Genomic DNA, 72,089 nt, shown 5'->3' with positions numbered 1-72,089 from the left:
AATTGAGTTTATTCATACACATTAAAAATTCATATACTCTCTAAATCCATTCTATATACTTTTCCATCCACTTAATCCACTAAACAAAAGTTTTAAAACAAATTGCCCAGAAAATACATTCTTGATGCCTCCTGGATAGACCTACACTCAGACATGAATAAATTTCAAACCAAAAGAGATTTACTCAATCTAACCATTGAGATTTGGAATAAATAGGTTTAAAAAAACATATAAAAATTTGAGAAAAATCTAATGGTTCAAATTTGAAATATTGACCACGCATCAGAGTACATTTTTCTGCAAAATATTGCTTCTTGCTGTCTCTAGATAGACCTGAAGTCAGACATGAATAACTTTTGAATCATATAAAAAATATTCAATCCCCTTGGTGAAGATGGGCATAATTAGACCTATAACAACATATCCAAAGCTCATCAAAATCCAATAGTGCATTTGGGAGATATTACAAACGCACTGAGACTGATTTCTGCAAACATACCAAATTCAACCCAAAAATAAAAACTTGTCTTCTTCCTCTCTCTTCCTCTCTAAAAACTGACTCCCTAAATAAGGAATATGAAACGTCCCTATCCAAGAATAGGAGACTGTTTCAAAAATTATGAATATTCCTACTGCCAACTATCTATCCTTTTTTAGGATATGATTAGATTCTTAAATCATTGCACACTACTAACTCCACTAAAACAAACACACATGGTCCTAAGTGGCTATATTTAGAGAGTTTATCATTTCACTCCTCCATTTATGGTACCACATTATAGGAAATTATTTTAAAACATAAAACTTTAAACTCACACACACAAACATTTCAAAATTTAGATTTTAAAATCAAAACTTTTTGATATTTGCTTTGTACCCTGCATTTTAGTCATATTGCAAATTGTCTTCTTGTCGCCACCAAACTTCCTATCGCAGACGTGCTCCTGCACCAATGAGTAGCCAAGTGACACTTCACAAAGAGGAGGTCATAATAGAGGAAGAGGCAATCCTAGTAGCTCTCAAAAAAGGAAGAGGAATAGGCAGAAGAAACTCCTATTTTGCAAGAATGAAATGCTACAATTGTGGTTAGCTTGGACATCCTACTTATAAGTGTCCTGAAAAGCCTTCTTCTTCCAACCAAAGGAAGAGAGTGAAATTTGTACAAGAGGATTATTCAAACAATAAGTATGTTGATGCAGATCATCTTGAGTCTAAAAAAGGAGAAATTTTGATGTATAGGAGGGTACTAATCCAACAAACTTCTCCTAATGAACCCAAACAAAGAAGGGCATTGTTTAGAATCAAGTGCAAGATTCTAGGCAAAGTATGCAAGGTGGTAGTGGACTCAAGATCCATTGATAATGTCATATCTGAAGAGGTTGTTACTAAACTAAAATTAATAAGGATACCTCATGAGAATCCCTACAAGGTCACTTGGTTAAATAAGGGGCAAAGTATCTTGGTTAATGAGCAATCTTGGGTGGAGTTCTCCATACTTGGATACAAGAACAAGTTGTTGTGTTATATATTGCCCATGGATGCATGCAATCTTTTTCTTGGTAGACTATGGAAATTTGATAGAGATATGGATTATGATGGTAGAGAAAACTCCATTTCATTCAAGAAAGGAGGTAAGATTTTCAAATTTTAGTTGTTCCTAGAAGAAGAGGGAACACAAGAAAAGGTTCCTAAAGTGTTGTTGTGTGGTGAGAAGGAGTTCTTAAGGGAACTTAAACAAGGGGAAAATCTAGGTGTTTTTGTCATACTAAAGTCTAAAAATGAAGAAAAATTAGTCAAAGAACCTTTGCCTTTTGAAGTGCAAACTTTTCTTGATAAGTATAAGGAAACTGTGAGTGATGGTACACCATCTAATTTGCATCCAAGGAGATTCATTAGCCATCAAAATGACTTTGTTCTAGGTGCCTCTCTACCTAATAAAGCAGCCTACAAACTCACCTCAGATCAAAATTTGGAAGTTCAAAGACAAGTTCAAGAATTGCTTGATCATGGCCTAATCAAGAAGAGCATCAACCCATGTGTTGTTATAGTTGTGTTAGCAGCCAAGAAGGGTGGAAAATATAGGCTTTGTACTAATTCAAGGGATATAAATTACATCAAAATCAAGTATAGGTTTCCCATACTTTGGATTGAAGACTTGATGGTCACTAAGCTAGATTTGAAGAGTGGCTATTGTATATGAGCAATGTTAGTATGCTAATAGAAACCAAATTTAAATAAAGCTTCTACAAACTAAAAAAAATTCATAAACTTCAAGATAGACTAAGATGAACTCTCAATTGAGAATATGAGCCATTAATGGACTCTCTCAATAAGAAGCTCTCTTGTTAAGTAGCTTTATCTAAATGGATAGGATGTATGCTCAATATGCTTCCAAAGGCTTCAATGGATGATTGTGGATTTTTAGTGTGGATAGATGGCTTTAGTATGGATTTGGCTCTCAAAATAGCATTATAACTTTACTTCATGGATTGTGTTATTTTGCAAAGGGGAAGGATCCAATTTATAGGCAAGAGGCTTGAGGGATTGAGGGCTAAGATGCAAGGATGGGAAAAAGCTCATGGAGGGCTCAGATTGCATGAGAAGAGAGCACATGGATTGTGCTTCCTTATAGGGAATCAAGGAGTGACACATGTCACATGGTGAGAGGATGGAGGAAAGGGGAAGGATGAGTCAACAAAGGAGGATCAAGGGATAAAATCTTCATAAAGACCCTCATAATGACTTGTAAGAGCAATAAAAGGGCTTGTAAGAGTCATTTATGACCTAGTGGACTTCATAAAGTTTTATGGTTGAGATATTTTGAGGGTGATGAGAGAAATTTCGACTTGGACTTGATAAGGAAGGTTTTAAGCTTGTTTAGGCTTGTGCAAATGATTAGAGGATGGATTAGGATGGTTTAGGATTAGCTTAGGGATAGGCAAGTGGATGGCATTTAATGAGGGTGGGTGAAGGAGGAGATATTTGTTAACTTTGACTTGGGTTAGTAAGTTTTAACCCATGTTTAGGGAATGTGACAAGGTTAGGAGGGGATTAGGATTAGGTTTAAAGACATTTTCTAGAAGAGTCTAGACTTTGGATGAGGATAAAGACTTTCTAGAATAGTCTAGAATTTCTTAGGATGAGGATGAATACTTTCTAGAAGAGTCTAGAACTTCTTAGGATGAGGATAAATTAGATTTTTAGGAAATAAATAAAATTTTATTTATTTCAAGGGTTTGGGTTGAGGAGATATTTATTAAAACTTTTTTAATAAACATGAGGATTAATATTTAATCTTAATTAAATATTTTGAGTTGGGATGATGGGATTAGCCTTTAATCGAAATTAAAGAAGGATTAGAAGATTTTGGAAGAGGTTATTGGTCATAAGGAAATTGGCCAAGTTTTGGGCCAAAAATAAATTTTTTATTTATTTTAGGATTTTTGGTCAATTTATTAATTAAATAATTAATAAATAAGGAAATAATGTTTAAATAAGATTTAAACATTTTAGGGAGGGATTCCTTAATTAAATATTTTTAATTAAGATAAAAGGATTTAATGGCATAAAAATTAATTAATTAATAAATGATGATGTCATTAGAACTTTTTCAGAAAATTAAAAAACATTATTTTCTAAAGGTTTTTAGGTGTCTACAGCTATCACCAAATCAGAATCAAGGAAGGGAATGAATGGAAGACAACATTTAAGACAAATGAATGGTCTTTATGAGTGGCTTGTAATGTCATTTGGTCTTTCTAATGGTCCTAGAACATTCATGAAACTCATGAATGAAGTGCTCAAAGATTTCATAGGTAGATTCATGGTGGTATACTTAGATGATATTCTCATCTATAGTAAGCTAAAGAAGGACCATTTAAAGCATGTGGTGGCAGTCCTAAAGAGGCTTCATGAAGAGAAGTTGGCTATTAATCTTGAGAAGTGTGAATTTTTCAAGCAAGAGTTGGTGTATTTGGGTTTTGTCATATCCAAAGGTTCTTTAAAGATAGATAAAGAGAAAGTTGCTACTATCTTGAGTTGGCCAACACCTACTATAGCCACTGAGGTAAGAAGTTTTCATGGTTTATCATAATTCTATAGGAAGTTCATTAGAAACTTTAGTGGGATTTGTGCACATTTGTTGGATACTATCAAAGGAGGGATCAAAACCAAGTTTAAGTGGACCCTAGAGGCTAAAAAATCCTTTGAGTTGTTGAATAAATAAGTAGCTACCCAACCTATATTGCAACTACCTAGCTTTGAGAAGTTTTTCACCTTAGAATTTGATGCAAGTGGTTTAGCCCTAGGTGGTGTTTTGAGTCAAGAGGGTAGGTCCATATCTTTTTATAGTGAAAAACTTAATGAAGCCAAAAAGAGGTATTCATTTTATGATTTGGAGTTGTGTACCTTAGTGCAATGTCTTAGGAAGTGGAGGCATTATTTTTTACCTAAGGAGTTTGTGATGTTTACTGATAACCAAGCCCTTAGTTACATCAACACCCAAGAAAAACTAAGCAATAGGCATTTGAAATGGATGGACTATTTTTAAGCTTTCACTTTCACCATCAAGAACAAGAAAGGGCAGCTTAATAAGGTGGTACATTCTTTGAGTAGGAGGACTATGACAGTCCAAGAAGTGCAGCTCCATAGCATGGTCATAGAGGTATTCAAACACATCTACAAAGATGATGAAGATTTTGGGGAAGCATACGAGGTATGTGCATAGTTTGAGAACCATTTTCATAGTAAATTTTCATATTATACTTTGCAAAATGGTTTTCTTTTTAAAGAAAAATAGTTATGTGTTCCTAAAGGATCCATAAAAGAGAACCTAATTCAAGAGAAGCATAATGGTAGCCTAAGTGGTCATTTTGGTATGAGCAAAACATTAGAACTTGTACAAAGGTTCTATTTCTAGCCTAGACTTGTGAAAGATGTTAATGAGTATGTACATAGCAATGTGTCATATGCATGAAAGAAAAAGGAAAAATTAGTAATGTGGGTCTTTATTAGCTACTACCCATTCCTAATAGACCATGGGATTGTGTAAGTATGTATTTTGTTGTTGGTTTGCCCAAAACCAAGCATGGATTTGATAGTATTTTTGTTGTGGTAGAAAATTTTAGTAAAATGACACATTTCATTCCTTGTAAGGCTACTCATGATGCTAGTCATGTTTCTTACTTTTTCTTTAAGGAGGTAGTTAGAATCTATGGACTTCCCATGAGCATTGTTTCAGATAGGGATGTGAAGTTCATGAGTCATTTTTGGAAAACCCTATGGAAAAGACTTGGTACTAACATGTCTTTTGGTTTAGCTTACCATCCACAAACTGATGGCCAAAATGAGGTGGTTAATAGGACCTTAGGAAACCTCTTGAGGTGTCTGACAAAGGAGTATGGTTAGTCTTGGGATATGATGATTTCACAAGCTGAATATGCATATAATGATACCAAGAATAGGACTACAAGAAAAAAGCCCTTTTGAGGTAGTTTATGGCATGCATCCTAGAGGTATGTGTTAGTTGAGAACTCTTGGAGACTTGGATGAAAGGAGTGAATAAGCTGAAGACTTTTTTCAAACTAAGAAAGATATTCAATACCAATTTAGGAAAACTATCCAGGAGAACACTCAAAAACTCAAAGCTATAGTAGATGAAGAGAGGAGAAATATTCAATTTATTGTTGGTGACTTTTTTATGGTGCACCTAAACAAGCCAAGACTAAAACAAGGTATGCCTACTAAGTTGCAAATAAAAAGAATAGGACCATCCAAAATTTTGGCTAAGTATGGTGAAAATTCTTACAAGGTAGAACTTCCTCTTGATTTGGGCATCTCCCTAGTTTTTAATGTTCAAGATTTGATAGTGTAAGAATCTACCTTATGGCAGAACTTACCCAAGACCAAGGAACTCAAAATACAAGCACAAATAAGACCAGAGTATGATTAGAATAATAATATAGTATTAAATACAATGTCCAAGTACACTAGAAGTGCCTCAATATAAAGGCCTCTGAGAAGCATCTAGAATGCCTTAGAATCAGCATCACGATAAGTCCAACAACCAAGCACATGTCAACCAAATATGGGTTATCCTTCATCAAGCACAGAAGTAACTGTGATGATGACAGGATAAGCCTACAAAGGTGAAACACACACATAAATATTGTAGACAACATGTACTAAATTAGGAGTGCAAAAAACTATGTTGTCTACATGACAACTCAGTGAATGATGCAAACTCCTATGTTGTAGACACCATGTGCAGAATTAGAGTTGTGTACTTCTGTTTTGTCTACATGACAACTCTAGAAGATGTGCAAACTCCTAAGTGTCCCATAAAGGGAAATAATAAAATAATGCACTAACCTAAGTAAACTTAAGTAAAGTGTAAATAGTAAATACCTATTTACACCAACACCCCCCCTTAAGTGCAACTTAGGGGAGTGCACTTAAGCTCACTAATGCATAATGGGTCTTAGCTACTAGGCCATGTTAGGTACCCATGTACAAAAGCAATGCTAAGAATGATGCAATGCAATCTCTCATAAAGCAGAGAAAGAGGGAAAACCTCATGGGAAAGACCATCCTCCAAAAAGAGAGATAAGTATAATAAAGAAGATGAGAGAGAAGAAGACCTCAGAAGAGGAAAAAAACCCTCTTAGAAGAAGAAGAAGATGAAGAAGAAGAGAAGTCAAGGGACTCCCCTTTCTACAACATCTAGCACACCCAAGAGATCTCACAAATGAATGTACAACATCTAGGATAGTACTATAGTGCAATAATCTACTCATGTATAAGCTCTTTGAAATAGTGCATATGAACCTCAATGTGCTTTGTCTATTGATGCTGAACTGGATGCTTACAGATTTCAATGACACTCTGGTTGTCACAATGAATAAGTGTAGGCTTAGGTAAATCAAATCCAAACTCCTCCAAGATATGCTATAACCAAAGAGCCTCTGTAGCTGCATTGACAGCTCCTCAATACTCAGCCTCTGTGGAAGAAAGAGCAACATTATTTTGCTTCTTATTTTGCCAACAAATAGGGCCAAAACCAAGGTGAAATATGTACCCTGAAGTAGACTTCCAAGAATCTAAGTCTCCTACATAGTTTGAATCTATGTATCTAATCAACTGAAGCCCCGTACCTACTACATAATGTATCCCATGTGTATGTGTTCCCTTGATATAGTGCAAAATGTGCTTGGCAGCCTTCTAATGAAGCTAATGAGGTTCTTGCATAAAGCATGAAACCATACCAACTACAAAAGCAATATTAGGGCATGTGTGTGTTGAGTAGATAAGCCTCCCAACAAAATATTTGTATAATGTCACATCAACAAGTGGAGTTGTGCACTTAGCCTCTAGCTTGACACCTAATAGGAAGGGAGTAGGAGCAGGCTTGCAGTCACTCATATGAAACTAAGAAAGAAAGTCAAGAGCATACTTGGGCTATAAAAGTATAATCCCTTCTGAAGACTATGTGATCTCTATGCCAAGGAAGTAATGTAGCAAACCCAAGTCTATCATGGAAAATCTATCTTGTAGAGAGATCTTAACACTGGATATGATAGATGCAGTGCTCCTTGTAATGATCAAATCATCTACATAAACTACTAGGATCAAATGTGAGTCATCTTTTTGAAGAATCTAAACATTTGAATAAGAATGAAATCTAGTGAAACTTGCTAAGAGGAGGAAGGAATATATTTTGGCATACCAAGCCTGAGGACCCTACTTTAGACCATAAATAGACTTCTTCAATCTGCAAACCATAGTAGAATCTTGTATGAACTCCTATGGCTGCTCCATATCAATTTCCTCATGAAGGTCACCATTCAAAATTGCACTCTTAAGATTCATTTGGTGTACAACCCAACCTTGAGCTACAACAATTGTTAGTGTCAAATGAATAGAGTTCATCTTGGCAACTGGTGCAAAAGTCTCTCTATAGTCAATACTTGGAACTTGCAAGAAACTTTTGGCAACTAGTCTAGCCTTATGCTTATCAACACTTCCATCCACTACAAATTTGGTTCGATAGATCCACTTGCATTGAACCACTTTTCTTCCCTTAGGAAGTGGAACTAAGTCCCATGTTTTATTTTTCATCAATGAATTATATTCTTCCTCCATAGCCTTATCCCATTCTGGAATCCCTGATGCTTCTTTAAAAGACTATGGATCTGAAGCAATGGATATGTATGCATGTGGAAATGACTTGTGTTGCGATCTAGTCCTTTGAGTGTCTAAAAGATTTCCCACCAATGAACCTGCTATATCAAGAGTTTGTTGTTCCCAACGAGGTTTAGTGGAAGAGGAAGAAGGAAAGTCCTCAACTATTTAATGACCCTACGAAGGTGGTGTCCTATGAGTCAAAGTTGGAGGAATCTCATCTTCTGAGTTAGTTTCATCACTATGATCACTATCCATGTAGGAGGAAGAAGAAGGAGTTGAAGAAGCCAAATGTGGACATGTCTCTTCAAAATGAACACTCCTCTCATAAAAGATTTTGCAAGTCCCTAGATTCATCAATTTGTATGCCTTGTAATGATCTAGATATCCAACAAATATGCATTGTTTGCTTTGTGATTCTAATTCCTTTCACTTTTGTGGAGGTATCCTAGCCCATGTTGGACAACCAAAAACTTTGAAGTGCTTAATGTAGAACTAGATCTTAGTGCGCAAGGAACATTAACATTAAAGAAAGCATTCACAAATCAAAACTAAGTTCACATATATGCTTAGACAAAGAAAACAAACAAGAGATGCAAACCTCAAAGGATGAAGCACTTCATTGCTTTCTTGATTTTGTAGATGCATCCTTTGATGTGGATGTATGCTCAAGATGCTCAAAGTTGCTTCAATGGAGATGGGTAATGGAAAATTGGTAGCTTTGTTAGCTCTCAATTTGGCATTATAAGGGTATGGGTATGGATTTTGGCTCTCAAAAGGGCATGATAACTTTAGCTCAAGGATTGTTGTTGAAATGGCTTGGGAGGGGATTCAATTTATAGGCTAAGGGCTTGAGGGATGGAGGGCTAAGATGCAAGGAGAGATGAAGGCTTAAGGAGGGCTAGGATGCACTCAAAGGAGAGCACATGGATTGTGCTTGTTTAGCACCAATGGAAAGGTGACACTTGTCACAAGGAGGATGAGTGTGAGAGGGTAGGGTAAAGGGTTGGTTAAAGGAATAATGAGTGGGGTTGAGTATGTAAGAGAGATGTAAGAGGAATGAGTGTGAAAGAGGGAAGAGTGTGGAAGATGGGTGTAAGAGTCATGAGTGAGCTTGTAAGAGTCTTTTATGTTTTGTAAGAGCACTCATGACTTGGTGGTTGGGATTTTTGAGGGGAGGCTTTGGTTTGGTTTAGGAAAGTCTTAAACTTTCTTAGGGAATGTTGAAACATTAGGGGGTGGATTAGGCTTGGGTTTAGGATTAGATTAGGGATGTTAGAGATGTGCAAGTGGATGGCATTAATGAGGGTGGGTGAGTTAGTGGCTAAGCTTGGTTAGTATGGGTGGATGGGGTGGATTAGGCTAAATAGAGGATTAGGGATAAGTTAGGGGTTTTTATATTTGAAGATTTTATTTATCAAATAGATTTATTTAATAAATGGAGATTTTTGGAATTAGATAGAAGAATAGGATTTAATTGATAAATAATAGGTTATTTGGTTTATCAATTAGGACTATAGATGATTAATTAAATTAATCAGCTAGGGACGGTGAAGGATTAATTAAATAAGAATTTAATTAATGATGCCTTTAGAGATGGCTAAATTAGATTACCAAAGTAGTGCAATCAAATTTAGGTGTCTACATTTTGCCCTCTTTGACATAGTGTTGAGACAACACTGTTTCAAAGAAGTTTGAGTGAAGACAACATGAGGAAGATGCTTTAGCAACAAGGTTTCCCCAGTCTCGGATAAGAAGAGGAGAGACTAGACTTAGATGATGCCCCCTCAAGAAGATGACAGAGAGAGAAATGAGGCTTGATGACTTCTTGAAAAGTACAAGAAATTGAGATGAGCAGAGACACGGATTGGCAAAGAGGAGGGGTTGAATTAGCTCAAACTCTCACTATAGGAGAATGATAAAGGGAAATCAGAGGCACAAAAGCGAAGCAAGCTTAAGACTTTCCAGAATTGGGGGGGGGGGGATGAAGGAGCGGAGCACTATAAAAATGAATCCAAGATAGGGTGATGGATGAGGGGATTATAAAAGTGGATGCAATAGGATCTCAAAGAGTCAAATTGGCAAAAGATGGGTTTCAAAGATCCCTAGGACTAGGATTTTGGATTTTGAGAGATGAGGCTTGGTGGATTGATTTGATTGGTGGATCCCTAAGACTAGGATTGTGGATCCCTAAAGCTAAGCGTGAGGAGTGATTCAAAGAGATACTGATGCATAAGTTGGGGGAGGAGTGACAGATGCTGGAGATGGATGGGGGATAATGGAGATGAAGGGAATCCATTGAATATTTTTTGAGCTGGGGGGATACTTCAAAGAGAAGTACCACCATGTAGTTGAGCACTAGATTTTCTATAGGACTGTTGGTTAATTGCCAAGGTTACCAAGAACATCAAGGCCTTTTCACCAACTGTCCAAAGGACTGATGAACTGACTCAAAACAAACACACAAGGATTGCTCCAGTATCACACATGGATCCTTGAGGAAGCAGCGTGGAAATGACAATAGGTAACCCACAAGCAGAAAAGAAAACAAGCAAAAGACATGATCAATACCTTGCACTCTAATTGCCCCATTCATAGCATACCATGATATGGAAGATCATGGAAACCTTGAGAGGGAACAAGGAGATTGCTTGGAAAAGATATTTCAAGACCCAAAAGGGAAGATTCCAAATCAAAAGAAAGTGAAAATCCAAAAGAGAGTTGTTTGCCAACAAGATGGGTAGGACGAGGTACTAACATACCAAGATTAGACATGAGGAAAGCTATATCCTGCAAGGATCTATTGAAGAGCACCTATGCTAATGGATTTGGATGAGTGATGTATCTGGCAAGTTGAACTAAGAAGGATAACACTTTGGTGATAGGAGATCTAGCTAAAGGATGCATTGGAATAGCTAACCAAGATGTGCAATGTGTGCAAGATGCTGATCAAGAACGAAATGACACAAATGCTGGATAGATACAATGGTACTAAGCTAAAGAGGATGTACAATCTGGCTGACCAAGATAGTTACAAGCTGAAGCTAACCAAGACAGTTACAAGCTGAAGCTGACCAAGATAGTTACAAGCAGGTAAAAGCTCAGGATGATAGGATAGCGAGATGGTTTGATGTTGGTGCAAGATGCAGAAGCTAAGGATGAGGGGATAGTAGAAGATATGGATTTGAGGAGGATGCATCCCAATGATGATGAGAGATTTTTTGATCGAGGATAGTTAGAGGAGCATGATGAGATGGCTGGATAGGATGGTAGATAGCTAGGATTATGATGGATATAAAGAGATGACATTGGGTTTGCATGAGGATAGCCTAGAGCTAGATACCAATGACAAGGGATGATGGACAAGACAAGATCTCCAAGGAATACAATGCCCCTAGTTAGAAGATGACATGTGGAAGGAGGCCTTACAATGGATGTGATAGGATTGAAGCTAGGATGGAAAAGCTGAAGGCACTAGGGAGATGGATCATAGCTGTGATGGTTGGCTGAAGCTGCAGGAGATAAGTGGATGGTGTGAGATGGAAGCTAGAGGGTGGAGGATAGGTGGATAGATTGGAAGATGGAGTTGGATGTCAAGAGATGACCAAAAGTATGAGGGTGATAGGCTAAGCTGGGGAATACTGGATTACGTATGATGCTTGTTTGCCAAGTTTTCATCATGGTACTTGTCCAAGGCACCTAAATTGCCAATTTTTACTAGTGGACGCTTTATTTTTCTTTTCTTTTTTTTGACTTTTTGACTTTAGACTTAGCTGGAATGATTTTGCCTTTCTTTAGCTATTTTTGGCTTTTTTGGGATTTTTTACTAGCTATTGGAATGTTCAATTTTTTTGCTAGCTGTTGGTACATCAGATGTGTGATTTATGCAATAGATTGGATTAGATGGGATTGATTGTAGGAGATGTAGGGATGAAAAGGCTAGAAAGGAGCATGAGATGGGGATGCTTGCAAGATCAACATTGGCACATGTTGGGACAGATGTGAAAAGAGCATATGGGGGATAGACGGTAGATGCGGGCTTGAAGGAGGATTTATGAAAGCACGCTTGGGGATATAGGCACCCAAGATGGAGTTAGGAGATGGGGACATGAGTCACTGGATGAGGGATTAGCAATGGCGGATGCCATTATGCATTGAGTTTCAACTTTTTTCTTTGGGATCCAAATGGTTTTGGATTTTCTTTTCATAGACTTTTGCATTATTTTGCATTCTTTGATTGATTTTTTTTGGAGTATGTCTTTTAGGATAGACATATGATTGCCTAGGATGTGGATTTTTAGCTTTATGCATTTTGAAGTTGGCATTCACATTGTTGTGGTTGTATATGAGCAATGTTAGTATGCTAATAGAAACCAAATTTGAATAAAGCTTCTACAAACTAAACAAAATTCATAAACTTCAAGATAGACTAAGATGAACTCTCAATTGAGAATATGAGCCATTAATGGACTCTCTCAATAAGAAGCTCTCTTGTTGAGTAACTTTATCTAAATGGATAGGATGTATGCTCAATATGCTTCCAAAGGCTTCAATGGATGATTGTGGATTTTTAGTGTGGATAGATGGCTTTAGTATGGATTTGGCTCTCAAAATAGCATTATAACTTTACTTCATGGATTGTGTTATTTTGCAAAGGGGAAGGATCCAATTTATAGGCAAGAGGCTTGAGGGATTGAGGGCTAAGATGCAAGGATGGGAAAAAGCTCATGGAGGGCTTAGATTTCATGAGAGGAGAGCACATGGATTGTGCTTCCTTACAACCAATCAAGGAGTGACACATGTCACATGGTGAGAGGATGGAGGAAAGGGGAAGGATGAGTCAACAAAGGAGGCTCAAAGGATAAAATCTTCATAAAGACCCTTCATAAGTGCTTTGTAAGAACATTTATGACTTTGTGGGCTTTATAAAGTTTTGTGGTTGAAGATATTTGTGAGAGATACCATGAAATTCAAATTTGAGGGTCTAGGGAGGTTTTAAGCTTGCTTAGGGTTGTAAAAATGATTAGAGGAAGGGTTAGAGATGGCTTAGGACTAGGCAAGTGGATGGCAAGTGGATTGCAATTAATGAGGGTGGGTGAAGGAGGAGATATTTTTTAACTTTGGCTTGGGTTAGTAATTCTTAACCCATGTTTAGGGAATGTGACAAGGTTAGGAGGGGATTAGGATTAGGGTTAAAGACATCTTCTAGAAGAGTCTAGGCTTTGGATGAGGATGAAGACTTTCTAGAAGAGTCTAGAATTTTCTAGGATAAGATTTTATGAAATAAATAAAGTTTTATTTATTTCAAGGGTTTGGGTTGAGGAGATATTTATTAAAATATTTTTAATAAACATGAGGATTAATATTTAATCTTAATTAAATATTTTGAGTTGGGATTAGGGGTAGCGAATGATGGGATTAGCCTTTAATTAAAATTAAAGAAGGATTAGAAGATTTTGGAAGAGGTTAGTGGTCTTAAGGAAATTGGCCAAGTTTTGGGCAAAAAATAAATTTTTTATTTATTTTAGGATTTTTGGTCAATTTATTAATTAAATAATTAATAAATAAGGAAATAATGTTTAAATAAGATTTAAACATTTTTGGGAGGGATTTCTTAATTAAATATTTTTAATTAAGATAAAGGGATTTAATGGCATAAAAATAAATTAATTAATTAAATAATTAATTAATTAATAAATGATGATGTCATCAGGAATTGTTTTTAGAAAATAAAAATACTTTATTTTCTAAAGGTTTTTTAGGTGTCTACAGTGGTAAGCTTTGGGAAGATGGTTAGGAGAAGCTTTGTGAGATGGAGAGGATATGGAAGAGCATGTAGGGGGATGATGATGGATGATGTGCCCTGATATTTACCTTTGTTGATCTTGCGTAGGAATGGATGGAATAGGATTTTAATGATGGCTGATAGGAGGATGGAGGATGGTAAATTTTGGGACATAGGGACCCAAAATGGATTTAGCGGATGAAGGGGGGATATGGTAGGTTGTTTTGGGTTGCAAGGATGGTGGAGGGGGAATGACATAAGATTTCTTGAAGGAGTGATGGGAGGCTAGCATGGTGGGCCTGGAGATAGGCTTGGTTTGGGGATGTGGTGTACCAACACCTTTAGATGGTGAGCCTTTGGATACATATCCAAAACCATGAAATTTGGGATTCTTTTGTGCAATAATAGGCTTTCTAATTCCTTGCTCTTATGGTCCTAAACCTTGACCTCGATAATGCCATCGATTGAGCATTTAAACTAGCCGAGGATACTTTTTGCTTACGAAAAATGGTGGAAGTGCTTTATCAAATGTACTGCAACAAGGAGATATTGTTCTTAATTCTTCTGCTGAGAGGAGGCCACCATGGATGAATGTAATTGAACCAAGAGGGTAGATTATAGATGGTGGAATAGCTTGGATAGGTGGTAAGATAGAAGCATGGAGCAGAGGAGATGGTAGGATAGGCTCTTGATTTAGCTGATGGGATGAAAAGATATCCTGTAGTAGAGGAGGTATGGCTTGAGTTTTTGGAGATGGAGGGGGTGGTAACTACACTATGGATGGAAGACATGGTACGATGATATCTTCGTTTATGCTTTGGACGATGTCAACATGCTTTTGGGAAAGATCTTGATAGGATTGGATTGGAGTGGATGGTGCGATAGGAGGTGAAGGGATGCATTTTTCAAAGGCAGTGAAGGGATAGAGGGGAGATTCGGTAATGGAGATGGGTGAGTAGAAGATGGATGCATAAGGGTCATTACGGGAGATTTGAGAAATGCTTGGAGGTGATGTGGATAGGATTTGGAGGGATTTGATAGGTGGTGGGATTTTGATGCTTGTGGGAAGTGGAAGGATTTTAAGAAATTTGATGGATAGTATGGGGATGATAGCAATGGGAGATAGAGGTGATATTATAGATGGGGAAGCTTCATCGCTGACTACTTCACATGGTTGGATTAGATGACATGGCTTATTGACTACTAGAGGCAGCTTTTCTTGTATTTCCTTGAGGAGATTCCTTGGAGACTCATGTGTCAGAGGTGGAAGTGGATTGACAAGAATGGCTAGTGTGATGGGGGTGGAAGATTGGAAGCTTGGTTGATTGGGTGATGGAGGAGAAGCTAGGATATCAGATGACATGACTAGATATTTTGGAATAACTCTTGGATTTTGGGGGATGGTTGGTGGAATGTTTCAAAGGCTCTCAAGATACCCTTCATAGTCAACAAGATTTTCGTCATCATTGGAATAGGAGGTGGCAGGAGCAAGGACAATACGACCGAACACATCATGATAGGATTGGTACTTCATGCTTTGACAATGAGTTTGATGGGGATGGGGTCTTGCATATGGATGAACACAGAAGCTCATGGTTGGATTTGGATTAAGCTCAGATTTTGCATTGGCTGATGAAAGATTTCCTAGGGAGAGTCAAAGTTGTATGATAGACCTAAGGAGGATTGGCTGGAGATTTTTGGCTTTCCTATGGATGGAAGACTTCAAGGGCATGCTATCAAAAGGTGAGAGTTTTGCTTTCCTATGTGCAGGATTGGTGGAGATTGTGTCAACTTAAGGATAGACTAATGATCCTATGGGAATGACACAAGATTGACCACTTGTGGATCCCAACCTTCAGCTCAAGGTGATGAGGGATACAAGTGACAAAGATGGGTTACCCTAAACAATGCTCTGTCAGAGGGATAACCTTGGTGAGATTAGTTGATTGGTAGGATTGATTGGATAGCAAATTCTAGCAGAGTGACAACAAATCTTTAAAGGCTTGGGTGTGATTTTGGATTGGGTTTCTAGTTGGCTGGGGGGGGTGATTTGGATGGAATTTGGATTTGAGATTGTTCTAAAGCAAAGAACTAGGTAGATTCAGTTGCGGCAGGGGAGCTTGGATGATTTTCTCATGAGGCAGTGACTACACTAAGTATGCCTTGAGCTAGGAGATTTCTGCTTTTTTGAGATTTTGACCAAAGTTGGCAAACATTTTTTCAAAAGCTATGAACAAACAAGCAGAAATTTTTTTGGAGCAAGCACATCAAACACACCAACATCCTCGGGAGCTTTCTACAAGGATGAAATTTGGTTTAGCTAGGGAGTCCTCGATATATGCAAGGTACATGAGGCCCAAATCTGTAGATGAAACAAAAAAGATGTCACACAGCCAAGAGGAGCGGTAACCCACTTCTCCTCTTTCACTTCTCAAGGGTATAAAGTTCCTTGAGGCTTAGCCCAAGTGACAAAATCTTGATTCCAAGAGAGGTGTCTTTGGATTCACCTCTCAATTTTTATACTCCGTCGGAACACTGGAGTTGAGGTCGTCCCAAGGGGTGATGAAATCCCCAAGCAGACCTCCTAAAAAGTGTAAAAGAAGACCACATACATGATTTTGGGTTTAAAAATACACGCATTTATTCCAATTGATGATTTAGATTTTGTAAGCTATGATTGAAGACACTTGTGATTATGGCATAGAATGTTCATTCCAATTTGACATCGCCGTCAACATATTGGAAGTCGAGAGATCGTCAACATAAGAAATGTGAGCGTCATTGAAAATGCATCAAAACCATGCGATGTTCATTGATTGTTAGGCATTCAAGATTGAGTGTGAGTTTTTTTTAAGCCCAAAACAAAAGTGTGTGAGATTCGATTTCAAGCACGCGCCCGGAGGCTCTCCACATCAATTGTTGTTCAATTTTAGTGCCCAAACTTGAAGTGTGATCGATTTAATCTAGAGTTTTAGTCATTTAAGAATTTTGATAAAGTTAAAGAAAATGTTCAAAGATCAAGTGAGTTAGTTAGATTGTGGAACATTTAACACCTTTTTCAAGTAGACCCATCCCCATAAATGGTGTTGAGATTGCAACCAATGGTTGAATTGATGGGTGATTAGAAAAGAGATGAGTCCAAAGAACTACTCAAATTGATTCTTGTAAATTTGTATTTAACTTAACAAAGTTTTTTAATTGTCCAAAAATCAAACTTTGTCTAAATTGCATGCAAAAGAGAGATTTGTTTGTTCTTTTTAATGCACCAAAAATTGAAATCTGAGATATTGCAATGGCTAATCGATCTTTGCATTCAAGATTAAGTTGTTTGTTCTAAGCATGCATTCCAAGGAAAATTGATTTTAATCCATGACATTCAAGAGTGTGTTTTGAACAACATATATTCAATAAAAAATGTGTTTAACCATTCAAGTTCATTTTAGCAGCATGCATTCAAAGACAAATGATTAAACATTCAAGTTCATTTTAGCAACATGCATTCAAAGAAAAATGATTAAACATTCAAGTTCATTTTTTTAGCAACATGAGAACCTGCAAGAAACATGGTTAGTGGTTTCATATGTGCTCCAACCTGCAATGAGACAGAAAAAAAAAAATTTAGTTAGTCACCCAAAATCTTCCAAAATGAAAGCTTAACTATGGGGAAAATTTTTTAAACTTTTTTTGTTGTTTTTCCTACGCGTAAAAATGCTAAGAATGTTCTAAATCCTACAGAACCACTAAAAGTGTAGGAACTGATATGCTAAAATAGAAATGTAACATAAATAGGCAGAGATGACATTTCATCAGGCAAAGACGCCAAAATTCGAAGATGCTGATCTGCGAAGATGCTAATCTACAGAGACATCAAAACTCGTAGACGACAGTCTGATGAAGAAGGCAGCTGGCAGCGTCAGAGATGACAATTGACGGATTACGGCAGCGGAGATGATAGTTCTAGCTCTGGAGGCGGTGCAGATGATAGAAGTTAGGCAAAGATGCTGAAACTCGTAGACGGTGATCTATGCAAATGCTGAAATTTGCAGACGATAGTTCAGGTTTCAACGTAGACTACCAGCAAATAGGCGAAGACGTCGAAACTCGCAAATGACATTTTGAGTGGGCAAAGACGACAATTGATCTTTTGTAGACGACATTCTGCAGAGACGACTGGCGGAGATGCCAGTCTACGGAGATGACAAGCGGAGACGCCAATATGCAGAGATGACACTGTGCGAGGTGAACTGACGGACGCGGGTTTTTTCTAAAAAAATTTATTTTCTTGACTTTTTTCTGGATTTTAAAGGGTATATCTTTCTCTCTAGTGTGTCCTTCAACCTGCAAAAACAAGCAAAAGTACCTTGCACCCACTCAAATCTCAACAAAAATTAAATGGTTAGTTTGTAAGCATAAAATATAGATTGAAAAAGATTAAGGAATGACCCATAGTGGGGTCCAACTGGGTGTGCCAAAATGTAAAACTAGATCTTAGTGTGCAAGGAACATTAATATTAAAGAAAGCATTCACAAATGAAAACTAAGTTCACATATATGCTTAGACAAAGAAAACAAACAAGAGATTCAAACCTCAAAAGATGAAGCATTTCATTGCTTTCTTGATTTTGTAGATGCATCCTTTGATGTGAATGTATGCTCAAGATGCTCAAAGTTGCTTCAATGGAGATGGGTAATGGCAAATTGGTAGCTTTGTTAGCTCTCAATTTGGCATTATAAGGGTATGGGTATGGATTTTGGCTCTCAAAAGGGCATGATAACTTTAGCTCAGGGATTGTTGTTGAAATGGCTTGGGAGGGGATTCAATTTATAGGCTAAGGGCTTGAGGGATGGAGGGCTAAGATGCAAGGAGAGATGAAGGCTTAAGGAGGGCTAGGATGCACTCAAAGGAGAGCACATGGATTGTTCTTGTTTAGCATCAATGAGAAGGTGACACTTGTCACAAAGAGGATAAGTGTGAGAGGGTAGGGTAAAGGGTTGGTTAAAGGCATGATGAGTGGGGTTGAGTATGTAAGAGAGATGTAAGAGGAATGAGTGTGGAAGAGGAAAGAGTGTGGAAGATGGGTGTAAGAGTCATGGTGGGCTTGTAAGAGTCTTTTATGTTTTGTAAGAGCACTCATGACTTGGTGGTTGGGATTTTTGAGGGGAGGCTTTGGTTTGGTTTAGGAAAGTCTTGAACTTGCTTAGGGAATGTGACAACATTAGGGGGTGGATTAGGCTCGGGTTTAGGATTAGATTAGGGATGTTAGAGATGTGCAAGTGGATGGCATTAATGAGGGTGGGTGAGTTAGTGGCTAAGCTTGGTTAGTATGGGTGGATGGGGTGGATTAGGCTAAATGGAGGATTAAGGATAAGTTAGGGGTTTTTAGATTTGAGGATTTTATTTATCAAATAGATTTATTTAATAAATGGGAATTTTTGGAATTAGATAGAAGAATAGGATTTAATTGATAAATAATAGGTTATTTGATTTATCAATTAGGACTATAGATGATTAATTAAATTAATCAGCTAGGGATGGCGAAGGATTAATTAAATAAGAATTTAATTAATGATGCCTTTAGAGATGGCTAAATTAGATTACCAAAACAGTGTAATCAAATTTAGGTGTCTACACTTAACACTTGGTTTCCTACCACACTATGCTTCAAAAGGTTTTATCCCATCTAAGGCCTTATGCGGACTTCTATTTTAGATATAGTTGGCACAACACATGGCTTCAACCCAAAATACTTGATTGAGAGACTTGTGTTGAAGCATGCAAGTAGTCATTTCCTTATGGGTTTTATTCTTTCTTTTAGCTACACCATTATGTTGTGGCGTGTATGCAACTGAATGTTGAAGATCTATCTCCTCATGTGTGAAAAAGTCTATAAGTCTAGAGTTGACATATTCTCTGCCATTGTCTATCCTTAGGATCTTGATGGCTTTCCCAGATTTCTTCTCATCTTGAGCTTTGATTGTGATAAATTTTTCAAAGACTTCACTCTTATGACCAAGGAAAAAGACCCAAGTGTACCTTGAAAATTCATCAATAAATGTGAGAACATAGTGGGCCTTACCAAAGGATGGTACTAGAAAAGGTCCAGCTACATCACTATGAACCAATTCTAGAATAGCAGTTGCCTTCCAAGACTTCCCCTTGTCATATTTCTCTTTAGGATGTTTACCTGCTTCACAACCTAGACATACACCCTCTAAAAACTTGACTCGAGGTAGACCAATGACTATTTCCTTGCTACTTGATTGCTAAAGGTAGCGATAATCAAGGTGCCCAAATCTCTCATACCATAGTTTACTTTGAGTGTTTGAATGAGTCAACAAAGCAAGAGATGTGGATTTTGGCACAAAATGTGAGAAAGAATAAGGTCTAGTCTCATGGTTTTCCTTTCCAATCACCACCATTGAATCATCTTTGAGGTTTTTCACCACTACTGTGTCAGGGAGGAACTCTACTTTATTGCCACATCCAATGTGAGTGATTTGATAGATGGAGAGAAGGTTAGTGCTAATGTTAGAAACATGAAGTACATCCTTGAAGATGCCATTCTCTAAGTCAACATTCCCTTTACCTTCTACTTCAACTTGAGCATCATTGCCCACATAGATGTATGGTACATTTGAAGGTTTTAATGAGGAAAATTGCTTCCTTGAATCACACATATGATGAGTTGCTTTAGAATATAGAACCCATTCCTCAACATTGTTTGTACTTGCAACTAAAGCTTGTCCCTTACCCTTTGAAGTGGATGAAGAACCCTTTTCCTTGTATGCATTTGGAACATCAATTTTGTGTTTCCTCATAATGTTTACTGATTCATCAATCTACTTATCTTTGCACTCATGTTCATCATGTCCATTCCTCTTACAATAGGAACATGTTTTCTTGTCCTTCTTGTTTGAATTAGTCCCCTTTTGATTATTCTTGGAAGAAGACTTTCCTTGTTGTGAAGAAGAATGTTGAGTACAAGAAGATTGACTTGGGGAAGATTATTACTTTAAGGAGGATTGTTGTGTGTCATCTTGTGGCTTAGCCTTCCATTGCTTCTACTTCTTGTTTGAGTTTTTTCCACTTGAATTACCTTCATTTGCTACCAAGACTTTGGTTTTGGAAGACTCAAGAATTCCCATACCCACTAGATTGTCATGTTCAAAGATCAACATTTTTGAGAATTTCTCAAATGAAGGCTTAACATAGGCACTATCCATTGTCACTTTGTGTTTATTAAAACTAGAAACAAAAGAAACATACATTTAGGTGGAAGATAATTCATGATGTGTTTAATCATCTTCCCATATTTAATGGGTTCACCACAATCCTCTAGCTATGCCCTATACATTTCTACTCAGGTAAGATAGTCTTTAATTGTGTCAAAATTTCTAGGATCCAACTTGAGAAGTTTGTCCTGTATAGTATAAGCCATGTCTTCATCTATTGTCCCATACAAAGCTTCTAGTTTAGCCCAAACCTCTATTGGATCTATAAGCTTCCGAATATGAAATTTTTTAGGATCATAAATATTCTTCAACAAGGTTCCTAGGGCCATCTCTTGTTTGGATTCCTAGTCTTCTTTTCAAACTTCATCAGCATCAGCAGGAGGTTTCTTAGCTGCACTAGTTACATAATGCCATAAACCTTTTTCTACCAATGGCTCTTTAATGTTTTCTTTCTAAGTAGCATAATTATGCGGAGTATACTTTGAAAAAGAACCCATAATGCAAGAACACAAGATCAAGGAGACACAGTACACAGTTCACACCCCCCCTTTTCACTCAATCAAAAAATCCCCCCCAAATAAATGATTTTGGCACTTTATATATAGTGCATTTACAATGGGCCACTTGCCAAAATGGACAAAGTGAGATTTTTGATTTTTTTGATTACAACCTCTAAATAGAGTACAAATCTAGACTACTACAAATAGCTCAAAATTACATCAATTGTGAAGCAATACAATGCAAAACAAAACCTATCTCTAAAAGTGATACTTATGTCCAAATAAGACTACAATCTGACAACAGATCTGAAAACTAGACAAAAAAAATACACTTTCAAAAAAATGGAACATAAAAAGAAGTCCAGCTGAGCCCATACGATGTGTTTGAAGTTGCAAAAAAGTAGGATTAGATACGTATAGTCACAAAAAAATTCTTATACTAACCAACCCATGCACCAAAACTAGAAACTAGCTAAACCATTGAAAAATTTAAGAAATTTTACCCAAAATAAAAAAAAATTGCACTAGATTTGGAGTTTAGATGATCGAGTTATGGTTGTTTTAAGTTGGGCTACCAAATCAAAATTGCATCTAAAGAGGGGTCTGCAGAGGAAAACATTGTGTTAAATTTGATGGTCAAACAACCATTGTAGCAATTCAAAAATGCCCTAAAATGACATCCAAATGGCCGTCAAATTTATGCTCTTGATTTGATGACATTAGCATCTGAGGAAGCCTATGATGATGTCACACTGTATGGATGTTGATGTAACATGTATAGAACTATATGAAACTATACAAAAATTTTTGTCATGGCACCTTGCATGGCATTACAATTTGCAGACTCAGTTTGCTGACATCACAGGATGACATGTCCACAACTTAGGTGGCTCTGTTGACTTTTCGATGTTAGCGGGCTGCGTGTTTTCTCAAAACTCAATGTGGCTCTAGCCACATGTTGGCTCGGTGGCTATGGGTGTAACATGTGGCAGAACCCTTCGCAGAGGTGTTGTGACTTAGTGCTTGCATGACATGGATGATATAAAGCCTGCCACATGTGTGGGCATGATCATTCGTCACAATGGGAGTAATGGCACCAAAATTATGTTTCTCAAGCTGGAATAAACTTTTTGGTCACTAATTTCACAAAAAATGGCAGGAACTAAGTTTTTATAGTCCCACATTCATCAGAAGTGTGGACTAAAAGCTTTTTAAAAGCCAAGCTACAGATTGATTAATACAAAGGCAAGTGGTGCACTTGGGAAATGCTCATCGGATTCCCTTAGGCTATGGCTAGTGTGTTGTAGTCCCCACTGAGTGGAGGGAAAGATTTGGTCATAGGTTCAGTGTGTGGTGCTAGAAATTAATGTGGTCGGCAATGCATTGTGCTCGTGTGATAAGGTTCAATACCTGTGAATTAAATAAAATATTCCCTGTAGAATAATAACACTTTTCACTGCACAAAGCCAGGTGTGACTGCCCAATGCTTGGGCCAAAAAAAATTTCTCTGCCTGGGTGTCTAAAATTGAAAAAGCATAATTCCAAAAAAGCAGAATTAATGGATCCAAAAATTAATTAATCAGATCGAAAAAGACCATACCCAGATTTACAGATCAGGCCTTCGGGTTCTAATTTGCAAAAAAAAGTTTGCCTCGCAATTGACTATGACCTAAAATAGGCAAATGTATAGCCAATCTTCACCAAATCATCACTCTAGATGCAATGGTGAGGTCTACTTCGGCTCTACATGCTCCCAATTGTAGCTGATGCTTTAGATCTAAATTGGGTCTCTTAAAGAGATGAAGCAAAAAGGTCTCCAATGGCTATGTGATGAGTATCTCCCTCAACTCTGATACCATGTAAGAATCTTCTTTAGGGTAGAATTTACCCAAGACCAAGGAACTCAAAACACAAGCACAAATAAGACTAGAGTATGATCATAATAACAATATAGTACTCAATACAATGTCCAAGTACACTAGGAGTGCCTCAATATAAAGGCCTCTAAGATGCATCTAGAATGTCTCAGAATTAGCATCATGATAAGTCCAACAACCAAGCACATGTCCACCAAATATAGGTTATCCTTCATTAAGCATAGAAGTAAGTGTGATGATAAGAGGATAAGCCTATAAAGGTGAAACATGCACATCAGTATTGTAGACAACATGTGCTAAATTAGAAGTGCAAAAAATTGTGTTGTCTACATGACAACTCAGTGAATGATGCAAACTCCTATGTTGTAGATACCATGTGCACAATTAGAGTTGTGTACTTTTGTGTTGTCTACATGACAACTCTAGAAGATGTGCAAACTCAAAAAATGTTGAAAAAAATGTCTACATTAGGGATGTAAATGTTGAAAAAAATTGTTTAATTTTATATTTTCATTGATGTTACACAAATTTCACACTAACTAAGCACAATTAGTATTAACTGAGCTCAGTCAGTGGTGTAATCACAAGGTTTACTCTTGCTTCCTAGTCCTTTCCTAGGGCTTATAGGGAATTCCTCTTACCTTGATGGTGATTACCCACTCACCAACCTTGGATCAATCCAAGTTCCACTCCATTCACCTTGTGACACCAACAGAAACAAAGTACAACATGGGTAACCTGAGGGAGATACTCATCAAATATACTAGAGTTCCTATACTCAGAAAATATGTTTTTGGCCTATTATTGTGTGTTTTTTACTTTAAACATGTAACTAATGACTTTTTTTCACCAAAATTTAATGAAATGAAAAGGATTTATTAAGAATGTTCTTATCTTTTCATAAATGTAAGGTTTCTTAAATTACAACTTTAGTAAGTAATTATTACTTATTTTCTAATGGAGTTATGTATTAAGTGCAGATTGACACACTACTTGAAAAAAAACTATAACTTTCAAATGGTACAACATTTCTAAAATACAAAAGATGCATCATATTCTATGCTTCTTCTAGTATAAGGAAAAAAAGAAAAATTAAATTTTGCAAAGTTTTGAATTAGTTAAGGTGGCCAGACACTATAGTTTTTCAATTGCAAAAATACTAGAGTAGAAAATTAATAATTATTTATTTATTTAAGATAAAAATACCCGAAAATATATATCACATCCAGGCATGAGTCTACTTCTTATATCTAGAATATTATTAAAATATATTACCATTTGATTTTGATTAAGGTGGTCACACATACATCCTCTTATTTTTGTCCTAAAATTTTTGTATTGTTGCATTAAATTTCAAAATTTTGACTAATCAATTTTATTTTATTTTTTAGATAAGGCCAAGTATTTTAAAAACTAAATCTAATTTCCTAGAGAACCTTTTCTCTAAACTTTTTGATATAGAGTTTATAACAAGTAGAAAATTGCATGTCAAGTTGGCATAACCTTGATTTGTTGATGTTTTATTGTCACTTAAGAGCATAGTTTGGTTGACCATGATCCTACACATACCCTAAATGAAGATTAATATTTTTGTTTACTAATGTAGCTATAATATAGTCTTTTGTGCCTCATCTGAGCACTTTTAGGCCTTCAACAGTGAACCTAAAGTTTATATACCAAAACTGCAAACAAACAATCCACCAAAAATCTATGAATACACATGATATGGCACCGAGCCTCAACTCGTAGAATAATATATGCAAGATTAATATCCACCTCTCAAATTAGGACATTCCAAGCTTGTATGGATTACATACCAAGTAGTAAGTCTCCACAAAAACCAACTCTACATTAAGATAACCCTTATTCAAACAATTGAAAAAAAAATTAAAAAATTGGTTGATGCAAGATTGCTCTTACACCCAAGCTGATCATGTATCACAACTTGACCTTTCTTATATATCATAAGATACAAAAATTTGGCTTGTAAACTCTTTCAAAACATCAATAAACATCATTCAGCTAGGTTGTATTAACACAATAATTAACAAAAGTAATTTGTTGTAAGTTGGCTAACACTAGATTGAACACTTGGTTAATATTGATCTTCCTTTGATGACAAAACAAACTTGGTTTACACTATCTTATTTGCAGACTAACCAACTAGGTTTACACTAACTTTCTTCATAGACCGTCCTGACTCATTTTACACTGTAATATGCTTAGCTGATACTAAAAACTTCCATAGTATTCGACTTAGTTAGAGTGTGGCATTTGTGTAACATTAATGACAATATTAAATTAAACAATTGTTTGCAACATTTACATACCTATTATGTTGCTTCTAGTTATGTGGCATTTTTAACCTATATTCTGGGGGCTCATTGTTCTACATTGTGAGCAACATAATAGTCACTTCCATTGTCTCTTCACTTGGGGGCAAGGGCTCTATTTCTTTTTCCTACGGCTCTATTTCTTTTTTCTACAAATGTCATAGGATCCATTATCTCCCTTTGTTGAGTTTTTATTATTATTTCTATATGATGACATCCTTTCTTGCATTAATTTATTGTGATTACTTGACGAATAATATCCGAAGTGCAATCTTATGTTTTCCTAAAGTTGTACATTTCTAGTATTAATGGAAACTACTTACAGAGACATGATGTATCCATCTTCCATTCTTGAATGTATCCAATATCCTTTATGCATTTTTATTTTCTTATAATTTATTGTTCTCTCTTGTATTCATTTATTTATTTATATGTAGGGACCAACATTTTTTGTACAATTCTAAGCTTGTAAGTGCATCCTTATTAAAAGAATTTATTATTTAGGGCATATAATGGATTTTCTTTCTCTCTTCTCTTAAAGATTAGTTATCCTTTTATTTTTCCTTTTTTGATGGCTAAGAAGACCATATAATATGCTTATCTTTCATCTTTATATCTCATTTCTCTATATATTTGTATCATTTTATGATGCATTCTTATCTATGGGTATGAAATGCTTGGTTACATGAAAGATTGTGTGTCTCTACCTAGCAAATATCTTTTCATGCCTTGAATTTTAATGCTTCTAATAAAATAATAATATATAGTTTACTTGATATGTGATATATTTTCTAGCAACTTATGGTGTTTGAAATTGATTATCATATGATGTTTCTTGCTTTAAGTTTCTCTATTGTATTGCATTATTCTATAATACTTCTTGTTGGATATGGGGTGTTTGGATTTGTGCATGGCTATCAATTTTTTCTTACGAATCATCCTTATATCTTCCAAGAATTTTTTTTATATAATCTACCATAGACTTCCTTTTATTTCCTCATCCTTGGGGAACAAGAGGCTTTGTATATTTTTTATCTCTTTTTCTAAGGATCTACTTTCTTAGGGTTAAGTCAAAATTGTATATTATGTGAGATTGTTCTTTCTTTATGAAGGATTATGTCTTTCACGTGGATTAAATATCTTTTGTAATACATTTGAATGTCTTGTGTCATCACCCATTCTTTATCAAGAAATACTCTTTCCATTATGTGTACACTTTCCCTTTCTTTGGGTTAAATTTTTTTGTCCTTCATCCAAGGATTCCTATTTCACCTACATATAGGGGGTTGAATAGGAAAATTCTTGTTCATCTTCCCCTCTTCTTGGAGATGATATCTTGCTCAAGTGTTCATCTTGGGTAGATTTTTTGTCATTAATATTTATCCCTTTTGAGGATTCTTTTTCCATAAGTGGTATATCCTTTTTACAATTGATCTTATGTTCTTACATTGTAAGGGTTAAGGCCCTTCATTATGAATATAGTCTGCATTTTTTCTTTAATGATATCTCCTTATTGTGTGAAGTGGGTATCATTTTTCTCTTCCTTCTCATGTCTATTATATAAACATGATAAGGAGGGGGGCATACATACATCCTCCTTGTACTTTTTTTTTTCTAACAATAATCATGTAGATAACATGGATTCTAAGCATGTACTTGATATACTTTCTAGATTATCCTCACACATATGCATTATTTCTTTATATATTTTGCAAACAACAACAAAAATGCTGAATCTCATTTATTGCTAACACATAGAAATTTGCTAAATCTCATATTTGCATAACACATCCAGATATATGATAAAGCATATGGTATGTGAGAGAAAATCAACCTAGAATCCTTTTTAAGATGAGCCTATTTGAGCACATGCATACGATCAAGTAAGATTAGGAAAGAAAGAACAAAAATAACTAGTGGAAATGTTATTGTGGACATTCCAATTTATCTTTATACATTTGCAAGGTGAAAGCAAGGATGATTGGAAACATCTTTTGAAGCAAGAGAGTTCTTCATCTTCTCCATCTACTCTATCATTCAAGCATTCAAGATTCAAACATGAAGTAGAAAACATGGATCATGATTATGGCTTAGAGTACTTTAGCTATGGTGGTGTAGTGTGCTGGTTGTCCTCGAATCTATGTACTACTGCTTCATCTTCATTAAAGTAAACAACTTCATGCTAGTGTTTCAATCTAGATATATTTATCTTGGCATTACACATTCAGAGCTCAAAAATGAGAATCACACACATTACAATTAACATATCAGTGACCTGTGGAAGTAGAAACTATTAAAGTGGGGGGTTAGTTCTAAGGAAAACCCCTACATAGCCATCCAAAACACCAAAATTCAGATTTCAATGGATCTCAGAAGGTGGAACCAATTGTATACTTGAGTACCCTTTTAAACATTTATCAAAATTGCAAAATCAAAATAAATGTCACACATAGCTCTATAGAGCCAAAGTTTCCCCCATAAGATCTCCTAATGATTTGTGGGTTTTGTAGATTTTGTGGTTTATAGCCTAGATTTGGTTCTCTTTATCCTAGGAAGCAGCACAACAAGCATAAAATTGGATCCAAATATTCAAGATATGTCATTTACATATCATTTTCAATTCAGAATTTAATATCTCTACTTTGTATTATACATCTTGCATAAATGTAACTTAGTAATTAGCTTGGATATTGAAGGGTTTAGTGTATCATGTTACATATCTTGATGATGATTTGATCTTTGTTTAAGTTGATGCTCTATTATTACTTGGATTGCATTGACCTACCAAGGTTTAAGATCTTTGAGAATTGGTTGGAAAGAATCATTTTAATTCATTTTAAATTTTTGAGGTGTGTGGTTATGTGAGGAACTTAGGGTTTATCTCCTTGACTCACATTTTCCCCTACATAATGTTGATGAGGTGTGTGGTTATGTGATGAACTTAGGGTTTATCTCCTTGACTCACATTTTCCCCTACATAATGTTGATAGACAACATCAATTTTTTTTTTACATATTGACCCCAAAACTTGTATTTATCTATATAATGGTTTCCTAGTTCTTAAATGAGGGGAATTAAACCTTATTACATCAATAAATTCCATGAAATGCATGTTTACAATTTTTTTGTCCTTTTATGCCATTATAGACAATTTGTTAACAACTTTTCTTGAAAGAACCAAAATAATTTTCTAATGCGTAGACTAATCTTAAAATATCCCAACATGGTCATTACGATCTTACATATGACCTAGAAAGAAATCAAAACATAAACAATCTAATTTTTTCCTCAAAGAGGTATGGGGACACATTTGGCACTCCTACACTACCCACTTAACACCTCATATATGGAGAATTTCATATTTTTGGTAGTGAGGGGGGAGAGAGGTTCATTTATTGTCACTACTATTAGATTATTATGAGTTGGTAAGGTCAATGTGGCCCTTAGTCACTTCCATACAACTTATACAACCAATTAAAGGGATACCTATATTGTCACTAATATTGGATTTTTATTGATATTTAAATTATAGATGTTTTAAGTGATATAAATATAACTTCCACCATTTCCATAAAATTCATTATCATGAGACATGCTAGTAATCCCTCTCACTCATAATGTAACCCCAAATCTTCATAATTCGAGTTCAAGTTTGTGTTGTCTCTCATTTATTGGTTTTTGACCTAAAACTTGGTAAACACATGTTTCACAACTTAATGATATGTCAATGTATATAATGAAGTTAATTTATCATCATATAACATCAACAAATTGTTATTTGCATTTATCGAATATTTTAGAAATGCATTTACCATAGTACTTAAAATAAATCTAGATCTTCAAAATCATTTTAGAAACATTTGCATGAGTGAAGTTTAATGTTTTTATTCATTCATGTGACTATAATTAAATTTTAGATAGTGGAAAAATTGACCTAAAAGAATTATCATTTAATAGTCTAATATCTATAATCTAGATCTTCATTATAATATAAAAATATTTGCATATTTAATGAAGATTAATGTTTTTGTTTATTGATGTAGCTATAATATAATATTTTGCTCAAGAGCCTATAACATAATGATAAATTGTAAGTCTCTTATCTGGGAAGTCTTGAATTCGAGTCTACTTGAACTTAACACATAATAATAATTAATTTGAAATAATAATAATAAATAATAATCTAGCCTTCAGCCCATTACCTATCAAAAAACTATAATATAATCTTTTAGAAAGTAAAGAAAACTTTGACTTAAAGAAAACCTATGTATAATTAATTTTTAGATAGTGGGAATTTTGACCTAAAAAATTTATCCTCTAGCAATCTAATAATTTATAATCTAGATCTTCATTATCATATAAAAATATTTGCATAAATGAAGAATAATATTTTTGTTTATTGATGTAGCTATAATATAATCTTATGGGCAAGAGCCTATAACACAATGATAAATTGTAAGTCTCGTATCTAGGAGGTCTTGAATTCAAGCCTACTTGAACTTAATATAAAATAATAATTAGTTTGAAATAATAATAATAAATAATAATCTAGCCTTCAGCCTGTTGGTGTTTGAAAGCGTTACCCATTTCCAATTACCCTGATGAGAACAAAACACATCTAGGGGCAGCTAACTCCCATTTTCAACATGCCCATTCAGACACTAGGCCAACTATAAGGCTTGACCCTACTTCTTCTTCAGGCTCTACAATACCTAGGGGGGTAGACCTATAGATTCTTTAAATGGTACTAGTTATCAAAACATACACTAAATCTATTATGAAGCAGATAAAACCCTTATTTCTCTTTATAAATTATGAAATAACATCAATCTATAGTAGCTAAATGCAGATCTAGGAATCTCAGAAGCTGAGTGAGGGCATTCTATTATAGCTCTTCAACATGAAAGGGAAAAGCATTGATTATTGATGTTGATGTTCAACAAATCCTCAAACATGCAGCAAAACCTAATGATCCTATTTCTGATCAATGCCTAATCCATTGGGAAATTCCATGAATTAAAAACATACCTCTATGATGTCAGGACATATTCTGTATACCTAGACATCAAATCTATCTAATCATCTTGTGATTTAGACATCGATGTTCATTCAGATCTCATTCTCACAAAATATCCTTCTCAACATAACCAATAACCCTGTCAAACACATCAAGCATTCACTTGGCACTTTGTTCCAACAGCAAAATATATCAGACATACAACCTAAAGGGGAAGCGAATGGATCTTAGCTCTTTGTTCCAAGACCACATAAGACTATAGATTACTGAGACAGGAGATGAGAACCAGAATGAAACTAATGAAATGCTTGCTCATATGTATTCATTTCCTTGAAACAATACAATCAAATGGATGAAATTAAAACATGAAACAACCTAACATATCAGAACTATCTGTATTATTTGCACTACTGTTGTTCACATGAGAAGAAATTACTGAAGAATGGAGGTGGAATCACAATTCTGGATCCAAAGAAGTGGTCTCACAGAATGACTACAAATTTCTTACCAACATTGGTTTCATAGTAGCAAAAAAATGGAACCCCTAGAAAGAATGAAAGATAGAAAGACATAGCAAAGGAAAGAATCTCAGATCTGATCTTCAAGTGACAAGTGTCCATTTGAAATGCAATCCACTGTAACTGAATAACATCTTCCTTCCATCTCCCATTCTGATCTGATCTTGTTTCATCATTTCTATTACTAACTTGCAAAATATCTCTGTTGAAATGATGAAACCTTGCTGAGTCACCAAAATATCTGATTTACCCATTGAAGTGCTTGTGAAATCTCAATTTTTACAGAATGAATGTGATCAAAAATTGACCCAAATTGAATCTTTGCTACCTTTTAACTATATTCAGGTAATCACCATGCTAGGAAAAAATTTTGAACTTTCATACCTAAATGTGGTTGCAGAAAAGGAACTTGAGAGAAAACCTCATGTAATTCAAACAAATGGCTTCCTGCGTAAAAACTAGCCACAAAATCAAAAAATACAGTTTCTCCCGATTCTGACACTAGATAGTAAGACATGCTTTGCATACTAGGAGCCCCTTGAAAGTTGATTCAAAAAATGACTCCTCCGCTAGAAAAAATTAGATCTGCACATCTTTGAATTTTAAAAATACAAAAAAAATTAAAATAATCTAATGTCTTAACATTAGAATTAAAACCCCATTTGATTTTTAAAAAACTGACGTGCATTTTTGAGAGAAAACATTTAAAATTTATTTTTTTCAAACTTTTTAAATTTTCCCTCTCCTTCAATTCGAGTCAACAGACTTTGACCATCTTGTCACCACTTGGTGACCTATGATTGGTCGATCATTGCTCTCAGATGCCACATCATCGCCCCAAGGACCCAGTGCCACATGTTGAAAATGTGCTTCCTCACATTATTTAACCACCCTGAATCTTTGTTTTGCAGGAATGCACACGCCATTGGATCATGACATGTGTCACGATCATGTGTGCCTACCTGAAATACTCCTAATCTGTGCCACCTCATCACCTAGTGAGACCTGCCGCCACATGTCACATGCCCGCTTCCTTAGATTATTTAACTTCTTTGCATCTAGACACTTGTCATCATCTTGTGTGCCCCTTCCACATCATTGCAGTTGCATCCGCGTCTAAAATTTTGTTACATTGGATCCAACTGTGAATCCACCTCACCCTGGGTAGGTCCACTATGCAAGAACTTCCTTTAAAGGTGTCTCTTTAAGACATAATGAAATACATGTATAATTGTATTTAAACCACTCAAACTTCTGTTACCCACTCAATGTGGGATAAAATAACCATGGAAAGTTTTTTAAAAAATATCACACTGTCATTGTTCCTTCTATGTCTACGGCTTGCTTCTTCCTTCGACCCTACTGTTTTACTTTAGCATTACATGCTACGTATGTTGCTACAGTAAAGACTCGGCACCCAATTTTATGTGTTTGACTGCATTTTTTGTATTGTTGTGCTCCCTTGATGCAGTCCCCTCTCGTTTATGCTAGTCAGCTTCATCATGGTTGGGCAGCTTCTTTTTTTGTTGGAAGTGTCGACCTTCTTTCAACTCCCCTCTACTAGCAACATTTTTCTAAAAATGTGGGGCTTTGAAATTGTGCATCGACTTCCTCAATGTATGCTTGTTGTTGACTTTGAATCTCCTATGATTTCCTTTTATATCAGTCGGTCCTAGAGTTCTTTTTAAAATGCATGGAGGATGCATCTTCTTAGCGGCTTCTTTCAAAACTTAAATCTCTTCTAACACGTGAGACCATTGCTGGACGTTTTTCATAAAATGTAGATCTCTGCATTTTTTTTAATCCATTACTAAATGGTTTTCTTTTTAAAATGTTTCCTTGAAAGCTGCCTTTTCTGGCTTGTGAGCTTGGTTTTTGTGCCTTTCTTGACAGTACTTAGCGCTTGCACGACTGCTCCCCTTTCAGGCTTCCCCTGTTTCAATGTGACTTTGTTTCTTTGCTTTCAATGACTACTTTATTGGACGCCTCCTGCTTTGGGCATTTTTTTATGAAGATTCTCTTCAAACTCTTCAATTGTTCAATAACTTCTATATTCTCCAACCCTAGACAATACCTAATCCAGACCCTTACCAATCCCTTCAAACTTTTAATAACTGATACATCCTCCAAGATTCGACAGTGGTTAACAATGATCTTCTTCAAACAACTGATATGCCCACTATTTGGCAACTCTTTCAAACTGCTACATACTCTTATTTGAAATGTTGTATGATTCAACATATCATCAACCCATACATTCCTCAGCTCTTTATATTTCAAAAGCACCATACATTATAGTGTGGTTACCCCTCTAACATCCACTTCAATTAGATCTGGCATGGTATAAAGCTTTGAAAGATATAAGATTCAGACATAAGGTTTCGCAAGCTAAGACCCTCCATGTTTTATATGCATGACACAGAGTTATGGCTCCAAGGCTTCCCATACAAAACCTATTATCAATCGTATCTCCACCATCGCCTAGAGCAACTTCATCTTCTAATTAGAAATTTATCAACTCTAATGTTTTCAGATGGGTAAGTTCTTTCACAGATTTTAGCAAGCAATTTCATTCTAAAATTTTACTTTCAAAGTTTAGTCATAGCATTTCCAGACCTTTTAACAATCCAAAGAACCTTAACAGTTCTTTTAGATCTCTCATAGATTCATCTTTAGGTGAGTCTGTAAGATAAGGCCTAACAAAGCAGAGTAGCTCTCTCAGCTTGAGTGAAACCTGGTTATTATCCCTTTTCCACAACCTCTAAGGAAATTCTCCTATGAGCTTTAAAATGTGCAAATTTTGTAAAGGAACCCATTCAGGAAACTTATAAAATTCCATGATGCTCAATCAATCAAGTGGAAACAGTCGGGCCCCAAAGTGGGTCCGGCTAAAAAGAAAAATTTGTTTCCAAACAACTGGCATAGCAAATTGATCCATTGATCTTCTCGAACTACAGCATTAATTTGATCATTAAAATCTCATTTACTCACTTTGTGCAAACTGTCAAATTGGTGCGAGATGGTCCGTTAACTTCCATTAAAAATCGATCCAAATAGATAACTGTGCTTTGAAATCCGAGATACTGATTCTCTTCTCCGCATTCTTGCACCTTGTTGAATCTCATCTCATGAAGAATTTGAGGTCAAAAGATATTCTCTATCAAAGTTGACCTCTCTGAATCACCTGCAGATAAACATGTCAGAATACCATAAACTGGATTCAGAACTGGCCTTGAAAATTGGGCAAATGAGCTCATGGGGAAATGAAAATTTAGACACTGGTTCTCTGTCATGAGGATACTATGATTCTACAGTTTTGGCTCATGAAGAATTATTGGGTAAATTTGGCAAGGACACAAAGTTGACTACTTGGATTTGCAAGACAGAGGACATCAGTAAAATATCATTTTTTATGAATGGAATGACCCTGGGAAAGTGTGAAAACGGATTCGTCATAACTTGCAAACTAACACACTTAGAGTATTTTTAGAGGACAACACAAGGGTACATTCCATTTGATTTCACCAATCACGGATTAGGAGTTATAACATCATGAATAGGGGTTCCGACAAATTTACAAATGTTGACACCAGTAAAAAGCTAGGAATTGCATTTGGAATCATGTTTGAAAACTGATCAAACAGATTTGTCATAAGCTAAAACTTGAAACGAAACAAGCCTCTGACCTCTAAAATACAACACAAATGAAATTTTAGCATTTTGGTCAACTGGTCAAAAGTTACAACACGTCAAACAAGGCTTCCCAGAATTAGGTGCAAAATGCAAAAGCATGAAAATAGTAACTAACCAACTTTGAGGGATTTGAAACCTAATCAAATGAACTCAAAATGAATCAAAATCTGAAACATAGGTTCTTAGGTATGGACCCTAGACACTCTCAAAGTGGTGAATCACAAAACCTTTCTGGGTATGAGATATTCAAATGCAAACACAGCCTCCTGTCACTGTTTGACACTTAGGTTAAAAATGAAGATTTGTAAAATGCTTAAAATAGGACTTCGCAGAATGGTTGAAAACATCAGCTTAACTTCATGGAACAGGTAGATGGGCTGAATGGAAGGTATTAGAAGCATTAAACACCTCATGGGTCTCAAATTGACAACCGGGTACATAGGCTTCACAAAGCATTTATAAGGCTCAATTTTCTCAAAATTTTTGAAATGTGACTAAAATTGAGGCATGCAATTTTTAGTCCCAATAGTGGCTCTGTCTAGGGATGCATGCCCCTTGTGGGTGTGACAAGATTTTAGATCTCTGGAGGAAGTAGACCACACACCTGAACTCCAAAAATTTTCTCGAACAACTTTATTGAAAGCAGGGACAAACTACACTACTATGTACAAGCGATGGCCCCGGGCCACCAAAAGTTTCAAAACTTCTTACCTCTGTCAAAAACCTAATTCTCATTTACATCTCCCTGAGGTAAACTGAAAATCTCATTATCATTTGTTTCACCAATTAGATCAGCATACTAAAACAAATAACTTGGCAAAACAAAACAACTTCCTTCATTCTCATAGTGCATATAATATTCAAAGACCATTTCATATTCATGTTCACTATGAGAAAAAGAATCAGCATGCTCATGACTACACAAACTAAACTGAGAATCAAAATTCAACGATGATTCATGCACGCTGATCGGAAACACAAAAACTTCATAATCTACATCATTCACCAAGTTGCATGTATTAAAGGCTTGCAACTCACCTTGTGCCTCTGGCTACAAAAAATAGAATGGATTTTAATCAACTTCATGTATCATGTCATCACATAGCAAATCAGATCTGAAACTTATTGAAAAATTATCACCATTTTCTTCAAACAAAGGTTCATCAGACATATGAAAAGAATCTTCATTAAAATTCTCATTAGTAGGAACTCTATTGGCATCAATATTTTTATCAAAGAAATTGCTAGAGATACTTTCAAATGCATCAAACTCACTAGCATAAGATTCACCAACTTGTAGAGAAGATTTAACTATAGATTCATGTGTACCATTGTCGGTATTCACTTTATTGCATGAATCATCAAATCTCATCTCAAATAACTGCAGATTACTATCACATACTCCATTTGGATCAGATAAAAAACCAACTGATCTCTCATCATCATTAGTAACATCAATCATATGAATTTCTTCATTAAATGTTAAATCAGAATCAAAAGATATCAACAACCTCTCGTTATCATCTCTATAACATAGATCTGATTTAACATCACTCATGACAGTAGTAAATACATCTCTACTGGTCTTCATTTCTTCAAACAAATCTTCATGCTAATGCTGAAAGTCTTCAAAAGAATAACAATTTTGATACGCAGGAGAACAAACATAGGGGTATACATCATACCTTACATCATCCTTACGAGATGCACACACCAATAAAGGTGAAGTTGAATCACACATTGATACATACCTTTCAAACTCATGTTGTAACAAGGCTGAGACCTCATTAGTATTCAACAGATCTATTTCATAGACTTCTTCATCTTGATTGCAATTATTTCCCAGATAATCTAAAGAACTTATAATAGTAACACCATAAGTCATACAATCTGAACAATTAGTAGTATTTTCACAATACATATCCTCTTCCCTACACCACATTTGAACATTAGATGCATCACTACATTCAATTTCATTGCAGGAAGATACTTCAAGACTACTGTTATAACCCTTTTCATTCTCAAACATATTGTCATAGGACTCATCACTTTCACTATAACTATCAACATTTTCAATTTCAACAATACAGTAACCATTCTTTTCTAAATAGCCTTCACATTCTCTAAATACTCTCTCAAAGTATTTGATCTTTTCAAATCTTGCTTTCGCTATCCAATGTACTGAATCGGGCATGAAGACTAATAAAAACACAAAAGACCATGATAATTCACTGGGTCTTGCTGAAATAGGAAGCTCTAAGATTTCCAACTTGAATTGCATGTAAATCTGAATTGCATCTAAGTCATCTACACTTCCCACATTCCTTCGGATAGAAGAAATGACTTGACTATGAAGCTTTCCATACAACATAAACAAATTTTCATGTACCTCTTCATAGTTTGATAGAGTATTATCAGATCTACAATCTGAATCCATTTTGAGAATGAAGTTTCTACCTCTTTATCCTAGTGCTAAAAACCACTAAATAGAGGCAACCCTTTTAAAACACTTGACCTTCATGAAAAGAAGCATGAAAATCAAAATACCTCAAGTGCTGATGCTAAACTTTGATCTACTGATTTAGCACAGGTGCAAGACTGAAAATCCTTCACACCATTGATCAAACTTTGTAGAGCCACCACCTCTTTACAAGAGGAATAAAATAACCACTGTCGTGATCTATTTTTACATTTCAATTCTTTATAACAACAGATTGCAAACAACACTTTAAAACTTATCAAGAATTTAGAACTCCTTTTCAAGATCTATCAACAATTTTAGATCTACCCATACAACTGAAAGTCCTTCAAAATTTAGCAATGAAATCAACTAGGAACAAACTGGTACAAAGATTTGAGAGTCGCCACTCACTCATGTGAGATATAAAACATAATTTGTCACTTGACAAATTTGAACAAGACCCTCAATGTAGGAAAAACTTGCAGATGACTGACATCTTGAAAATAATTTACACTTTATAAATCAATTCTTGACTCTGGACTTTCTCAAAAGTATTTGCAAAAATTGAACTGATTGAAGATAGACCTATGACAGTCATAGAACACAATTTTCATCCAGTTTCTCAACACACTGTTGATAATGAATAAAGCTTAACTAGGGAACATGAAACTTCAACAAGGAAAAGGAACACATCTTTCTATTGATATGCTATATCCAATCCATTTCATGCTGGAGATTTTGGTTCTTTTTGAATGCAACTCCCCAGTAGAGTCACCATTTTGTTGGTGTTTGAAAGCATTACCCATTTCCAATTACCCTGATGAGAACAAAACACATCTAGGGGAAGCTAACTCCCATTTTCGATATGCCCATTCAAACACCAAGCCAACTATAAGGCCTGATCCTTCTTCTTCTTCAGGCTCTGCAAAAACTAGGTGGGTAGACCTATAGATTCTTTATATGGTACCAGTTATCAAAGCATACATTGAATCTATTATGAAGCAGATAAAACCCTTATTTCTCCTGATAACTTATGAAATAACATCAATCTATAGTAGCTAAATGCAGATCTAGGAATCTCAGAAGCTGAGTGAGGGCATTCTATTATAGCTCTTCAACATGAAAGGTAAAACCATTGGTTATTGATGTTGATGTTCAACAAATCCTCAAACATGCAGCAAAACCTAATGATCCTATCTCTGAGCAGTGCCTATTCCATTGGGCAATCCCATGAATTGAAAACATACATCTATGATGTCAGGACATATTCTATATACCCAGACATCAGATCTATCTAATCACCTTGTGATTCAGACATCATTGTTCATTCAGATATCATTCTCACAAAATATCCTTCTCAACATAACCAATAACCCTGTCAAACACATCAAGCATTTAATCTGCACTTTGTTCCAATAGCAAAATATATCAGACATACAACCTGAAGGGGAAGCAAATGGATCTCAGCTATTTGTTCCAAGATCACATAAGACTACAGATTACTAAGACAAGAGATGAGAACCAGAATAAAACTAATTAAATGCTCGCTCATATGTATTCATTTCCTTGAAACAATACAATAAAATGCATGAAATTAAAACATGAAACAACCTAACATATCAGAACTATCTATATTATCTGCACTACTGCTGTTCACATGAGAAGAAATTGCTGAAGAATGGAGGTGGAATCATAATTATGGATCCAAAGAAGTGGTCTCACAGAACGACTGCAAATTTCCTACCAACATTGGTTTCATAGTAACAAAAAATTGGAACCCCTAGAAAGAATGAAAGATAGAAAGATATAGCAAAGGAAAGAATCTTAGATCTGATCTTCAAGTGACAAATGTCCATTTGAAATGCAATCCTCTATAACTCAATAATTTCTTCCTTCCATCTCCCATTCTGATCTGATCTTGTTTCATCATTTTTGTTACTGACTTGCAAAATATCTCTGTTGAAATGATGAAACCTTGCTGAGTCACCAAAATATCTAATATACCCATTGAAATGCTTGTGAAATCTCAATTTTTATTGAATGAATGTGATCAAAAATTGACCCAAACTGAATCTTCGCTGCCTTTTAACTATATTCAAGTCATCACAATGCTAGGAAACAATTTTGAACTTTCATACTTGAATGTGATTGCACAAAAGGAACTTGAGATAAAACCTCATGTAATTCAAACAAACGGCTTCTTGTGCAAAAGCCAACCCCAGAATTGGAAAATTCAGTTTCTCTTGGTTTCGGCGGTATATAATAAGACATGCTTTGCATACCAGAAGCCCCTTGAAAGTCAATTCAAAAAATGACTCCACTGCTAGAAAAAATTAGGTCTACATATCTTTGAATTTTAAAAATCCAAAAATATTTAAAATAATCTAATGTCTTAACATTAGAATTAAAACCCCATTTGATTTTAAAAAAACTGACATGCATTTTTGAGATAAAACATTAAAAAATTCATTTTTTAAAACTTTTTAAATTTTCCCTCTCCTTCAATCCGAGTCAACAAACTTTGACCAGCTTGTCGCCGCGTGGCAACCTATGATTGGCCGACCACTATTGTCAGATGCCACATCATCACCACAAGGACCCAGTGCCACGTGTCAAAAATGCACTTCCCCACATTATTTAACCACCTTGCATCTTTGTTTTGCAAGAATACGCACGCTGTTGGATCATGACACGTGTCATGATCCTATGCGCCTACTTGAACTGATGCTAATCTGTGCCACCTCATCACCCAGTGGGACCCGCCGCCACATGTCGCATGCCCACTTCCCCATATTTTTTAACTTCCTCACATCTTGCGAAGCGGGCATCGTCGGATCCAGACACTTGTCATCATCTCGTGCGCCCCTTCCACATCATCACAATCGCATTTGCATCTAAAATTTTGTTACGTTGGATCCAGCTGTAAATCCACCTCACTCGGGTCGTGTCCACTATGCAAGCGCTCCCTTTAATGGTGTCTCTTTAAGACACAATGCCATATGTGTATAATTGTATTTAAACCACTCAAACTTCTATTACCCACTCAATGTAGGATAAAACAACCATGGCAAGTCTTTTAAAAAATATCACACTGTGGCTGTTCCTTCTATGTCTGTGGCTTGCTTCTTCCTTTGACCCTGCGGTTTTACTTTAGCATTACATGTTGCGTATGATGCTACAATAAAGGCTCGGCTCCCAATTTTATGTGTTTGACTGTATTTTTTGTATTGTCATGCTCCCTTGATGCAGTCCCCTCTCATTTATGCTAGTTAGCTTCATCATGGTTGGGCGGCTTCTTTGTTTGTTGGAAGCATGGGCCTTCTTTCAACTCCCCTCTACTGGCAACATTTTTCTAAAAATGTGGGGCTTTGAAATCATGCATCGACTTCCTCAATGTATGCTTGATGTTGACTTTAAATCTCCTACGATTTCCTTTTATATCGGTCGGTCCTGGAGTTCATTTTAAAATGCATGGAGGATGCATCTTCTTAGCGGCTTCTTTCAAAACTTAAATCTCTTCTAACACGTGAGACCATTGTTGGACGTTTTTCATAAAATGTAGATCTCTGCATTTTTTTTTAATCCATTGCTAAATGGTTTTCTTTTTAAAATGTTGCCTTGAAAGCTGCCTTTTCTGGCCTGCGAGCTTGGTTTTTGTGCCTTTCTTGATAGTACTTAGTGCCTGCATGGTTGCTCCCCTTTTAGGCTTCCCCTATTTCAATGTGACTTTGTTTCTTCGCTTTCAATGGCTACTTTATTGGACGCCTCCTGCTTTGGGCAGTTTTTTATGAAGATTCTCTTCAAACTCTTCAATTGTTCAATAACTTCTATATTCTCCAACCTTGGACAATACCCAATCCAGACCCTTACCAATCCATTCAAACTTTTAATAACTGATACATCCTTCAAGATTCGACAGTGGTTAACAATGATCTTCTTCAGACAATTGACATGCCCACTATTTAGCAACTCTATCAAACTGCCACATACTCTTATTCGAAATTTTGTAAGATTCAGCATATCATCGACCCATACATTCCTCGGCTCTTTACATTTCAAAAGCACCATACATTACAATGTGGTTACCCCTCTAACATCCACTTCAATTAGATCTAGCATGGTATAAAGCTTTGAAAGATATAAGATTCAGACATAAGGTTCTGCAAGCTGAGACCCTCCATGTTTTATATGCATGACACAGAGTTATGGCCCCAAGGCTTCCCATACAAAACCTATTATCAGTTGTATCTCCACCATCGCCTAAAGCAACTTCAACTTCTAATTAAAAAGTTATCAACTCTAATGTTTTCAGATGGGTAAGTTCTTTCACAGATTTTAGCAAGCAATTCCATTCTAAAATTTTACTTTCAAAGTTTAGTCGTAGCATTTCCAGACCTTTTAACAATCCAAAGAACCTTAACAGTTCATTTAGATCTCTCATAGATTCATCTTTAGGTGAGTCTGTAAGATAAGGCCTAACAAAGCAGAGTAGCTCTCTCAGCTTGAGTGAAACCTAGTTATTATCCCTTTGCCACAACCTCCAAGGCAATTCTCCTATGAGCTTTAAAATGTGCAAATTTTGTAAAGGAACCCATTTAGGAAACTTATAAAATTCCACAATGCTTAATCAATCAAGTGGAAATAGTCGGGCCCCAAAGTGGGTTCAGCAAAAAAAAAATTTTGTTTCCGAACAACTGGCATAGCAAATTGATCCATTGATCTTCTCAAACTAAAGCATTAATTTGATCATTAAACTCTCATTTACTCACTTTGTGCAAACTATCAAATTGGTGCCAGATGGTCCATTGACTTCCCTTAAAAACTGATCCAAACAGATAACTGTGCTTTGAAATCTGGGATACTGATTCTCTGCTCCGCATTCTTGCACCTTGTTGAATCTCATCTCTTGACGAATTCAGGGTCAAAAGATATTCTTTGTCAAAGTTGACCTCTCCGAATCACCTACAGATAAACATGTCAGAATACCATAAATTGGATTCGGAATTGGCCTTGAAAACTAGGCAAATGAGCACATGGGGAAAGAAAAAATGAGACACTGGTTCTCTTTCATGAGGACAATATGATTCTATAGTTTCGGCTCATGAAGAATTACAGGGTAAATTTGGCAAGGACGCAAAGTTGACTACCTTGATTTGCAGGATAGAGGACGTCAGTAAAATATCATTTTTTACGAATGGAATGGCCCTGGAAAAGTGTGAAAACGGATTCGTCATAACTTGCAAACTGACACACTTGGAGTAATTTTAGAGGACAACACAAGGGTATAATCCATTTGATTTCACCGATCACGAATTAGGAATTATAACATCACGAACAGGGGTTTTGACAAATTTACAAATGCTGACACCAGTACAAAGCTAAGAATTGCATTGGAATCACGTTTGAAAACTGATCAAACGGATTCGTCATAAGCTAAAACTTGAAATAGAACAAGTCTCTGACATCTACAATACAACGCAAAAGAAATTTTAGCATTTTGGTCAACTAGTCAAAAGTTACAACACGTCAAACAGGGCTTCCCTGAATTAGGTGCAAAATGCAAAAGCATGAAAATAGTAACTAACCAACTTTGAGGGATTCGAAACCTAATCAAATGAACTCGAAACAACTCAAAATCTGAAACATAGGTTCTTAGGTATGGACACTAGACACTCTCAAAGTGGTGAATCACAAAACCTTTTTGGGTGCGAGATATTCAAATGCCAACACAACCTCCTGTCACTATTTGACACTTAGGGTAAAAATGAAGATTTGTAAAATGCTCAAAACAGGGCTTCGCAAAATGGTTCAAAACGTTGGTTTAACTTCATGGAACAGGTAGATGGGCTGAATGGAAGGTATTGGAAGCATTAAACACCTCATGGGGCTCAGACTGACAACTGGGTACATAGGCTTCACAAAGCATTTATAGGGCTCAATTTTCTCAAAATTTTCAACATGTGACTAAAATTGAGGCATGCAATTTTTAGTCCCAACACAGTCCATACCTATCAAAAACTATAATATAATCTTTTAAAAAGTGAAGAAAATTTTGACCTAAGAAAATCTATCTATAACCTTCTTAAGTACTATGAATCCAAATAACAAAGAAAGAACAATGCATTTATGTAGTTTGAGTGAAGAGCTATGTTCTAGTGTACACACTATTAGAATTCCAAAGTATTCATTATCAAGTAGAGGACGATTCAAGCAGACCATCTAGAACTGCATTCCATAATTGTGGACGCGGCATCGGATGGTCTGCTTGAATCCAACAGACTTACTTGACCACATTGACCACACTAATATTTCTGTTTTATTGTTTGATATGAGGATGTTCAATGAATGTGCAGAATTTGTTCACCAGAACAAAGAAAACCAAACTTCTAACTAGTTTTGGAAAAAATGGTCATTTATTTAAGGTCAAGTCTTAGAAGCGTGCTAGATCATACTCTAATGTGAACTGATTCATCAAAAGATGACTGATTACAATATGATGTTGAAATACAAATACATCGACAACTGTAATTACAATATGCACATCTATAAAATGTGACTGTCATCCATAAAGAAGATGGAAGTTGGAATGCATCTTCACAGAGCTTAGCGTGAACTTTCGGCTGCACTCCCGTGCACTATTTCTGAAAAGGACATTTCTGTAACATTTAATTGTTTCAAAGAAAAAGCCAAGGCATGAAGGAGACAAATTGCACTAAAGTCTTTCAGTCTTCTCAGAACCTTACGACCTTTGTTTCATCAGGTCAAAGTGGCAGTGCACATTTTCCACGCATGTGCAAGACCAACGATGCCTAGAACCTTCACCAGGTACTTGTATTTATTTCGAACTTCAATTGTCACCTTTCGTAAGATTTACTTGTTTTTTTTGTTTTTTTTGAGTCAATACCCACCAAGTTACAACTCTCCCGGTCGTAACATTAGGAAGTTTGTTTTGTTACGTTTGATAGCATTAAATTTAACAAGCTTCTTTATATCATAAGGACTAGTTTAGGATCATGTTTTACATAGTTGTAGTAGATTAGATATTGATCTCAGACATAACGACCATAAAATATTCAGAAAGTCGATTCTATATGCAATATAGAAAGATTGGGTATTTTTTAAAACTTTAATTTTTAGTTGATGAAGCATTAGCTTAGATACATATTTCTACGTCAAATTGTAAAAATGATATGAGTTTGAGATAAGGCCCTTCAACATAAAATGAAAAAAGAATGGGAATAAAGATATAAATTAGATACTATAGATGTTAAAAGGTTTTAGAAATTATGACTGTCATAAAGAAATTATGTAATGATTTTAAAAGGTTTTAGTTCTAGTGGTGATATGACAAGTTCCACAAGCATTGAAAGAAATAATTTTATAAAACAAGTGACGTACACTAAAATAAGTGTGAGTTATTATGAATGATCAATTAAAATATTTATATGTGAAGTTAACAAAAATAAATGATTTAAGTTAATTCATTAAGAGGACATAGTGCACCAAGACGGAGGTGGGACAAATTATTATAATCTAATGAGTCTTAAGTAGAGAAATTATTTCAATAGAAAGATGAGGGGGGTGCTCTCTTACACATGGAAAAAAAATTATTTTGAGGGAGTCTAATTGCCTCAATAAGGGGGAGATGAGTAGAAATAACTCTTAATATACAATTTCACTTTACAATTTGGGGCTATGGGACATCATTCCAAGTTGAAAATTTCCCTTATTATATTTTTGTCAAAATATATGTGTCTCTTTTAGCATACACATTATATCTTTCAACATATTTTTCTTTTCTATTCATGCTACTTACTTTGGTGATTTCATATTAATTTGGAGTATATTTAATTCAATTTCAATGGGTTGATTATCTATGCTAGCATCTATATTCTTCATGTATACAAATTAAGTATCCTAAAATAAGAAAAATATTTATACATGTAAATAAGAGGTATAAAAATCAAAATGTAAGGATTGCACATTTAGAAATAGGAAATACTGAGAAGGGGGAGAGTGAATTGGTATTGCACAAACTTTTGTCCAGCTGTGGATATTTATAACCTTATAAGATGCACATGTGAATATGCAAAAAAGTAAACATAGCAATAACACAATGAAACTCATAACATCGTTATTTCTTAACTAGGGAAACCTAGGCCAAGAGAAAACCTCGGTGGTGATGGTACCCATAAAATGATCCACTAATTAAAAGTATCTTGTGAAAGATATTAACCCTGTTAGGAGTCTATTATATTGGTATAGTGTCTCAATCCTTGTTAGAAGCCCCAACCCTGTTAGGAGTTATTATTACAATTACAAAATGTATGCAAAATGAGCCCACTGCCCAAACATGCAATATCTAGCATAAGATTATGTACACAAAAGGTATATATACAAGAACCTCTTGCCAATGCTGGTATCTTCAATATCTGATATGAACTTTGTAGCTCACTATAAAATATTTCCATATACTCTTCTCTACTCTTACCATCAAATTCACATCACAAAATAATAGCACACAACCTTGCATATCCAAGTTTTTCGTTTATACCAAGTTATTCTATTATGTTGGCCTCACTTAGGATTAATGTCTAGGGTGTCATCCCTAATTGGTTGAGTAATTTTTTTTTCAAACAAAACAATTCTTTAACTTAAAATACCACTTTCTTTATCTATGTCTTGTTCTGCTTGTGAATACTTGCAACGACTAAATCATTAATATATTTGTTCGTACTTAACATAATGATTCGTACTTAACATAATGACTCACACTCTTGCATGTAGGATCCTCATAACCTATTCTTGTTGTTGTGATGTGGAGCCTAATCAGACTCATGTAACTGCTTCATCAATCATCTTTTGATGATTGATTACAATATGATGTTGAAATACAAATACATCCACACCTGTACTTACAATATGCCATATAAATGCACATCTATAAAATGTGACTGTTATCCATAAAGAACACAGAAGTTGGAATGCATTCTCACAGAGCTTAGCGTGAACTTTCGGCTGCACTCCCGTGCACTATTTCTGAAAAGGACATTTCCGTAACATTTAATTTTTCAGAGAAAAAGCCAAGGCATGAAGGAGACAAGTTGCACTAAAGTCTTTTAGTCTCTTCTGAGTACCTTACGACCTTTGTTTTATCAGGTCAAAGTGGCAGTGAACCTTTTCCACGCATGTGCAAGACCAACGATGCCTCGAACCTTCACCAAGTACTTGTAGTTTTTTCCTAACTTCAAGTGTCACCTTTCATAAGATTTACTTGTTTTTGTTTGCCAATACCCACCAAGTTACACCTCTCCCGGTGGTAACATTAGGAAGTTTGTTTTGTTATGTTTGATAGCATTAAATTTAACAAGCTTATTTATATCATAAGGACTAGTTTAGGATCATGTTTTACATAGTTGTAGTAGATTAGATATTGATCAAAGACATAAAAGACTATAAATTTTTGAGAGAGTTGATTCTATATGCAATATAGAAAGATTGGGTATTTTTTAAACTTTAGTTTTTAGTTGATGAAGCATTAGCTTAGATACATACTTCTACATCAAATTGTAAAAATGATGTGGGTTCGAGATAAGGCCCTTCAATATAAAATGAAAAAGGAATGGGAATAAAGATATAAATTAGAAGCAATAGATGTTCGAAAGAAATTATGTAATGATTTTAAAAGGTTTTAGTTCTAGTGGTAATATGACAAGTTCCACAAGCATTGAATTCAATAAGATTCTTGATATCATAGAGAGATGAGGATAGGATCATATTTTGAATCACTTTAGTAGATTGTATCTCTTAATCTTTGACTTTCAGTCAAGAGATATTAGCTTAGACTAGGCTTCCTATATGGGATTGTAAAAATGACATGGGTTTGACATAAGACTCTTCAATATAAGAAAAATGAAAGAAATAATTTTATAAAACAAATGAATTACACTAAAATAAGTGTTAGTTATTATGAATGATCAACTAAAATATTTATATATGAAGTTAACAAAAATAAATGATTTTAGTTAATACATTAAGAGGACAAGGCATAAAGAGGGAGCTGGGACAAATTATTATGATCTAATGAGTCTTAAGTAGAGAAATTGTTTCAATAGAAAGATGAGGGGGGTGCTCTCTTACACATGAAGAAAAACAAATTATTTTGAGGGAGTCTAATTGCCTCAATAAGAGTGAGATGAGTAGAAATAACTCTTAATATACAATTTCACTTTACAATTTGGGGCTATGGGACATCATTCCAAGTTGAAGATTTCCCTTATTATATTTTTGTCAAAATATATGTGTCTCTTTTAGCATACACATTATATCTTTCAACATATTTTTCTTTTCTATTCATGCTACTTACTTTGGTGATTTCATATTAATTTGGAGTATATTTAATTCAATTTCAATGGGTTGATCATATATGCTACCATCTATATTCTTCATGTGTATAAACTAAGTATCCTAAAAGGAGAAAAATATTTATACATGTAAATAAGAAGTATAAAAATCAAAATGTAAGGATTGCACATTTAGAAATAGGAAATATTGAGAAGGGGGAGGGTGAATCAGTATTGCACAAAATTTTCTCCAACTTTGGATATTTATAACCTTATAAGATGCACATGTGAATATGCAAAAAAGTAAACATAGCAATAGCACAATGAAACTCATAACATCGTTATTTCTTAACTAGGGAAACCTAGGCTAAGAGAAAACCCCGGTGGTGATGGTACCCACAAAATGATCCATTAATTAAAAGCATCTTGTGAATGATATTAACCCTGTTATGAGTCTATTATATTGGTGTAGTGTCTCAGTCCTTGTTAGAGGACTAGGCCTTGTTAGAAGCCTCAACCCTACTAGGAGTTGTTATTACAATTACAAAATGTATGCAAGATGAGCCCCCTACCTAAACATGCAATATCTAGCATAAGATTATGTACACAAAAGGTATATATACAAGAACCTCTTGCCAATGCCAGTATCTTCAATATTTGATATGAACTTTGTAGTTCACTATAAAATATTTTCATATACTTCTCTCTACTCTTACCATCAAATTCACATCACAAAATAATAGCATTATATTCACAATACTAGCACAAAACTTTGCATATCCAAGTCTTTTCTTTATACCAAGTTATTCTATTATGTTGGCCTTCATATCTTCACACATGTCCCAAAATACAAAACTATACTTTTCCTACTCAGGGCTAATGCCTAGGGTGTCATCCCTAATTGGTTAAGTAATTTTTTTTCTAAACAAAACAATTGCTTAACTTAAAATACCACTTTCTTTATCTATGTCTTGTTTTGCTTGTGAATACTTGCAACTACTAAATCATTAATATATATTTTTTTACTTAACATAATGACTCACAGTCTTGCATGTAGGATCCTCATAACTTATTCTTATTGTTGTGATGTGGAGCCTAATCAGACTCAGAGGTTAATTTTTCCCAACTTCATTTGGCATAGTTTCCCCCAATATTTTACTATAGAGGTTTGAAGACAATGTCCTAGGTAGGGTTAAGGGGAACTACCCATTGTAGGGTCCTAGGGTCAATATACCTAGCTATGCTTCTTAGCATGCTATAGCATGGGGTCAAGGGATAGCACACCCAAAACAAAAAAATGAATTTAATATTGTAAAAGGCACCAAGATTTATATTTTTTTCTATTGGTCAACTTATTCTAGACCTAGTTTTGCAAGTGGTAAAATCTTGTATAGAAATGCTTATAGTTAGGGATTTTACTATGTATGATGAGGTTCTAGCTGCTTATGGTGGTATTCAGATATAAGGGATTGTGGATAGTAATCATTGGATAATTAGAATATCTGACTTGTTGTTTGGTAGACATAGCCCAGGGATTGGGTGAACTAGATTAAATCTTTATGTACTATGTTCTCTTCTGTGCAATTTATTATTTTCTAATATTGGTTATATTTTCATGTCATTATTAATTGGTTATATTTTCTAACAAGTGGTATTGAATTTTAATTTGGTTTTTTTATCCTCCATAGGAAGGTTTCACAGTTGAGTGGGAGTCTCATGGTTGAGTGGGAGTGATGGCAGATGAGGGTAAGCTGAAGGTTGAGAAGTTTAATGAGCAAAAATTTTAGTTATGGAAAATGAAAATGGAGAAATATCTTTATTAGAAGGATTTATAGTGGCCATAGGAAGGAAAATCCAAGAAATTGATAGCTATAATAGATGAGGACTAATTTTGGAGAGAAAGGCACTTGGAAGTATTCATTTATGGCTGGCGCAATTGGTGACATTTAATATTACAAAAGCGAAGACAACTGAAGAGTTGATGCAAAACCTAGCAAGTTTGTTGAAAATCCCTCCACTTCAAATGGGATATTTCTCATGAAACATTTATTTAATATGGAGATTGTGGAAGGTGGATATATTGTAGATCATTCAAATGAGTTTAATATGGTTACTAGTCAATTATCTTTTGTAAATGTTAGTTTTGATGAAGAAATTAGGGCTTTCTTGATTTTGTGTTCTTTGCCTTAAAGCTAGAATTTCTTGGTAATGTTTATGAGTAGTTATGTTTCTAGATCTAATACCCTAAAAATTTATGATGTCATTGGTGTTATTCAATGTGAGAAAACCCGTATGAAAACCTCAAGTGGATCTACATCAGTAAGTGTTTTGAATGCAAAAAGAAAAAGAAAAATATTTGAGAGGAAGTAATGTTGGAAATCATGGGAAATCAAGAGAAAATTAAAAGGGAAAGAGATATTAACCCAACAAAGGACCAAGAGATTTCTAGTATTATGTGAAACTAGGGCCCAAGAAGAAAGATTATCTAGACTCAAAAGAACAATGAAGGAGACAAACAAGATGGAAAAAAGGAGGAAATTGTGGTAAAAAACAAATCCAAAGAGGATGCTTTGCTTCTTTCCTTAGAAAATATTGATGATTCATGATTTTTAGATTTAGGGGCTTCATTTCATGCTAAACCCCATAGAGGTTATTTTATTGATTATGTCCAAGGGAATTTTGGGCTTGTTTATTTGGGAGATAATGAAACGTGTCAGATTATTGGAAAGGGAAGAATTAAGATTAAGTTATAGAATGAGAATCGTTGGCTACTACAAGACCTATAAGACATGTACCAAGGCTAAGTAGGAATTTAATTTTAGTGGGGAAATTGGGTGATGAGGGTTGCACAGTTACTTTAATGATAAAAATTAGAAGGTTTTAAAAGGTTACTATACAATTCCACTTTACAATTTGGGATTATGGGACATCATTCCAAGTTGAAGATTTTCCTTATTATATTTTTGTCAAAATATATGTCTCTTTTAGCATATGTGCATTGTATCTTTCAACATATTTGTCTTTTCTATTCATGTTACTTACTTTGGTGATTTCATATTAATTTGGAGTATATTTAATTCAATTTTGATGGATTGATCATATATGCTAGCATCTATATTATTCAAGTATATAAAATAAGTATCCTAAAAGGAGAAAAAAAAGTATACATGTAAATAAGAAGTATAAAAATCAAAATGTAAGTAAGGATTGCACATTTAGAAATAGTAAATACTGAGAAGGGGAAGGGTGAATCGATATTTCACGAACTTTTGTCCAACTATGAATATTTATAACCTTATAACATGCACATGTGAATATACAAAAAAGTAAACATAGAAATAACACAATAAAACTCATAACACCATTATTTGTTAACTAAGGAAACCTAGGCCAAGGGACAACCCCGCTGGTGATGGTACCCACAAAATGATCCACTAATTAAAAGTATCTTATGAAAGATATTGACCCTGTTAGGAGTTGATTGCATTGGTATAATGTCTCATTCCTTGTTAGAGGACAAGGCCTTATTAGAAGCCTCAACCCTATTAGGATTTTTGATTACAATTTAAAAATGTATGCAAGATGAGCCCACTTCCCAAACATGCAATATAGAATAAGATGATGTATACATTTAAGTTATATATACAAGAACCTCTTAGCAATGTTGGTTCAATATCTGATATGACCTTTGTAGGTTACTATAAAATCTTCACATATACTTCTCTCTACTCTTAACATCAAATTTACATCACAAAATAATAGCATTATATTCACAATACTAGTACACAACTTTGCATATCCAATTCTTTCCTTTATACAAAGTTATTCGATTATGTCATCCTTCGTATCTTCACATGTGTCCCAAACTACAAAATTTTACTTTTCTCACTTAGGCTTAAAATCTATGATTTCATCCCTAGTTAGTTAAGTAATTATTTTTCTAAAAAAAACAATTCCTTAACTTAAAATATCACTTTCTTTATCTATGTCTTGTTCTACCCGTGCATATCTACAACTAATAAATCATTAATGTCTATGTTTATACTTAATCTATTGACTCACACTCCTGGATGTTGGATCCTCATATCATGTTCTTGTTGTTGTGATGTGGAGCCTAATCAAACTTAGAGGTTAGTTTTTCCCAACTTCATTTGGCATAGTTTCCCCCAATATTTTACTACAGAGGTTTGGGGACAACACCCTAGGTAGGGTTAAGGGGAAACACCCATTGTAGGGTCCTGGGGTTAGCATACCTAGTCACACTCCCTGGCATGTTGTAGGGTGGGGTTGAGGGACAATGCCCAAAGTGAAAAATGAATTTAATATTATAAAAGGCACCATGATTTATATTTTTTCTATTGGTTAGCTTATGCTAGCCCTAATTTTGTAACTGGTAAAATATTTTATAAAAAGGTTTACATGGTTAGGGATTTTAATATGTATGATGAGATTATTTCTTCTTGTAGTGGTATTTTGTTGAAAGGGATTATGGGTTGTAATCACTAGATAATTAGAATATTGGACTCATTGTTTGGTAGACATTGCCCAAGGATTTGGTGAACCACATTAAATCTATATGTCTTGTGTTCTCTTCTATGTGATTTATTATTTTCTAATATTTTTATATTTACATGTCATTATTATTTATATCTCATTAATCCTAACAAGTGGTATGAAAGCTTAGTTGTTTATAGTTATCCTTTGCAGGAAGGTCTCACAATTGAGTGAAAGTCTCATGGTTGAGTAGGAGTGATAGAAGATGAGGGAAAGTTGAAGGTTGAAAATTTTTAATGGAAAGAACTCTCAGTTATGAAAGATGCAAATGGAGAACTATCTTTATTAGAAGTTTTCATGGCTTCCATAGGAAGGAAAATCCAAGAAACTGATAGCTATGATAGATGAGGACTGAGATATTTTGGAAGGAAAGGCACTTGGAAGTATTTGTTTATGCCTAGCACAATTGATGGCATTTAATATTACAAAAGAAAAGATGTCTGAAGAGTTGATGCAAACCCTAGCACATTTGTATGAAAAGCCCTTTACTTAAAATGGGATTTTTCTCATAAAGCATTTATTTAATATGAAGATGGTGGAAGGTGGATCTATTGCAGATCATTTAAATAAGTTTAATACAGTTACCAATCAATTATCTTATGTAAATTTTAATTTTGATGAAGAAATTAGAGCTTTCTTGATTTTTTGTTCTACTAATTGGTATCAGTGAGGGGTGTAAAATTGTCACATCTTTGTGTACATCTCTTAATAGCAACACAATGAGGGCATAACATTTAGTATGTAGATGATGAAATTAAATCCACTGGTCATAGAGAACTGCCAACATGTTAAATTTGTTGAAAACCAAATTATAGAAAATATTTTTCTGGGAAAAAGAGGATCCCAATAAACTCTTCCCCATTATGGGACTCCAATGATTTTAATTATTAGCTTAGAATATTTTTGTGTTTTTCTATATTTAAATAATATTACTTGCAATTTCTTCAATAACTATTGAAGATGGAGTTATTTTTTAACACTCAAAAACTACAATTCATCCCTTCTAGCCATTATAGCTTTCTTTCAACATCACATAAATGCCATGCAACCAATCATTAGATCACCTAGATCATGGTAAACAAATTCTAAAGATGAATGTCTAAATGCCATTTTCAACTCAACACCGCTCAAAATAAGGAAATCATGAATAATTAATGTTAAAATGTGTTGTACTTTCACTCCAAGATATGTTCAATAAGTTGTGCAGTTGTAAGTGGATGAATTGCTTAGTGTGCTTGTCATAGGTTTCTTATAATGTTGAAATAGATTTTGAGATTGGTGATGTTTTTTTTCTACTTCTTCCAGGGAAAAGGCCATCACATGTGGATTTTTATCCTACTAACTTATTTAACATGTTAGCTGTCCTACCTATATTTAGGTGACTTGTTAGTAGATAATATCAAATTAAAATTTATTTTACATATAGATTATAGTTGTAGAACTTCCATCAACTAAATCCACCATTACACATCTATGTGACAAAAAAATTAACTATTACATTTATTAGCAATGACAATATTTCCATGGCATTCAATATCGCATGAGATCAATGATCATCAATCAGTAATAGCCTTTCAACTAATGTCTTAAAAGTCTTACCATCCTTTTAGTGATCAAACCGTATCAAATTTTGAGACTATAGGATAGTAGGGTAAGAGTAAGGTAGTTAAAGAGTAAGCTACTATAAGAGGTAAGACATGTTCCAAGGTTGAGTAGGAATTTAATTTTAGTAGGGCAATTGGGTGATGAGGGTTGCTCAATTACTTTTAATGATAAAAATTGGATCTTTCAAATAGTTACTTAGAAGTAGAAAAAGGTGTGAAAGTAGGTACCTTATGTCTATGTACAAGTCATATTATTCCCTTTACTTTAATAATTTTAGAGGAAAATGAATATTTAGAAAAATTTGTTGTAGTTGGGTAGGGAGAACAAATAGTTGTTATAGATTCTAAAACAACACTATGCCACAAAAAACTTGGGCACATGAGTGAGAAAGGTATGAAATTAATTCATTCAAAGAAATTTTTTCTAGGTCTAAAACTTTTTAATATAGATTTATGTGAAAGTTGTGTTTATGGAAAATAAAAGAGAGTTAGTTTTGTGAAGAGTGGGAAGGAAAAAAAAGAAGAGGAATTAGAGCTTGTGCATATAGATGTATGGGGACCAAATTAGGTATATTCTCTTGGTAGCTCTCATTATCATGTTACATTTATAGATATAGATGATGCAACCACAAAAGTATGGGTTTATTTCCTTAGACAAAAATATTATGTATTTGTAACTTTTAAGAAATGGAAATGATTGGTTGGAATGAGACAAGTAAAAGGCTAAAATGTCTTTGATCTCATAATGGTAGTGATTATTGCGACAAATAATTTGAAGATTATTGTTTGACTAATAGTATTCATAACAAAACCCTATTCCAAGAACTCCATGGGAAAATGATGTGGCTAAATGCATGATCAGGACAATAATGGAGAGTGTAAGGAGTATGAGGTTGCATGCTAGAATTTCATTAAACATCTAGGTAGATGTTGTCAGTACTACCATATATTTAGAGGCCTCCCTACTCCTTTGGGTTGTATTATTCTAGAGGAATCATGGATTGGTAGGAAGGTGAGATATATTTTTCTCAAGACCCTCGGTTGTGAAGCAATTGCACATATAGATTCTTAAAATAGAACCAAGCTAGAAGCTAAGTTAAAGAAGTGTGTATTTTTTTGATATATCATTGATGAATTTGATTATAGTCTTTGGAATTTTGAAAATCATAAAATTGTAAGAAGTAGGAATGTCAGATTCAATGAAAAAATGTTGTACAAAGATCTGATGATTATGTGGTGTTGGATGATATGCAAAAGGATGATGTTCTAGTAGTCCCTCATGCTCCACAACAACAAATACCACACACCCGAGTGAATGTTAGATGATCAATAAGGCTAAGTTGACCTCCAAAAATATTTTCTCACTCTTTGTATTCTATTTTCTTAATAGATGTTGAATGTTATGATGAAGTTATGTAGGTGGACACAAAGCTTCAGTGGGAGTATGCAATGAAATAGGAAATGGACATTTTTTTGTAAAATTGAACTTGAGATTTATGTAAGTTATAAGTAGGTAAGAGGGTTTTACATAATAAATGGGTTTACAAGTTGAAAGAAGAGGAAGGAGGTAAGAAAATATATAAAGCTAAGTTAGTTATAAAAGAATTTGCACAAAAAAAGGGCATTGGTTTTGATGAGGTATTTTTTCCTGTTGTTAAAATGACTTATATTACATTTTTTTGTGTATTGTGGCTACTGAAGATCAGTATTTCACCTTGGCCAAGGGAAAATCCCAATGGGGATGGTACCCACAAAATTATCCACTAATCAAAAGTATTTTGTAAAAGAATTTACCCTATTGGGAGTCTATTTATCTATATAGTATCTTAGCCCTTGCTAGAGGACAAGGCCTTATTAGAAGGTTCAACCCTATTAGGTGTTATTATTACAATTAGAAAATGTATGCAAGATGAGCCCGCTACACAAATATGCAATATGCAATAAGATTTTGTACACAAAAGCTATAGATACAAAAACCTCTTGTCAATATTAACATACTCAATATCTAATATGACCTTTGTATCTCATTGTGTGATCTTTTGATATACTACTTCTCTATGCTCTTAACATAAAATTTGTATCACAAAATAATAGCACACAAATTCACATATCCAAGTCTTTCATTTATACCAAGTTATCATGTTTTTTCAGCCTTCATATTTTGACATGTCTCCCAAAATACAAAACTATACTTCTCTCACTTAGGGTTAACATCTAGGATGTCATTGATAATTGGTTAAGGCATTGTTTTGCTAAACAAAACAATTCCTTAACTTAAAATACCACTTTCCTTATCTCTGTCATGTTATGTCTATTCATACCTACAACTACTAAATAATTAATATATTTGTCCATACTAAACATAATAAATCACACTCTTGCATGAAGGATAGTCATAACATGTTCTTGCATTTCTCAACCGTGGATGTGTCATGTCTCTATCTATCATCTTCACAAAACAAAACAATGTCTATTTTGATAGACAAACTATGTGATACTCAGACAATTTTCTAAGTTATCAAACCAAAATGTATCTTAATGATATGTTATGATAAAGAAAAACCTCATTGCATTTCTGTACTCGTCTCATATCCAAATTGCCAATAGGCACAAACTATATAATATATTTCAAACATATTAAACATGTTAACATTTTTCAAACTAAAATTAAGACATGTAGATTATGTTGAAATTTTTGTACCTTAAATAGGATATATATGTGAGATCAAAGAGAAATCAATATAGTTATAATTATTTATATATGTACAAATCTAATCAAGTTTTCCATTATATTAATTATATTAATGAATAAACATGTCTCATGAAGGGACATGTTCCTTCTCTTAGTTTATTCCTCATACAAATATAAGAGGACATTGCAATTTGGAAAGTACATGCCAAATATAATGGTAGTACTATTACATTTATAGTGGTCCTTAGGAAATCAACATGGTATCAGAGCTAGGCTACAAATGTGATGGATTTGAACACACAAAAATATTTCCATCTCTAGTAGGGTGATTGTAAGATTTCAGAATTTTAAAGAAACTTGTTGGGCTCGATGTCTATTTAGGAACTTGGATCCCATTGAAAAATAAAGCCAAAGAATCATAAGGATGAGAGAGTTGTGAATTACTTTTAAAATATTCTAGAAACTCAACATGGTATTAGTGAAATTCCTACTATATATGAAGTGTGTGGGTCATATACATTTCCCCATGAGATTCAAGAAAAATTTAACAACCAATGCTTCAAACATTTTTTCTCCTCCACTTGAGATCATGTTTTTTCAAGTGATGAAAACATGTCCAAATCAAAAGTCATAGGCCTATCATATCTTGGATGGTTTTCACTCCACCATTGGCAATATTACAAACGCTCATGCTCTATAACTCACACATCTTCTTCAAAAAGGAAAACACAAATGTTATAATTTTGCTCAATGTTCTTTGGGGACTGAATTGCTACAAATGATGATTTGGGTACTACATTTGGTATTCACCAAAATATTGTGGATTTCCACTAGCACACCATGGATAGTTGCCAATTTCCCAAGGACATTAAACAACTCAACTTGGGTTGTCCTCTAGTACAAGTTGAGGAAAATTATTTTTCTAATAAGACATCAATTGGCTTAAAAATAGAGCATATTAGAAATGATTCTACACTCAATTTTCTAAAGACACAATGTGATTCTCCTTAATTAAAAAGATCTTTTACATAGAGAAAAATATCTACAAAACTTTTAGACTATGAGTTATTATACTCATTGCTCACATAAATTTTTTGGATTGAGTACGATTGGAATGCCAGTGAGGAAATAAGAAACTCTAGATCCCTAGTTGTATGTTTTTAGATGGTATGATAGACATTAATACCTTTTCAGAAAACTTACCAAAAAATTAGGGACGGACAAGAGAGTCATTAATATTTAAAGGAGTTAAATACAAGTGTTGAGAACTAGGGACCCACCGCTGACCAACTATGGAGGTATATTAATTTTATGTTTTCTTTTTATATTTTAAGCAATTTATTTTTTAATTCCTTGCATTGTTTATATATAATGGTAGATATTTGATAGAGTAATGAAATGATGACATTATTATTTGATATAATATTGATTAAATGTAGAAAGATTTATAATTTGAGTATGAAAAGTAAAGATTTCAAGTTTATGTTATCTTACTTCCTATTTAGAATGAAGATTTGTGTGATTGAAACATGTAAGAGGGCAATAATATTATCATTCATATATGATATGAGGAAATTTTATCTATATATATTGTTGGTCTCTCTAACCATTGTTGTCTATTAGTGTCAAACACTTTCCATTTACTAGGCAGATTTAGACAGCCATCACTATGATTGAGCTACTCTGCATAGGACAAGTTATTTATATAATCTTGTATATACTAGGCTATTTAGAATTTGAGCAAGTATCTAGTTACCGAGTATTTTGAATTTAATTTGAGTCTCATGTCAATAGAGTAGTTTGAGTATGTTGAAGCCAAGTGATATAGAAGGTGCTAAGCATAGTAAAGACCAAGTGTCAGAAGCATATACAATGAGTGTTGAGTGTTAGAAATAGTAAGTGGCAAGCGATGCAAAATTTACATTAAGTCAGCAATGATATAAAATTTGAGGTAAATCATTTCAAGCTAGCATGGATTAGATATTTAATATTTCTAGATTTTTTATAGAGATTTTTACACATTTTATGATGAGAATCACAAATCCCTATGTTCTATAATGAACGAATCAAATGGAGAGACAAAACAAGGAAGCATCTAGAAAACTCTTTATGAAATCTTTTAATAGGGTAGAACTTGACCTATTTTGATATAGTTGTACGATTAAGTGTATGGTGATACAAAGGAGAGAACATGCTATTCATACAATGGTATGTGTAGGATCATGGTCAACCAAAGTATACCCTTATGTGGTAATGAAAATTGACAAATCAAGGTTATGTCAATTTGATGTACAACTTTAAACTTTTTATGAACTTTCAATCAAAAAGTTGTGAGAAAAGAATCTATAGTAAATTGAATTTAGTTTTTGAAATAATAGGCCTTATATGAAGAAAGAAAAAATTTATTGGTCAAAATTTTGAATTTTAATGCAATAGTACAAAATTTTCAAGACAAAAATAAGAAGTAGGTGTATGTCTGACCACCTTAATCAAAATTAAATAATAATATTTTTTAATAAGATTCTAGATATAAGAAGTGGAATCATGCTAAAATGTGACACATTATTTTGGGTATTTTTATTCCAAATAAATTATTAATTATGAAATTTATACTATAGTATTTTTAGAATTAAAAAACTCACATGTTTGACCACCTTAATTAATTCAAAACTTCACATAAATTGATTTTTATTTTATTTTTATTATAGTAAAAGAAGTATATAATGTGACACATCTTTTGGATTTCAAATATGTTATACCATTTGAAATTTATTTTTATTTTTCAATTCATGTGTCAATCAACACTTTATACGTAACTCTGTTAGAAAATGAATAACAATTACTTACTGAACTCATAATTTGATAGACATTACATTTATGGAAAGATAACAACATGCTTAAGAAAACCCTTTCATTTCATCAAATTTGGGTGGAAAAAAGTCATTAGACACATGTTTGAAGTAAAAAATGTTAGAGTAAATAATTAATTATTTATTAATTATTTATTCTATTTACTTAAGCTTACTTAGGTTAATGCATTTATTTAATATTTTGTATTTAATGCATGTAGTGGTTGGTTGTTGACAACACGGGAGTTTGTTCCCTTCTAGCATGTTACACCTTTTGTGGATGTGTGCTGAGTTGTCAAGCTTATCTTCTACCACCTTCCAGCTTGTTCTATAATCTTCCTTCAGGTCTTTATAAGCGACCTCTCTCTCATTGTACAATATAACAACATCACTTCTATTGTAAATACATATTCTTCTTGTGTTTGCATATGTGGTCTCTCATGTCCATTTAGGGTTTTTCCCTTGCTCCATGCTCTTCCTCTCCTTGGCTTCTCTTTGATAGGTTTTCACATGCAAGTGATCTTGGGCATCTTCAGAGTTGGCTTTCATCAACTCCAATATGGTATTAGAGCCTTCCTGTTGCTGCTTTGTTGAAGAATTTTGAAGCTGTGATTTGAAGTCACAAACCTTAGTTTGTTTGTACATTTTTTCTTCAACTCAAGGGATCAATGAATTTTTGAAACATTGGGGCCAAACGAACATCACCATTGGATCTAGAAGGTCCTTTGCAATCAGGATTCATATAAAAATTTTTGATTTTGGAGACAAAGCTTTGGGAGGCAAAAAAAATTTCCAGGGAGGTTTTGTACGATCGTACGAACACGTGGCAGTTGAAAAAAAAAAAAAAAATTCATTTGGGATGCGCAACCATAGTGCCACTCTATGGCTACCCAAGCACCACCTAGGCATCGTCACCGCTAGTAGTGCAGCCGTGAGGCAACCGCAATGCGGCTGCCACTCTGTGGCCCTCGTAGCCTGGCCAGCTGGCCACCTCCTCCTGGTGGCGCCACCAAAAGTCTCCACCTCCATTCCTATCATTTTCTAATCTCACTGCCACCACTAGATTTTTCTGCTTTGCCTTGGCCTGGTACATTCAACAGTCCGATCAGCAGTGACAGTTGCCTTGTCACACATTCTACGCATGAAACGTGGTAGGGGTGCCACATGGTACTTTGCCACGTGGACCCTGCCATGTCAGTCGTACCTACCATGTGGCATCCATGTGGTAGTGCCACATGGCTTCCTTTTTCACAGTGATGGCCTGCAAGCTGTCAATTTTAATGTCGTGACTTGTTGACATCAGCATGATGTCATCCTACATTGACACCTTCTTGCACCTCTCCTAGGGTCATTTTGGACCTACTATTGGTTTTTTGGCCATAACTTGAGCATACAGAGGTATTTTGCCAATCCAAAAGAAGTGCCCAAAAGTTGGTTCCGAGATGGAGACTTTGGTGTACGTATTTTTAGGTTTTGATGCTTTTTCATTACCTATTTTTTTAGTTAAAGTTTGAAGTCCTTTTTTGACTCTAGCAAGCATATCTTTTGCATCCAATGCCTTTTTTTGAAAACTTTATATTTTTGGAAAGCTGGTTCTATCACCTTTTTAGAAATGTAATCTTTTTTCTTAGTTTTTAGCCAATGCTCTTTCTATTATAGTTTTGGCATTTTTGCTATATGGTGGATATCTTGAGTGTTTTAGGCCCGAGGATCATTTTCCTGACATGGTTTCCTTTGTTTTGAGCTGCACTTTGTTTTGTTATAGCTTGTTTTCAGTTCTGATCATTGTAGCTATCATTTTGAAGCATTTTTATGTATCGCCCTAAGATAAAGTATCACTTTTGCATTCTAGAGATCATGAACATTGTTTTTGAGTCAGTTGTACATGCACTGATTTTCATAAAGAACCATGGGGGGGATAGTTGTTTGCTATTTTAGGCATTCTCCCTTTGTCAAGTGAGTGTCCATTCCATGACATTAGCCCCATGTAGAATCAGTTTGACTGTGTCTTTATAGGTGTTTGTACCTCTTTCCCTCTATCATCATTCTTGATTCATTTGTAGGAGACTTTGGCTCACCTTCTCAGTTGCCTATCATCACACCTCGTCTACATTAAGGGGGGGTTATGCTATTTTTCTAATGCATCTGTGGTTCGATGGTTTGATAGTGTGAACTATGTATTCAGTGGTTCATCCTATGTACAAGGTGATTGCAGTGGTTGGCTACCTATGCATTTCGGTGAGATGGATCATCTACCATATAGACATGCTCAGTTCGTGCCTTCTTATTCCATGGAGGTTCTTTAGATCAGTAGTTTGGTAGATTTTGCGGCTTCTTCATGCTTCAGTGATGCTTCGTCATGATCTCTCCTTGTTCCTATTTTAGGGAACATTTTCCCTAGTTGGAGGCTTCTTCAGTTCTTCACTAGGTTCTTACCTCTTTTCGGGAAGGGTTTTTTCCACGTGGTTTTCTCTCTTTCCTCATTTATAGAGGTTGCATTTTCTTGCTTTGTACTTGGGTACCCAACATGGCCTCATTGCGGGGACCCATTCTACATTTCATCTTAGTTTTGTGAGCTTAAGGCATTTCCCTAAGTTGCACTTAAGGGGGATGTTAGAGTAATTAATTAATTAATTATTAATTATTTATTCTATTTACTTAAGCTTACTTAGGTTAATGCATTTATTTAATATTTTGTATTTAATGCATGTAGTGGTTAGTTGTTGACAACACGGGAGTTTGTTCCCTTCTAGCATGTTCCACCTTTTGTGGATGTATGCTGAGTTGTTAAGCTTATCTTCTACCACCTTCTAGCTTGTTCTATAAGCTTCCTTGATGTCTTTATAAGCGACCTCTCTCTCATTATACAATATAACAACATCACTTCTATTGTAAATACATATTCTTCTTGTGTTTGCATATGTGGTCTCTCATGTCCGTTTAGGGTTTTTCCCTTGCTCCATGCTCTTCCTCTCCTTGGCTTCTCTTTGACAGGTTTTTGCATGCAGGTGATCTTGGGCATCTTTGGAGTTAGCTTTCATCAACTACAACAAAAAATACACAAGAACCTGCCAAAAACATGTTTTTGATACATTTTTTAAGTTGACCATGTAGGGTTGGTATCCAAAGCAATACTAGGACTTATAAAGATATTAATATTTTCAATTGGTATCAAGATAGATGGGAAAAAAGTTAGAATAGATTTTGAAATCCTTTGAGGCATTTTTAGATCACCAATTTTTGACACACCATGATCCTACACATGACCACATTTACTCCATAATAGAACAAGCAACCAAGACAAATAGTGGAGGGAAGAAAAGATTTATCAAATTAAAGATAAGGATCAGATTGGAAAGAGGAGATCCAACATTTGCTTATTAGAGAAAACCAAGGATTAGATACTCAATCAATTTTAATAGATTGAGTTAGGATAAATATCTTAATAGAGTGATCTTAACAAATCTTTGTAAATCTCCTTACAGAGTCCTTACTTTTTTGTAAGTGTGAAATCCTCTAACAAGATGATATCTAATAGTCTCAAAAGCTTTGAATAGGGTAGATCATTGATATGGTCAACTATTGTAACCCTAACAACTTAACTTTATCACTATAGCAATGAAGATTTGTGGGTGCCATCCCCACCCTAGTTTTACCTTCATTCTAAAGTCTTTCTAGGTAACCAAAATCTTTGTGTCATGTGATTACTTTTCATGCATGTGATTGATAGATTAAATTTATATACTATTATAGTTTGATTTATAAGTTATGCATGCATAATAAATTAGTTTTAAGATGGTAAATATGGTAAATACATTATAGAATTATTGAAAATGTTAAAGTGTTACAGATACTGATTCACCACCCCCCATCCCCTCTTGATATCATAGTGCCCAATTAAGACTTCTAACAATTTGTATCAGAGAAAAGTTCTATTGGAGAAGTTTAATAACTTGGAGTCAAGATCTTGGAGATTGAGGCTTTTAGATTGGAAAAAAAATTACCAAACAAGTGATTAACATCTAGTTCATATTGTAGAAACTTGAGATGTCAAGACAAGATCTAAAGAAATCCTAAAAAGGAGAAAGGAATTGGCTATTCAGGAAAAACAATTTTCTTATGAAGAAGTTGAAATTGAAGGACTATTTGAAACAACAAATTCAAAATACACAAAATCTATAGATCTACTAGATAAGAACATACTTCTAAATGAAGAAGTCATAGGACTGAAGAGGGAATATGAGATTCAAGTAGTAAGGATATGTGAAGTGACCAAAAAAAAGTGGAAAGGTACTTAGAAGATAAGGTTTTTACCGAGGAAGACAAAAGGATAATGAAAACTAGAATTGAAGAAAGGACATCTAATTTAAAAAATATCATAAACACTCAACTTGACATGATGAATCAATTCATTCTTGCAAATCACGAGTTGAAAAGAAAGGATGTGGAAATAGAGATTTTGATATCATAGAAGGATCTACTAAAGAATAAACTAAAAAATGAAAAATAACATGTGGAAAGATTCAACTAGAAAAATGAAGCAATGAAATATTTTAGAGAACTTAGCTCATCTGGTAGTAATTTTGGATCAAGACATTCATCTGAAAAGAAAGGATGTGGAAATAGAGATTTTGATATCATAGAAGGATGTACTAAAGAATAAACTAAAAAATGAAAAATAACATGTGGAAAGATTCAACTAGAAAAATGAAGCAATGAAATATTTTGGAGAACTTATGAGCTCATCTAGTAGTAATTTTAGATCAAGAAGTAATTGCTACGTAGATTGGTCAAGGATTCTTTTGAGGTCTTCTGCAGTTAATGGGTTGATGTTCTGACCAGAAGTGTCAGGAACATCTTTTATAATTATAGTTTTTGTAGGTGTGATGGGTACTTGAGGAGGGCTAGAGGGTGGCAATTGTGTGTCTTGGACATTCTGGTCTGGTTGCTGCTCTTGGTCAGCTGTTGCCGTTACATCTTGTTCTTGTGTCTCTTCCTCCACTCCATCTTTATTTTCTTCTTCCTTCTCTTATTTTTTCTTTTCTTCTTCTTCTTTCTTTTCTTTTTCTCCCTTCTCTACTACTATCTTCTCTTCTCTCCTTTTTCTTCTCTCTTCTTGTGGAGCAGCTGCTTCTTCCTTGTATTCTTCTTCAAGAAAATCTTCAATCTTTTTGTACAAGTTTTTCCATGATTTCATTGTTCTTTGAACAAATTCCTCCATCTTGTTTTGGAGAATAAAGAATGCCCTATACGTAGGTGTAAACCTAGTATTATGCCTTTTGACTACTTTCTTTATTTGTTCCTTAGTCAAATAAGGCAACATGCTTGCTAGGGTTGATTCCCTCATCTCCTTCTCCATTTTCAAACAAAAATGCCATCTGTCTTCTACAATTTTAGACAGTTCTTTTGGCAATTGTCCATCTAGTTCAAGAGGAGTGTACTTGAACTGTGCCATCATTTCAGAAATTGTTTCCTCTATCTTATTATGTTCATCTTTAGTAAACTTATTGAAATCAACTTTATTTAAGTTTCTTAAATCACCATTTCCAATCTTTTTACGTAAAGTATCAACTAAAAAATGGCTTACCTTTTTAGATTGATCTTCTTCATCAGTATTAGGTTGAGCCACATATCTTCTTCTTTTCCTCGGTTCTTCCTATGTTTCCTTGATTGGTTTCTTCTTTGTAGCTTCCTCTGTAGCCCTTTTTGTGGAGGCCCTTGTTGCAGCTCGGGTTGTTGGCTTTTGAGGTGATGGCATAGTAGATTTATTTGATTTTTGCTGAGTTGGAGGCTATTCTGTTGCCTTCCTTTTCTTTGACTCAGCTTTAGTTGGTGCTTCCTTGGCTTCTTCTTCCTCTGCACCTTCCTCCTTGTCTTCACCTAGGCCTTGGGTTAATTCCATTGGGCCTTGTTCTTTTTCATCTTCATCATCATCATTGTCATCCTCATCTTCTTCTACTTCAGCCTCAATTCCTTCACCAAATTTCTTCTTAATCTTCTTCAACAATTTGTCTTTCTTCTTTAATGTGGAGGTAGTCTTTAACTCCATATTTATCTTTGATCTTACTACATCATAAATCCCAAAGTGTGGAGCACTTTTATCTGTCTCTTTTGCCAATAATGCAGTTATTGCTACAGAAGCTTCATCTATATTGATTTCATATCCAAATGGCCTTAGCCATCTCACTCTTGGAATTACTGCTTGAATATAAGTAAAATCAATGTCAACTAAGAAGCACAAATCATTAGTATGTTTTTCCACTAAGGAAACTAGTATTCTTGATCTTTTCTTCATAAATTTCTTGAAATCCTCAAAATAGCTTGTCATCAGTGTATCAAAATTTTCTCCAATCTGTTCTATATATTCATTGATTTGGGCAATGATAGTCTTATCATTCCTCCATGTAACTTTTTCGAAAGAGGGAAACTCATTCTGAACATAAAATAATATACAAATTAGAATTGCTCCAGATTTGCATTAAGCACCCTTTGTCCTTCTTATGGCAGCTAGGTTTTCAGTAATCTATTGTAATTGCAGTTCTGCAAGATCATAAGTATGATCCTTTTTCACCAATTTGCAACCTACATCTACTGCAATACATGGCACACTGTTGAGTCTACTAGATTGATAGAACTTATGGGCTATGACTCTAATAGCAAACTCAACTAGAGGATCCTGGATGGTGTGAATTGTCATTCCTCTTTTATTCCACTGAGCACCAGTGTTCTTTTCAATAACCTCCTTCGATTCACTTCTCAAGGTTTTGAACCGATCTAGGGTAGGGTACCTAGTTACCCTATGTATGATTCCTTTGGTTAATTTGATGGGAATATCTTGCAACCAAAGACTTCCACCATGAATTCTACTAAAGACAAGTTTAACCCATTCTATCTTGAATATAGTGGGAGAGCTCAAAACTCGGGTCAAACCCTTCCTTTCAACAATTTTGAATTCATCTTTTAAGACTCCATCTACACACAATTTTTCATAAGCTTGCCTTATCTCCATATCTCCTATCTTACAATTGTAGCATCTTCTCATGTCTTGAACCATTACAACTTTTTGGGGTATTTGGGAGAGAGCTTCGGTGGGCTTATTTTTGTATGAAACTTTAGGGATGGGATGAAACTTAGGTTTCTTGACCTCATTTGACACTAACTGAACTTCAAATGACTCTTTCTCCTTAGTTTTCTTGGAACTTGATGCCATTTATGCAAACTAGGGTTTCCTTTTTTATGAAATATGAAACTGGATAGCTCGGTACAAATGAAAATACCCCAAGATCGATGAAAATGCATTGAGAGATGTTGCAATCTACTTAAAATGCTGAATCTTCTACTGTGAAGTCACTCTGCTCTCTTTCTCTTCTTTGCTTCTTGATCGCGATGAGGAAAACTAATTAGAATAGCAATAATATACCCTATTTTCATCGCATTAAATGCTCAACTACCAACTTGGCTTCTGATGGATTTTAACATTACTTAGCTTGTACTAAACTTCCACTTTACTTAGATTGTATTGGAGTTAACAAACTCGGCATTAGTTGTCAACTCGGTCACTATTAGGAACTCGATATGTGTTGGAGTTTAGCTTGGCATCCAAAGATAGCTTGGCAACATCATTTAGATTTTATCTTGACATATTGTCTCATGCAGATTTATACTTTGCATTGCTTCTTTGTCTTGGGACTGATGTGTGATATAACTTTTTATATCAATCCCATATACTTCTCATGCTTAGTTTGATGAAGTGTGATCACTTGACCCATTGGGTGAAGTGATCCCTCAACTTGATGTGTTGCACTCATCTTTCTTTTTCCAAGTCTTATTCATTTTCCCCCTTATCTTTTTGACATCAATCTTTTCTTGGCCCTAATTTTCTTAAGTCTTGGGTGCCTTTGACATTGTAGGATAGTTTCTGCTAGTATGCCTAGTTTTCAGACAACTGAAACATGTAGTTTGGCTCAACCATCTTTTATAGTTTCTCTTGAAATGTGTTCTTATGCAATTCTAGGGTGTATGTCCATATTCATGACAATAATGACAACTATACCTGGTGTTGTAATCCCAATGATAGTGACTTTCATTTCCTTTTGATTTTTTTGGTTGATTTGATGTCCACATAGGCTTTGATCTGCATTCAAATGCTCTATGTCCATACTTCTTGCAATTATGACAATGTCTTTCAAATCTTTGAGTCCTTGTGGTATTGGATCTACAATCTTCTGTTATATGTCCTTGCATGTTGCCCTTGTGATAGTAACTCTTGCTTTTGGGTGTATTTGTCTGATTGAATCTCCTACTCCTGCAAATATTAGCAGTATGTCCCTTTTTATTACAATAATGACAAGTGGGTTTAGAATCCTTACCTTTTTCACTTCTTTGCTCAATACTCTTTGATGATTCTCCAACTTCAGTGCTTTTGTATCCAAGTCCTAATGTATCATGGGCAGATTTTGGGGATTTTAGCAACTGTTCAAAATACTTGATGGCTTCACTTGACTTGTTGAGATTCTCTGCTACCTCTTTTTCTCTATTTAATTCATTATTCAGTTGTTCATTCTGCATCTTCAAAGTAGAAATCTCAATATCTTTCATATTGATTTCATGATGAAGGTTCATCATTTGGGCAAGTGTATCCATCTGCATGTTTGAGATCCTTGATAATTTAGTACATTTTTCTTCAAGTCTATTTGCAAGATTTCTTTTGTCATTTTCCATCATGACTTTATCCTCAACTGCTCTTTTCTTTTGTTCAGTGATTTCACATAACATTATGGCCTGTGATTCATGTTCCATCTTGAGAGATCTTATCTCTTCTGCTTGAACTTTGTTTTTCTCCATTAGTTCTACTATTGTTGCATCAAACTCTTTGGTGTCTCCATTGGCACATAGTTTTGTGGTATCAATCTCCTTTTAGTTTATATCATTTTCAGCTATGTTTATATCCTTCCTTTTCTTCAAGGATTTTCTCAATTCCTCCCTTGCTTCCTCTACTTTGTGTAGAGCTAGTTGCACATCAATCACTTGATTGTCAATAATCTTCCCAAGTTTGAAGACTTCCATCTTTAGATCTTTTTCTCCAGGTTGTTAGACTTCTTCTTGTGAGAACCCTTCTCTGATACCAATTGTTGGAATATTCAAATAGGAAGAATGTTTCTGAGAGGGAGGGGCGCGGGGGTGGGGGGGGGGGGGGGGGGGCTGTGAATTAGAAGTACTGTATTTTAACCATTAAAACCTTTTAACTGAAAGTAGATTGCATGCATATGAACATATCAGACAGTTATGAAAAACACATAAGCATCACCACATAACACTTGAGATTTTGGTAACCCAAAAACCCTCCAGAAATAAGAAGGTAAAACTGGGCTGGGGATGATACCCACAAAATCACTGCAGTAATAATATTTAACCACTTCTAATGGTTTGCCTTGTTAAAGGCTTGCCCTGTTAAAGGCTTTACACTGTATCAATAGTGACCTGGTCAAAGGATTTACAAACACTTTACATGAAGTGTCACCTTGTTAAAGGATTTAATCACCTATTTAAAGGATCTACAAAATAGTTGTTAAGCTAACCTATCACCATAGGGTTTTTCATTCTAATACAATTGCTAGAGAGTATTAGGTACAATAAACCTGATAGCTTGCAATCCTTCATTTGCTGAATACAGGCACTTGATCTACTTTCTTTAATCTTGATCTTCTGAGATCTGATACTCTTTTCTCTGAAATAGTGTTCCTTCCACACCCTTGTACATCCATTTGTTTTCTAATGAAATTTCATCTTCCTTATAAAGACATTCGAAGACTTAGGGTTAGGTATGGATCTATGATCCATATTGAATCTTTGCTTCCTTCTCATTCCTTGCACTTTTCTTATTGGTTGCATGCCTTCTCCATTTTTCTTATTGGCTGCATGTAGATTTCATAGGAAATACAAAATATTCGATCTTATCATTTAATCCTTCAAGATTCGTCATATGTCATCCATGAAAATGGTTTACATATGAATCAATGAAGTTACAAACTCATATGTACATTCAGTGTTACTTGACACTTGCTGATTTTAGATGCTCGACACTAATAACAAACTGGCTTACTCGGCTCCTATTGCATTTCTGTATTGCTCGGCATCATCTATGACTCGACACTTAAATATTTCTCGGCACTTGTATCATGCTCAGCACCTAAAGTCACTTGGCACTTGAACTTTGCTTGGCACCTGATCTTTACTTGGCACCTGGAGGCTACTCGACACCTAAAGTCTTTCCTAACTCGGCACATGTTGTGGCTCGGCATACATGGTGTACTCAGCTTCAATATAGAAAGTGGTTAAGTGTATTGGCACTCAAGTGTCAAAAACCATTATGAGGTTAACAATACCTACATCATCGTAGGGTACCTGCAATCAAGCAGACCCTGTACTAGTGAAGGCCTACAACGATATTTAAATCGCATTTTGAGTTTGTTTTAAAATTTGATTACATTTTTAAAAAAAATGTATATGTTTTATATGTATGTGAAACAACGATTATTAATCACCCAAAACACTTGTCTCATGCCATTTTATAATTTGGAAAAAAACCGAATTTGTTTTTAGGGTTTTTAAAAAATGTGAATTCTTAACTAAAGTTTACTACATATGTTTATTATTATTTTAATAAAGTTTAATTTATATGTAATTTAGTTTCTATAGAATTTATAGTATTTAATATTAATTTTATATTATTTAATATATATTAAATACTATTTAATATATATTAAATAATTAAGAGATGATAATTTATATTATGTTAATAATAGTTGTTTAATGATGATTTAATCAATAGTTATTATAATGATTTAAATTAAGAGACTTAAATTTTAATGATATTGGATTAAGATTTAATTAAGAAGTCATTATTATATTATAACATTGTTATAACATTGCTATGTTTATGTATTTGAGATTGATTATTGGTAATGGGAATTTGAATTACTATGGTATTATTAATACGTTATGTATTATTAAAATCATGTTAAGGGTTAGTTAAATATTAACTAATTAAGTTTATGTAAGGTTTCTCTAGATCGATTAATAATAGTCTTTTATGAGTTTATTAATGTTTGTTGGGTCTAACAAATTATTAATAAATAATAGTTATCAATTAATCCGATTAAAGTTAATTATTTGAGATTTATTATTGAAGCTTTGAAAAGATATTAATCAATTCAAATTGGTTAATAATTGGAGGAGTATTAATTAATTGATTTATTAATCAACGTACATAGGAGGATTTTATTTGAGATATTAATGTCTGGTATTGGGGACTTGTTAAGGAGATTGATATAACTTAAATATTAACAAGTCATTATTGAACTATTAATATTAGAAAATTAGATTATGGTTGGCCTTTAACTTACAAATTATGGCTAGTTATTAATTGGGTCGTTGATATGGATATGTAATTATTAATTTAATTAATAATTAAGTTATGTAATAGAGTTTTAATTGATATGATTCTTTTAACAAAGTTGTTAAGTATTTACATCGAAGTTGATAAGTCTTATTTTAATGACTTGAATAATGACTTTAGATATTATAATGGTTTTCACTGGTGATTTAGTTATTATAACAATTAATATTAAAAGGCCTAAATTTTAGTAATATTTAATTAAGTATTATTAGAATGATAAAAGTCATGGATTGTGTACCTATGTTAATTGATTGATTTAATTGATCATTTTAATAAAGTTATAATCTTCTTATTCAAAGACTAGTAACTGGCTTTCTTATAATTTAAACGAATAATGATCCTTTGATTATGTTGAAAAGTTGAATTAATGATAAGGAAGAGTTATTCAATTAGTAACATTGATCTTAGCAAAATAAAGTGAATGATTTAATTAAGGGACAACGAAGATTAGTGTAATGAGTAAATATTTATCCTTCAGTTATTCTTAGAATGTAATTTTAAATAATGGAAGGATAATCCTATCGAGGGAACAAACGGGTTGACGTGTTGGTCAAATGAAGAACCTTACACACTTGAAATATATATTTGAAAATGAAAACTGAAACCCCACATTCAACTATGCAAATTTAGCAAACCAAAAATATGTGTTTGCATTGTGTTTTCTCTATGCTTCTTGTTTTGATTTCTTGGGTTGACTAGTGTTTAACAGTTATAGGATGTCTACCAGAGGCTTGGGGGTTATGATTGTGATGTCATGATGATGTCTTTTGATCTCGATCTTTCTAAACCCAACCATGGTAATGTGATGGCATGCTCTATGAGATGTTTGTATTTACTGATTGTTATTGCTTATTAGTCTTCTTGAGTGAAGCTGAGTTATATGTATCTGAGACACATGACTTAACCATTTTTGAGTTATCGATCAGTTATCCTTGGATTACTTTCTAGTTGCCATGATGGGACTGAAATCTTGATTTATTTCTTGATGATGTCA

Source organism: Cupressus sempervirens, chromosome 10 (genome assembly GCF_028749045.1).
Source record: "Cupressus sempervirens isolate cs-2001-9-10 chromosome 10, ASM2874904v1, whole genome shotgun sequence".
Classification (NCBI taxonomy): domain Eukaryota; kingdom Viridiplantae; phylum Streptophyta; class Pinopsida; order Cupressales; family Cupressaceae; genus Cupressus; species Cupressus sempervirens.
The sequence above is the reverse complement of the archived record's forward strand: the minus strand, read 5'-3'. Positions refer to the sequence as shown.